Source organism: Anguilla anguilla, chromosome 2 (assembly GCF_013347855.1).
Source record: "Anguilla anguilla isolate fAngAng1 chromosome 2, fAngAng1.pri, whole genome shotgun sequence".
Taxonomy (NCBI): domain Eukaryota; kingdom Metazoa; phylum Chordata; class Actinopteri; order Anguilliformes; family Anguillidae; genus Anguilla; species Anguilla anguilla.
This window is the reverse complement of record NC_049202.1, coordinates 18,809,166-18,881,254: the sequence shown is the minus strand read 5'-3', so window position 1 is coordinate 18,881,254 and position 72,089 is coordinate 18,809,166. Positions and strand designations below refer to the sequence as shown.

At 44.3% G+C, this 72,089-nt stretch overlaps 2 protein-coding genes and 2 long non-coding RNA genes across 5 annotated transcripts in view; 2 read left to right on the top strand and 2 right to left on the bottom strand.

Annotated features, from left to right (window-relative positions):
- Window positions 1-2,436: 2,436 nt before the first annotated feature.
- sncgb (synuclein, gamma b (breast cancer-specific protein 1)) lies at window positions 2,437-15,882 on the top strand. Of its 2 annotated transcripts, XM_035398384.1 has the most exons (6): window positions 2,437-2,882; window positions 8,550-8,591; window positions 9,074-9,201; window positions 9,937-9,954; window positions 12,891-12,941; window positions 13,270-15,882. In XM_035398384.1, exons 1-6 carry the CDS (start codon window positions 2,762-2,764, stop codon window positions 13,276-13,278), a joined length of 369 nt encoding a protein of 122 aa, XP_035254275.1. In that variant the 5' UTR covers window positions 2,437-2,761; the 3' UTR covers window positions 13,279-15,882. The 2 variants fall into 2 exon arrangements, with proteins under 2 accessions (XP_035254275.1, XP_035254284.1); XM_035398393.1 differs by lacking the exon at window positions 9,937-9,954 and having other exon boundaries at window positions 2,443-2,882.
- Window positions 15,883-26,405: 10,523 nt separating this feature from the next.
- Window positions 26,406-33,112, top strand: LOC118220971. Its single transcript, XR_004764038.1, has 2 exons — window positions 26,406-26,577; window positions 32,818-33,112. It is a non-coding gene; the product is annotated as an uncharacterized LOC118220971 (long non-coding RNA).
- On the bottom strand, window positions 32,561-58,893 carry LOC118220970 (glutamate dehydrogenase, mitochondrial). Its single transcript, XM_035405483.1, has 13 exons — window positions 58,494-58,893; window positions 52,329-52,409; window positions 51,731-51,786; window positions 50,064-50,127; window positions 49,001-49,095; window positions 43,362-43,541; window positions 40,903-41,040; window positions 40,203-40,340; window positions 39,131-39,211; window positions 37,620-37,743; window positions 36,835-36,926; window positions 34,642-34,704; window positions 32,561-33,791 (listed from the first exon to the last, which is right to left on the bottom strand). The coding sequence occupies exons 1-13, from the start codon at window positions 58,891-58,893 to the stop codon at window positions 33,672-33,674; spliced, it is 1,632 nt and encodes a 543-aa protein (XP_035261374.1). The 3' UTR covers window positions 32,561-33,671.
- A 9,549-nt stretch (window positions 58,894-68,442) lies between these two features.
- Window positions 68,443-72,089, bottom strand: part of LOC118221241 — a 4,080-nt gene continuing 433 nt past the window's right edge. The window contains exon 2 of the long non-coding RNA XR_004764073.1: window positions 68,443-68,994. This is a non-coding gene — a long non-coding RNA (uncharacterized LOC118221241). The remainder of the gene's footprint in view (window positions 68,995-72,089) is intronic.

Sequence of the window (72,089 nt, the reverse complement as noted above, 5' to 3'; positions counted from 1 at the left end):
GAAATATATAGATGCATAACACATTTTTGATTCTGTATGTACACAGACCACAATCTGAGCATACTGTAAGGGCATCTACAAATATTTACTTTGCAGTATATTACAAAATAAAATTAGTAAATGACTATATACAAATCAAATCTTTATAATTAGGATTTAGTGCATAAATTTTCATTATTGATGAAAATAATCTATTATATGCATCATCACATATACCAAGCATCACAATTGTATTTATAGAATTTGATAAACACATAATTCGTTTGTCACATCAAGCCAATAATGCAAACAAAATATTGTTTGCACTGGTTTTCAGTTTTGCATGTGAAGTCTTGGAGACTCCTCATTGGTTAATATTTAGTTCATCCAGATTGATCTTTTTTTTTTTTTTCCTTTTAATCCAGATTTTTATTTGCCTCCTAATCCGGGATGCCCAGTTGTATTTCTGGGCCAGCCTCCTTGCTGCAACCTCCTGTGTCAATCGAGGAGAGGGGAGACAAACGTGCTGCCTGCTGCTGGTCTCCCCCCTCTGCAGTCAACCTCCTGAGCGTTAATCGCATCGAAGGAATACACCTTAAACACAGTGAGTACAGGTGGACTGCAGGTGCTTGATTTACCAAAGGCAACCCACGGTCAGGTTGAGACATGCACGCGCTCGCCAGCGCCTTCCTGCGTGATGCTGTGGACATCCGTGTGGTGCTCCTGGTCACATTCAGCACTGGCACGGTCAGAAATGCATATTTTTAAAACACAGCTGGGATTGGTTAATATTTTATCACTGTAGTCACATCAAGGAAATGATGATCCTGAGGGGAACCGTTGCAATCATCTGAGGCTATCACTTTATGGAACGACACAGCTCAGTCCATCTGCTGTGGCCGCATTCATTAATTCAAAGTGTATTTATTTACGTTAGTCAGAATAGATACTGGTGTATTTATTTTCCCGTTTTGACTGTGTTCTATCTAGCAGGACTGTCTAGAAGGAAAAAAGTGACCACCAAATCCATTTCTAATAAAAAATATACACATATAAAATATAATAATATTTTCATGATTACAAGACTTTCCTGGTTGAAGTGAAATAAATAAACTTGACTAAATTACGTTAAAAATACATCTAATTGTGTCAATGTTATTGCAATATTAAAAGCATGCTAATTCATATTATGGACAATAATGCATAATGTATCTAAAAATCTTGTTCCTAAAATCACTTTATGACTCCCTTTAGGATCCTAAACTGTTTATGTCTCCATATTTTGTTGTACAGCTATGAGGATATTAAGCAGATTATTGTGTAATTCTTTGCAGAGTCCTGTTCTTTTTCAGTTCAGCCTCCATTTAAAATGAATTATTGAAACTCAACAGATGGTACACTTTTACTGGAAAGCAGTGGCTGATGGGAGAGAAATACTCTGCCCCAGAGTGCATCTGGGAAAGAATAACATACCGTGATCCTGACTGCCACTAAATGCAAATAAATGTGTCTATTGATTCTACTTTATTGCACTAAACAAGGTGTTTGCTCACAATCCAACAAGCAGCCATTTTTTTTCTGATGCCATCTTCCCTCGGAGTTCAGGGTGTTAAAAATTAATTCACATCCGGAGAGGTGATAATCCGGGGATCAAATTCAGCTCCTGTGTGTGTGTGTGTGCATGTGTGTGCCTGTGTATGTATGTATGTGTGTGTGTGTGTGTGCGTGCCTGCGTGTGTGTGTGTGTGTACGTGCCTGCGTGTGTATGTGTGTGTGCGTGCCTGCGTGTGTGTATGTATGTGTGTGTACGTGCCTGCGTGTGTGTGTGCGTGCCTGCCTGTGTGTGTATGTGTGTGTACGTGCCTGCGTGTGTGTGTGTGTGTGCGCGTGTGTGTGTGCCTGTGTATGTGTGCATGCATTTCATGTGTGCATGCATGTGTGTCAGTGTTTTTGCATGAATTCATGCATCCTATTCCTGTGTTTGCATCATTACATACGCATATGATTCTTCTGAAATACAGATGTACATAATTTTGTGCAAGTGTGTGTGTGTGTGCGCGCGCACGCACGCATGCCTATGTGTGCTTCCAGGCTATTGTATGTGTACTGTATGCATGCTTGCTTTAGAGTGTTGTCTATTTGTGCTTGGAGGAAAACGCACATTACGTAAGGGCTGATACAATGGGAGACACAATGAGAAAACATTACATCTACAGTAAAGGAGGGTTACGGCATCGGAGTACAGACACAGCTCTGTTCCGTCCTCTCCTACGGAGCGAATGAGAAGCGGGCCAGCCGAATCCCGCATATTAAACATGCAGCCAGTCGGTCTGACGTCGCAGTGTGGATGTGCGTGTGTCTGCCGTGTGCGTGAGCCAGAACAGGGGTGGGGGGGGGGAATGATGGAGTGTGGGAGGAGGAGGGGAGAGGGAGAGGGGGGGCGGTCCGACTTAAATACGCTGCAGCATCCACCAGGTTCCGTCTTTCTGAGTCCCGCGCTCGCACCCACCTGCTCATCTCTCCCTCTCTCGCTCCGTCTCTCTCTCTCTCTCTCTCACTCTCTCACTCTCTCTCTCCCTTTCGCGCACTATCTCGCTCGGCCCGACCAGAACCGACGGAGCACAGACCGTTCAAGCGTCCTCTCGGAGAAAAGCGGCACACGCACGCACACACACACGCACACACACGCACGCAGAGCGAACACGCAGAGCGAACGCACACGCAGAAACGCTTCCAGCGCCAGCCGATCGCCCAGGGGAAGAGCCGGTAGCCGCAGCCCAGGATGGATGTACTTATGAAAGGCTTTTCCATGGCCAAGGAGGGGGTGGTAGCCGCCGCAGAGAAGACCAAAGCCGGGGTGGAGGAGGCTGCAGCCAAAACCAAGGAAGGGGTCATGTATGTAGGTAGGTACCAGTGAGCGGGGAAAGGGGGGGGGGGGAGGGGGGGAGGGGGGAGTGGGGGGGGGGGGCTGAGCACGCAGAGAAAAACTTGCTTGAGGAAAAAGATAGAAGTGCACCAAAGAGCACAGCAGTGATGGGAGAGATTATCATCCTGCTGAGAGGATCTGGCCTGTGCTCCTCCGGGACCTTGAATAGGACAGCACTGGGGTAACAGGAGTAGTGCTTGTATTTTTTTTTTTTTAAGGGGGCGAGGGGGGGGGGGGGGGGTGGCTGTTTGTTAGGAGCAATGACAAGCCCGAGGACTGCAGGACTGCAGCAGAGGGAAGGAGCAGGGGTGTGGTGTCTCAGAAAGACAGAGTGGGACAGAGGGACAGAGTGGGGGTGGGGGGGGGGGGGTGAAGGAAAGAGGGAGAGAGAGTGAGAGCGAAAGAGAGTGAGAGTGTGTATATGTGAGAGAGAAAGAGAGAAAGAGTGTGTGAGAGAAAGGGGGGGAGAGAGAGATAGAGAGAGAAAGAGCTCAGAAGTTGGAGTGTATGAGAGCCCAGAAGGCTTCGTTTGCTCGTGACGATGCTGACGGTGACGACAGCAACGACCTTGAGATCGTGACGGCACGGGCTGCATCAACTGCAGGCTCTGCAGGGGAGAAAACAGTGCGGACGGCGTGCACAGCCTGTCCTCGGCTGCTTTGAATACCGCCGTGACCCTGGGTGCTCTATGGCAAACATCAAAACCTGTTTTCCGCAGAAAGAAATAACCTGATTCCTGATCCAGGTAGGGCTTGGAGGATATATCCTGCCTGTTTAAACACTGCAAACGGTCAGGTGTGTGGTGATGCTGTTTGGTCTGTGAGGGCACAACAAAATGGGGCATAAAACACTGCAGAGAGAGAGAGAGAGAGAGAGAGAGAGAGAGAGAGAGAGAGATCCCGAATACAGCACAGTGACTCTCCCTGGGATTCTGAAGTGATCAGTCAAAAGATTAGACAAAGATTGGATGGAGAAACTAAACGAACTAATTTCTCAATTTAAACGATGTGTTCAGCCCACTGTACGGCCGGGCAGCTGGCCACCGCATTGTCCCCTGAAGCAGAGCCCCTGTCGCAGTAGGGTGCACTCGCCCGTGACCACCGTGTCCGTATCTGACGCAGCCTCCCCCTGACGGCGCCGCCGTGTCGCCGGACAGCCATTAGGGGGAGCCGGAGAGACGCACTGCGTTATGTCACGGCGCCTTCACAACACTGCCCCGTGGCTGCGTCCGCACAGGAGAGCACACGCCGTCTCCAGCAAGCAAACAGCGCGAGGGAGAGAGAGAGAGAACATACGAGCGAGGGGGAAGAGAGGGAGAGAGAGAGAGAGAGAGAGAGAGAGAGGCAAGGGGAGGAGGAGGGGGCCGCTCACAGATTCGTCTAAGTGCGTTCTTCGATGATTAACTCCGGTGCCATTAATTTGGGAGTTATTGCCTGGCCCGTGCGGTCGATAGACCCAATCAACCGCCCCATCCATTTTGTTTGCTGCAGCGAGCGGCCGAGAATGCAGACATCAGCACCGCGGCGGGCTTCAAGCTCCTCCCCCCCCTCCACCTCCACCCCCCACGCTACCCTGTGTCACACCATCCAACGGACATGCTTGCTACCTTACTCTCTGCAGCTAGGGCTTCACAGAGGGTACAGGGGGATGCCACATCAGAGAGGGTGCTGGGAATGTTGGAGACGACGCGAGTCGTCGGGGTTGCTGTGGTTGTCGGGGTTTGGGGGCAGCATTGGGGACGTAGTGAAGGGCAGGGGGTCCTGAAGGTGATGGGGGTGGCGACAGTACGATTTTGGGGTACTAAGTTGTCAGGAAACGGTTTTGGTATCCAGTCCCTGCAGAATTCTGCAGTGAGATGGTTCACATTTCCCCCAGGGTGCACCTCTTCTCCCTCAAGGTCAGCTACCCCTTGGAGGACGCCATTTTGCGGGGCCTGCAGGTTACTAATACGGAGGGGACATTTTGTAGGTCGTTTGGGGAGGGGGATCAGCGTTCCTGCATCCCGGGGTTCTGACCCTGTCGGTCGCCATTAGAAGGCCACCCTAGAGAGGAAGTCCTGCCCAGCATTGAGAGAGACAGATGAAATGTAAAAATAGAGGTGGGGTTTGGGGATAAGGGCAATTGTAATTTCCCTTTATTAATCCATTTTTTCTTAATGCATCTTCATTTCAGCGGTTAAATGAATTCACGCAACCTTTAGAGGGCCCTAGTCGAATGAAATGAGTCGTTTGGAGGAATTGGCCAAACAGGGGATCAGGATGTCAGCAGGACTTGGGCGGGACTTATAATAATGACCGTACCTCTCCTTCTGGATGCAGTACGTTTCATTTCCCTTCAGCATCACCCTCTCCTCAGGTGGGGAAATATGGCACCTGAAAGCTCCCTGGATGTCCCGGCGTCTGTCCCGTTTGCGGGCCCCTCGATTTAGGGTCCGCATCAGGAGAAGTGGGGGACGTGGAGAGGGGGCTCCGGTCTGCATAGGGCAGGGGGCAGAAAAGAGCGATTAAGTGAGAGAGTTCTGCGCTGCCTAGTTATTTTGGCAAGATGAATTCCAGCCAGACACTGATTGCACTTTTTTTCACCTTTTCTGTTTTGCTTAACCATTTTTTTAAACTAGTCTTCATGATAGGTAAACAAATTAACAGGAGAAATATAGACAGAAGATTAAGTTAGAGCACTGTACTGAAATAGGAAAAACAGCAGCTGAAATATGAAGGAAAATCGAGAGATGTAGACAGGAGATTGGGATGCTGTGCTCGGTGAGAAGGGGGGGGGGGGGGAGGTTGTTTATTTTGGGCCGAGGCTGTGGAATAATCCCGAAGTGTCGGTGCGGCAGCTGTTCCTGCGCTCCTCTGTCACGTGAGGAGGGGGGTGGGCGGGGGGAGGAGCAGGGGGAGGAGCTGGGGGGGGGGGAGGGAGGGGGGGGCAGCACGCAGACGAGCGTGCGGGCGGGGCGCTGGGCCAGCTGCTCTGCTCGCGGGCGGTCTGGCAGTCACGCGGCCGAGGGCAGGTGGGGGAGGGGGGGAGGGCGCGCTGCGGAGCTTCGGGGGCGGGGGGTGGGGTGGGGGGGGGGGGCTGATGCGCTTTGGCTTAGGGTGTGTGTGGGGGGGGGTGGGGGGTGGGGGGACCGTGTGCTGCGGGATTATGGGCTGAGAGCTGCCAGGGCTACCCTGAGAGAGTGAGTGCATCAGTGTTCACTCACTGGGGTTGGTGTGCAGGTAAAGATCACATATTCACACGCACATACACACATGCACATGCACATGCACAAATGTACGCTCTCACACACATCATTGGTTCTGGGGGATGGCTATATCTCCGTGCACTTTGGTTCCACTCCCACACGCACACACACATGTACACACACACAGACTTGCACACACAAACAGACAAATGATTTTTTTAAAGCGTGACTGTGATAGAATCCCATTCTGCCTGCCTGAACAGGATTTGCCATCAGCAACATCCTCCCTCTGGGCAGCACCTCTGACTCTCTATATCTTTCTGTCTTTCTCTCTCTCTCTCTCTCTCTCTCTCTCCTCTGCTGGTTGCATAAGTACCATTTACTCATGTAGAAAAAATCTCAATAATACAAAATGTGAACTATACAGAGAGACAGAGAGGTACAGCAGTGACTCTCACATGATTCTCAGATAAGCAGTCAATGTATCTTTGAAGAAGGCAACAGACCAGCTCCTCAAAATAACCTTCCAGGAATTACCGTCTGTCTGAGGAGTAGTGTGTCTGTCTCAGTTCTGCTTCCGTCTGGAGTGGAGTGCAGAAGGACAGACAGACAGGTTGACAGACCCTCTCCGGCTGTGTTCTGAGCCTCTGTGAGTGATTATGATGAGAGGCCAACTTTCACTTTAAGATCAGAGAGAGGTCAGGCTTGCTCTTGAGAAATGACACGGATAAATAATTGATTTTTTTTTTCTATCGCTGGTAAACGGAGGCTCCGAAACATGTCACGTGTTGCTTTGCCATTCTTATGTCTGGCTACTCCAATTAAATGCACAATTGGTTAAATGCCGCCCGTATATTTAGACGGGCTCCGCAGAGCACCTTTTCACCGGTGGCTAAAATGGCGGTCGCCGCGCATCGACGAGCAGCACGGTGAACCGGAGAGAGCGGCTGCGACGCTGCGAGGGAACAAAGCCGTGATTCGTGGCTTCGATTGTTTGTGTAACTGTGAGGTTTGTGTGGCTCTGTGTGTTTGTGTAACTGTGAGGTTTGTGTGGCTCTGTGTGTTTGTGTAACTGTGAGGGTTGTGTGGCTCTGTGTGTTTGTGTAACTGTGAGGTTTGTGTGGCTCTGTGTGTTTGTGTAACTGTGAGGGTTGTGTGGCTTTACGTGTTTGTGTAACTATGAGGTCTGTGTGGCTCTGTGTGTTTGTGTAACTGTGAGGTTTGTGTGGCTGTGCGTGTTTGTGTAACTGCGCGGTTTATGTGGCTGTGCGTGTTTGTGTAACTGCGCGGTTTGTGTGGCTTTGCGTGTTTGTGTAACACTGACGTTTGTGTGGCTTTGCGTGTTTGTGTGGCTGTAAGGTTTGTGTGGTTTTGCGTGTTTGCGTAACTATGAGGTTCGTGCAGCTTTAAGTGTTTGTGTAACTATGAGGTTTGCGTGGCTTTGCGTGTTTGTGTAACTGCAAGGTTTGTGCGGTTTCGCATGTTTGTGTAAGTATGAGGTTTGTGTGGCTGTGCGTGTTTGTGTAACTGTGAGGTTTGTGTGGCTCTGCGTGTTTGAGTCACCCCAGGGTTCGTGCCGCTTTGCGTGTTAAGTGTCATCACACGAAGACACTGAAGAGTCCCTCTTGTTTGAACGGCACAATGACATGGACACAGCGTGCGCTCGGAGCGTCTGATGGAAGCCGGGCTTTCACAGTCGCGATTAGCTCACCGCTCCGAGCACAACGGTCTTTGGACGGGTGGGTTTGAGCCGTTTTGAGCTGGGGCGGGAGGACGGCGCGGGACGCGGGAGAAACGTTCACAGCCGCCTCTCTCTGCAGCTGGACAGCGACCTTCAAGAACAATGGCACTTTCTGGAGAAGGAGCCGTTGACCCTTGACCTTTTCCTTGAAGGGTTCTTTGTGAGGAGGAGGAGTGCAGCAGCTCCTTGCTTGAGGACAGAAAGATTACGTCTACTTCAGTCACCCTGAGACATTCATGCCGGCAGTCAGACCACTGGTAGTGATCAACACTGGCCAAGCCTTGAATCACCCTGTGGTTTGCATGCACACACACTTGGCTGACACACACTTATACGCTGTCCTTCTTCACCCAATGGGTGCATGCACACACACACACACACACACACACACACACACACACACACTCGCAAACATAAAATGAAAAAAACTGGTGCTCCATTTTACTGCATTGCTATGCGATTGCACATTGAGCTCAGGTTTGCCATCTCAGACCTGGCCAGAGACTTCAGAAAAAAAGAGGTTAATATCATCCAGCTTGAAGGGTTGTTCTCGGCACCATTTCGCAAGGCTTTCAAAACAGGATGACATCACCCAGCGTCTGAACGTCACTGGCGAGAGGACATGGCTAGTTTTAAAAACAGTGTCTGGTCTCTGAGACAATGGAGTCAAAACATCGCTGCTGAGGGTTTATGGGCTCTTTCCTCTTCTCTTTCTGCAGGCTCAAAGACAAAGGAAGGCATGGTGTCGGGTGTAAATACAGGTAGGCTGTATGCCTGCATCAGCACTATACACTGATGATATACTGCATTAAACCAAATAGTTTTTTAGCTAATGAGAGCATAATCCGCACTCATAAGAATCTACATAAACAGAATAGCCATTCCTTGGCTTCTCAGTCCTCTTCATGTGGAAGGACCTTTAGGTTCTGTTTCATGGATGGTAAAAATTGCCAGTCTTTCTCAAACAATAAAGGACAAAAAGAAAACTTCTTAAAAAATGCACTTCAACCTCATGTGATATTTGTCATTTGTGTTTGTGATGAAATTTCCCCATTTGAAATTTCCAGAATTGAAATGCAGGAAACTGATAACTGTGTGTAACTGAACATAGGGGAGAACAGAGGGGCTCAAGTTAGCCAAGCTAAACAAACCTGCACCAGAGTAGATGAAAACATAAAGCAGGAAAAAAGTTACTGTATGTGGCAAATGGCAAATTAACCAATGAGTGCTCTTCTTAATGCAGTGGCCAATAGGACCACCGAGCAGGCCAACATAGTGGGGGAAACGGCGGTCACCAGCGCCAACGATCTGTCCCAGAAAACCGTGGAGGGGGTGGAGAACGTGGCGGCGTCGACCGGCCTGGTTAACCCGGTAAGTTGATGTCGCGGTCTTCTTTCCTGCGGGTGGGGGGAATTAGGCATTACTGGAACTACCGCATCTGATATCTTCTTTAATTTCCTGGGATGCGTGTGCCACAGAGGTCCCCGACCCTGGTCTGGGAGAGCAGCAGGGTGTGCCCATTTTTGTCATTACATTAAAGCTAGGTTGGTTGCTGTGGTGAGCTAGCCGTGTAACTAACTGCTTTAATTTATTCATTAAGCGTTGATAAACATAAGGACTTTTAAGCATTAACATAATATCTCATTTCAACTTTAGGGGTGACAATAAACAGGAATTTTCTTGTAGGATTTCTGGGGTTGAGGGGGGGGGGGGGTGGTCTGTAACATTACCAATCAATACAAGATGATAATATTGGAGTGGGGGGCATTTGATATTCTCCCACAGTTAGGGGGGGGGGGTGCACCCCCCTGAGATCTAGGTCTATGGATTAGCAACAGAAACCAGCAGACCCTTCAGCTCTCTGGAACCAGGGTTGGGGAGCATTGGTGTTGAGAAATGGTCGATTTTCCTCTTGCCTCGTGTGAAACGTGTCATTTATTTTAACGAGCCTGTTCTTACAGAGGGCTGGGGACAGAACAGGTGCGCTTGTGCACACAAGCTTTCAGTGAGCTCTCGGCCGAGTAAGACTTTAGAGCCGTTCCTGTTGTTAACCTGTACTGTTCTGTCTTTCCATTTGGACAACATTCTCATTGTGGATGGGGACAGGAGGAAGCCGCATACGAGGTGCCTTTTATTGGGGGGGGGTTGGAAATATGGAGGGAGGGGGGTATTGGGGGTTGGGGGGGGGGGGGGGTGTGAATGCACAGCATGGAGTATGCAGCCATTTAGAGCTCTCCACTAAGCTGCCTGATGTCTCCTTTTCCTCAAGGGTGGGGTGCCTGTCTGAGGGAGGGGTGGAGGGAGGGGGGTGGGCAGGGAAGAGAAGAGGTGGGGCCAGGGGCGGGACTAATTGGTTTGGCTCTGCTGTGCTGGACAGTAATAATACATTTCCAAAATTAGAATCAACTAATTTCCTTAATTAATGCAATGCTGCTCTTTGGGGACCTGCTACATCAGTCTGACTGAATTCATTGGGCTGGACCAGGGTCCTCTGTAATTTGCACATTAAAATCTGGCTCTTAGGTGATTTAGTATTTCGGAGTATATCAGGACTAAATTCAAATCAAGATTCAACTGAGCAAAATTTATGATTAATCTCAAATTACTTAAACAATGATGAGACCATGGCCCCCAAAGAACAAAAGTTGAATGTTAATCCCTTACTAAATACCCTGATTAAAACTCACTCAGCCTTAAAATGATTGGCTCTGTGAAGCAAAAAGAACTTCATTTTAGAGCTGTTCAGAGAAAGTCCACCTCTCCACAAGGTGGCGTCAGTGTTTGCTTTTTTCATCCTCACTGCAAAACTAACCTGCTGCTGTGCTGCCTGAGAGAGATGTTGTTTGGGTTAAATAAATGCATTAATGAAAGTAGAAGCACACTTGTTTGCTGCAACATCTTAGGCCACGCGATGCACCTTATCTAAAAAAGGTGACTGTGCTGGTGGCCTGCATTCTAAGATTTATGTGACAAACAAGCTTCCTTGTTTAGATTTTCAGTCTATATTTTCATCTAGTCTTTTGTTACTGCACCTTTTTGGCCATTGTCGGATAAGGTCATTGTATTGGGTTTCCGGCTTCAGAGGCACTGATGAGTCAGACCCATAATGCAGCTGTAGTCACAGCAGAATTTATTTTTATTTCTTATTTTTGCTGATATCTGCTCTTGGAAGGGCAGTGGAAGGTTGCATAGGGGGAAGGTCAGTGCTCTTTTGGGCCTTGGTAAAAGTGAGACTGACGTGAGGGTCGCAGCTGGTCGGCTGGCAGCTCGAGCTGGGGCATGCTGGGAAACGGAGGCTTCTTTAAGAAGTGGAGGATGCAGTCCCTCAAACATAACCTCACGCCTCTCTGCCTGTCTCTGTCCTCTGTGTGTGTGTGTGTGTGTGTGTGTGTGTGTGTGTGTGTGTGTGTGTGTGTCTGTGTGTGTGTTTGTGTGTGTTATTGTTTGTTCATGTGTGTGCATCTGTGTGTGTACGTGTGTTTGATTGTGTCTCCTCCTCGCTCTGGCTTCTTTTTTTACCTCTTCATTTAACCATGAAAAACATCTGCCCATAATTATGTCCCCGGTCTCCTTTACAGATCTCACAGATCTGGTCTTCACCCCCCTCCCCCCCCCCCACCCCAGTCTCTCTCTCTCTTTTCCGCAGCATCCCTCCCTCCCTCCCTCCCTCCCTCCCTGCTTCCCCGTCTCTCAGTCTCTCTTTGCCGCAGTGAGCTTGCTCTCCCCGAGCTGCCTTGTGCTGTAAACTGTCGATCGGGGGGTGGGGGGGTGTGACAGACACACAGAAACAGAGCGTAGGGCGGGCAGGAGAATCAAGGTTTGCTGGAGGTGTTTGGTGGGGTCCTGGGGGTGCTGGGGCACACAGACGGCAGTGTGCATGAATGCATTAACCTGCTTCTACAGTGACTCAGCATGATTCTGAAGCAACTGCATTGCAGTCCAGCGGATTCTCCCTCTAAAGCAGGAGAAATAACTCTTTCCTCGCCTCCAGGCTCTGTCACTAACACCCTGATGGCTTATGCACAGTATGTTATGTCCGTAGCTCCCTTCTTTCTCTCTTTCTTTCTTTTTATCTTTCTCTCTCTCTCTCTCTCTCGCTCTCTCTCTCTTTCTTTCTTTCTTTTGTCACGGCCTGATTCCATTAGGATGTATTCAGCATGTACATTCCTGTTTGTATATTCATTTTTAACTTTAAAATGAAGAGGTGAGTATAGTTACTGCTGCTGAATTCTTTGGATTGATGCGCCACTGTTTTAAACCCGAAGTAACAGCTGAAATAAGGGCTCGGTTTATTTCCGTTAAGAATGTTTGCGCATTCACGCGATGATCTTTCATAAAGACTGTCCTCAACCAAACGCCTCGATGCAGCAATCGGTTCATGCACCGAGCTGGATCATCTCATTTTAAAAAAAATATATATACAATCATACTGCTTCTTTTAACACCACGAGGGACAATAGTCCAGATTCAATCGACATTTTGTCCTATGATTTACAAATAAATTCAAGCCTTACTTTTATCAGCTATGCAGTTAGATTTTTTTTTCTCTTCTATTTATGGTGTTTGCTCACAGAACCCACAAGGCATAATGAAAATCTCACGGACAAAATGAAACCTGCATTTAACTGAGAGTCGATGTAAATGGGATATGTTCATTGAATCCGAGTGAATGAGTCGGCCCAGAGATGACCCATCGGTGCTGCTTTGGCTTTTGGTTGCTCCTGCGAACGAATCCCATTTGAATCCCTCGAATCGCTGAATATTTGAACACCGCCCGCCTGGCCTGGCTGTGTCCAGCGGTGAGTGTGTGACAGCGGGTTCATCGGTGGATTCAGAGTCATATCCAGTCCAGGGCACTCCAGGGTGCGCTCATGAGCGCTCGGCCCGGCTGGATCTGCCTGCAGCGCAGGGGCCAGCAGGACGCGCGTTTGAGGCCAAGGCGCTAGATTTGGGCTGCTAGCCTCACCCTGCGCTGCTGGGAGGCTGTGTCCTCTGGTCCCGCAGGGAGGGAGGGGTGTGATATTTGGCTAAGGCAGCCCCCCCACTGTCTGTGTCCATAGGGTGACTACTCTCACGGTGGAGCCATGGACCAAGGTGGGGATGGAGGCGAGGTGAGTGGGGCAGGGGGGGGCACGCACGGTAGTGAAGGGATATATAGGAATACACACACACACACACACACACACACACACACACGCACACATATATACACACACATGCGTTCACAAATTTATTTTCTTGCCATTAGAGAACAATGGGGATAATTTTTGTTTCTGTGGAAATTATTATTTTATATACAACACACTGCATTTTTCGACTGATGAACAGTTTCTAAGTTTTTACGATATGATAATATTGCTGTAGCTTGATTAACTCATATCTATCTATCTATCTATCTATCTATGTATCTATCTATCTCTATCTCTCTTTCTCTCATAGGGGTATTAGTCCTGCGTCCAGGGATCAATTGCATTGACCCCCACGTCCCCCGCCCTTCGCCAGCAGGAGTCCCCTCCCACCTTGCCTCACCCCTCCAAGACAACAGATGTTACTAATATTTTTTTGTGATATTATGGAAAAGATCCCAGTCCCCACATATTCCTGCTCAGCGTCATGTAGCTTTCCCACCCACGTCTTCTGATATTGATGTCTCAACGCCTCATTTACTGCACACACCAATGTCAACATCACACTTACCCCCTCACGTGCACGCACACACACGTACATGCCTAAATACACGCACACTCACACAAATACACACACACACACACAGACACACGCAGACGCACATGTGCACACACGGACATGCACACGTGCACACATGCTCAAACACACACATCCAGACACACACACACACACACACACACAAACAAACAAACACATACACAAACACACACAATTCTGTACAGTACATGGACACACACACCCATACAAACTTTCCCCTTGGCAGGGAATAACTCCACTTGTTTTGAGACAGCTGGGAAATAAAGAGAATAGTGACAATGGTACTGTATAGGAGTCACTGAGCAGTGAGTTGAGTCAGGCGAAAAGCAGGGGCTTCCGTATTTAGTGATAAGAAGGCTGATGTACATTCATGACAACTAATATTTGACTTATCCAGTAATAATAGTTGTAATTACTGTGTATTCGTTTGCATAACTGTACTGATTGAGAGCTCCTTAACTGATGTCTGCACCCTCAATGCCCAAAATACCATCCCCCAGCAATCCAACCGTCACCCCTCTCACACCTCCCACATGACCCCCAAATTAAACCCCGTTCAGGGGCCGAGGAGCAAGGAGGTCAGTCGAGTAGATAACCTGTGTGCATCTCAGTTTTGCTCCTCGTAGCGGATGAGAGGGTAACTCTTGTCAGAGGCAGGTATTTTACCCCACCAATGCTGTTACCCTGTTACTCATAAGAGGAATACTCAGAAGAAATTACGTGTTCTGCGTAGCAGGGTTGTGCCTGTCCATCTGACGGAGAATGAGAGAGGAAGGAAAGGACTGACATTGACATGGGTCCATTACAACCAATAGCGTCTTTAGAAACAAAATTTAAAAAACAGCATTGCTCCAATAACCATTCGGGATCCATGAAGTAACTGAGCAGAAGGGTCTATGATGAGGTGGTGATGTAAGCTGCCAAGGGGGTATGCTGGGATGGCTGTATGTTTGACCCTACAGAAGAAAGACCTTTTCCATCCCAATGTCTAACTGCCATCTCAGCCACCTCCCCACCCTCCCGTCCTCCCTGTGACCCCCGTGACCCCTGTCACTCAACACTGTGTTCCGCCCCTCACCCAGTCTTGTGTTTGCTTTAGGTGACTAGAACAGGTCTTTTTGAACATTGCAGAGTTGTTTTGTTGAAACCATTGGAAACTAAAGACTGCATGTTGCCTTACAGTGTCAGCGCTCACATAACACGTACAAACACACGCTCACACGCTCACATGAACACAAACACTCCTTCATTTACACGTGTGCTGTCGCCTGAGCCTGGGTCATGGCTGAATATCAGCTTATCTATCCTGGGCATAAATGAAGCATCCTCCTAAAGAAAATACATCGGGGAAAAAAAACAGCAATAATGATATTGTTTATGCCTCACTTCCCATCAGGATTACAGTACGAAGCTGTAAAGTTCTTAGTCTTGTAATTGCCAAAGGTGTGTTTATAGATAATTTGGGATTTGTACTGCCCCCATATGGTCTAACGGTAGTTACAGAAATTGCAGTTATAGGACAAGCTTTAATTACACATATGCCTTGTTATTTTTGTATCAGCAGGTTCCAGCAGGGCAGGATTAGGCAGGTACTCTGGGGGTCTCTTAAGCAAGGAGGTGAAAATTAAGATGTAGACAAGGGCCTGTGTCTCACCTTTGGTAAATCTGTAAAACCGAGTTGGGGAACACTCAGATCAGCATCTTTCTTTTGGACCTCCCCTTTTAAGTTAATCCTTGACCCAGTCATTTCAGTTCCAGCAGCAAACCTGCAGGAAACAACCCCTTTTCTCTGCACCAACTTACAAATTATGGTGCCTCCAAATATTTCCATCACCAATTATCATACCCAATATATCTCTTTGCGTGTCTGTTTTCTCAGTGTCCTGCATAAATGGTGAGGGACAGAAGCATTTTGTTTTGAACAAGCTCCATTCCCTCCCAGGGATCTTCTAAAACATTGTCGCATCCTTTGGATACTTGCCCATGGTTCACCTTTGCCTATTGTTTTGTCAGTGTGAATAAGGCAGTTATCCTAAGCATTCTGTACAAGTGTGGCTAAACTATGAGCAGTAGCCAACTAGCCAATGTTTAATGTCGAATGTAGCAAGACATGCTGATTTACCTAGCCATGCATCTGCAGAATCAAGCATAGGCGCAGCACACACACACACATACACACACACACACACACACAAACACGTGCAAATACGTACACACACACATTCACTCATTCACAGATGTGCACCATGTTTGAGTTGGCATCAAAGCAGACAAGCTGATTTTATAAACTGTAAAAGTGAAATAAAGGCAGTTTTGGTGAAATCCAGACCACGTGTCGGGTTTATTTCTTCCTTTGTCCGCATTTCTGCACAGTAAGCCAGGGAACACGCTTATCTTTGAGTTATAGCAGTTGTGTGCTTGCCCAAACTGAACAGAAGCTATATAGGTTTTTCACTCATAAAGCAGAGCACTGGGCTTGGGTTTTCACTCCTTGTAGAAAAATAGATGGCTGGACGTAGTTGCATTAATGGGCCAGCAGGGAGACTCTTCCCTAGACATTGATAGACATTGCATTTTCCATCCAATGCAGTGCAATAAGAAAAGTACTTAAGGCATGAGGCTGCTCCAGACACCTTTCCCCCTTGTTGTGATAGCCTAGCTTGAGCAATAACGTAATTGTTGAGGAACTAAATCAGATCTTTTTTTGTCGATGCTTGGAGTATGTGCTCTTCAATAAAATAATTACTTAAATTTGCTTCTGTTGTTCATTTTAATGAAACGATGCATACATTTTTCAGCATATACTCACATTAAACCTATGGCCAAACTTTAGCGGAGTGGCCTTTTATAGTCTTGCTGCTCAGTATTGTATACAGTAATCCTTCTTTACGAGGCAGCTGTGTAACAATTTTTGTGCATGAATTTCACTTCCTGTCTAATCTGACTTAGATTAAGTTCAGGTTGTTCTCATATAACCTTGAGTTCTGGGTTGCTGATACAACAGTTGGCGCTGCACTGGCGAGCACAGTGAACATTATGTATTCCACTTCAAAACAGGCAACGACACTCAAAGCAGGCAAGAGGCAAAACCTTTACAAAAAAATGTGCACCGCGATCTACCTCTCTTTTTCATGTGTCTGATTTGCCTTTGGGACAGGGAGAAACAGGGTCTACTGTCTGCCTGTTTTTATAATTTTATTTTACATGCTCAGCAATATAAAGTTAGGCCAAATGCATTCAAAATCCATCCAACATATCAACTCACATATGAAAACAAGTTTACAGATAAAACTAGAACGAAACTAAATGTATTTGTATTGTTATTAATGGGTGCAGTGCACATACCCATTATATGCATTGTTTTTTTTTTTAATAGCTATTTGCGTTGCTATGTTACTGTACATTTCCACCTGTCATTAAACACATCTCTAACAATAGAGAGATACATATTTAGACCAAAGGCCACTCCTCCCCAAAAAAGCCCCTCCCTGGAGTATCGGCATTCCCAGAATGTTACAGATCCTGTACAAACCCTGTCCAACCCAGGCCATAAAATTTCTGTTCCAGGAATGAGTCTTCCTCTAATTTTTAACATTACATTACATTACAGGCATTTAGCAGACACTCTTATCTAGAGCGACTCAGAAAACTTTTGACATTGCATCCATTTATACAGCTAGATATATACTGAAGCAATGAGGGTTAAGTACCTTGCTCAAGGGTACAACAGCAGTGTCTTACCTGGAAATCCAACCTGTGACCTTTAGGTTACCAGGCCTGCTCCTTACTGTAACAATATTTTTATTTCATTTTGTGTGTATTATTTATGTGGGAGGAAAAATATCTGCTAAACTCACAAGAGAGAACAAAGAGTCTGTATGTCACCAGAAACTTTTGCAAGCGCGTAAAATATCGTTCATCACGCACAAAACTGGGCCAATAAAAAAGAAGATACTGAAGGAATCAGTGCCTTTTGCGTGAAATACCCATAGTCTGCTATACCAGAAATCACCACATTTCGGTAATGAGCAGGGGTGTCGTAGTGGGGGGGAAAGTGGGGCTTAGTACCCAGGGCCCGAATGGGGGGAGGGCCCTTGAAAAGCCTGGAATGATGCGTGAGAGACATGGACCAAGAGAGGAAGGGGGCCCACGGAGACTGCTTATGCATAGGGCCCAGAATTTTGTGCTACACCCCTGGTAATGAGTAATGACCCAAAGCATCACAAGCTTTGGAATTTTGTCAAACGGGGATATTAAGGCCTACATCAGTCTGTTTATTATGCAGTGACACCTGTGCATTGAAGTCTTTATTCCAGGCTTAATTTTCACCAAGTTTCTGCTTCTGATGAGAATATTGGAAATAAGCAGATTCACATCCATTATGAGTTCAACTCAGTTTTGGATGTACAATAGGGCTAACACATGAACTTTGAACTATGGTAACAATGCAGTGTGATGCATGGCATTACAACACACAAAACGCAATGCAGCGCACGCAGCACACAATCAGAGTGGATTTACTCGTTTGGAAGGGCGGTTTTTTTTTCTTCGAATTTACGACCCTGCCCAAGCCTCCGGTCCTGGAATACTGGCGAATGTGCCAACAATTGTGATCCCGCACACAGCGAAGGGAAGAACAGCCCATACCGATGGCAGGCGAGTCAGGGAAACGAATAAAAACACCAACCGAAACAAAACCTGACAGGCAACACGGATGAACACCGATAAAGGTATTTCTCTGTGACATACCCAGGGACACATCATCAGAGTATGATATGGGCACTTTTATTGGTAGACATTAAACAGTACATATGTTCACATACAGTGCTGTTCATAAGTATTTTGGGCCGTGATACAATTTTTCTGTTTTGACTCTGTATTCCTGTACATTTATACATCCAGTACAGCAAATATAAGGTCAGTTCTAATTTAAGGGTATTTACTGCCATATTGGGTGATCCATATAAGAATAACGCCCTTTTTTATATGTGGCCGCCCCATTTTAGGTGACCAAAAGTAATTGGACAGTTGGCTGCTCAGCTATTTCTTGGCCAACTGCGTGATCTGTGTGTGGTCAAAATCAGCTGTTTGATACAACATCGTTAAGAAGCAAGAACGCACTGGTGAGCTCAGCAATAGCAAACAATCAGACGGACCACGGAAGACCACTGTGTTGGATGACCGAAAAATTCTTTCAATTTTGACAAAAAAGAAACAAGTTTTGAACTGTCTAATAAATCAAAAACACTATCCAAGATGTAAACATAGATGTGTTAAAGACGACCTTAAAGAGAAGACTACGCCAGCATGACCTCTGGTAAGACGCCAACCACTGGTAAGCCTTATGAACGGAACAGCCAGAGTAGAACCTGAGTCCTGGAACAAAGTCTTATGGGCAGCTGAGATGAGTTAACCTGTACAAAGTGATGGAAAGAGGAAAGTGTGGAGAAAGAAAGGAACTGAAAAAGAAAGCACATCCCCCATCTGCGAAACATGGTGGAGGTAGTATTATGGCTTGGGCATGTATGGCTGCTATGAGAACTGGCTTACCTCTCTTTATGGATGATGAGGTTGCTAATGGCAGCAGGATGCATTCTGTGTAGATAGTGTAAATAAGTGCAAATAAACATTTCATCTGCTCAGGTCCAACCAAATGCCTCAAAACTCATTGGTCGACACCACTTTGCAGCAGGACAATGAGCCCAAACACACCGCTAAAGCAAACAAGGAGTTTTTCAGGGCCAAAAAGTGAAATGCTCTTGACTGACTAAGTCAATTGGCCATCCTGAATCCAATTGAACATGCGTACAAATAGGAACTGAAGATGGCTGAGTACAGGCCTGGCAAAGCATCATCATGGAACATACTCAACATCTGATAATATCTATGGGTCCCAGACTTCAGGCAGCCATTTCTGCAATTAAGTACCAAATATAATGACTTTATTTCAGATTATATTAATTTGTTGCATCACTTTTGGTTCCTCAAAATGGGGGTGTATTTCCTACATGGATCACCCAATATGGATATAAATGCCCTCACATTAACTACACTAGGCTACATCCCATTAAACTCGACTCATTGGCTTACATAAGCAAAGTGACAAGCTTAAAACTGATGGATAAGTCTGATAGACATGATTTTAAGGTTTCTCCAAATTTCTTCAAACAAAATTATGGATTCATAGATTCTAGATCTAGAGCATTGTTTGTATCTGGAAAATACATAAGTAAAAAAAGTAAACACAAAAATGACTGACATCAATGAAATCCAGCTACCCGACAACCAGTTTACGAAGGGGTTTGATTCTTGGTGCATGGGTTTGATTCCTGGTGTGTGTGTGTGTGTGTGAGAGAGAGAGAGAGAGAGAGAGAGAGAGAGAGAGAGAGAGAGAGAGAGAGAAAGAGAGAGAGAGAGAGTACATGTCATGTTCACTGTACAAGTGTGTGAATGTCTGTGTGCTTGGTGTGGACAATGGTTTGATGTGGCTCCTGGCACCAATGCTGTGGGGAATAATCTATGTGGGGACAGAGCAGTACACAGGTCCCTACTGACATGAGAAGCAGCTGTGCTCCTCTGAGAGAGTGTGCAGAGAATGGAGCAGAACAACAGAGGGTGGAAAACAGTCAAAGAAGATAACACAGTATTATATATAGATATAGATATAGATATAGATGTAGATGTAGATGTAGATGTAGATGTAGATGTAGATGTAGATGTAGATGTAGATGTAGATGTAGATATAGATATAGATATAAATGTAGATGTAGATATAGATATAGGTATAGATGTTGATATAGATATAGATATTTTGCTGAGGGCAGTGGAGTCTGTGTGAGGGCAGTAAAGAGGATGTAGAAGGAGGGTAGACAATAGCAGAGTGTGATGCAGGGTGGTTTAATTTGGGTGAGGGGAAGAGTAAAGGGTAGTAGAAGGTACAGAAGGTAAAAAAAAAAAAAACGTTCATGTACATATGTGCTTGTAGCACATGCGCTACAATGCTAGCAAGGAATATAGGAATTGAAGGTGATAATGCCTTATATGGGCTGTCATGGACATTGTTATTAAAGGTGAACAGGGCCTCCAAATAGATGGCAGTCTTTGTTCAGTCTATGTTTTTCAGACAAGGTCTTCACTGTGCCTGATTTGGCTAGAGTAAATGAAATCCTAACCCCATATCAACTCCCAGCCTGCTGTAAAATCCAGTCTACCTTTTTTGGCTCTTCTGTGGATTATGGTCTCGTTGTGCCCACATTTTGTTTTCGTACTAAACCATTCACCCTTTCTGCTGTGGAAGAATATAGGCTGGTCTGTCAAATGTTGTATTGATTTTTGCCATGATCTCCAGTATTTCATGAGTCACGCGTAACACCTATCAGTCTGTCAGACTGATTGATTAACTAGTTTATTGTTAGACGTAGACATAGACAGACAGACAGACAGACAGAGCAGGCAGACTACAGACAGACACAAACACACACACAGACACACACATCCAAGCACACGTCAGAACATTCAATGCGCTCACACACACACCAAACAGCAGACTGAAGCCTGGACACTGTAAATGTAGCACACGCCAGACAAACAGAAATATTCAGAAGTATTTTAACTATGATGCAGAAAAAGAAAAAATATGAATCTTTCTTTCGTCCTATTGGTTATACCTGCCCCAACACATCAGTTAGTTGCAAAAATTGTGTCATGTGCGTTTGTCACTGTGTCAAGCTGGGTAGGTGGGTTGTGTGATGACAGAAAAAAAATTGCATGACATGAGAGTCTTGTCAGATTTTTTGGCATGAATTTCACCTCCCGTCTAATCTGACTTAGAATAATTTCAAGTTGTTCTCATATAACCTGTAGTTCCGGGTTGATGATAGAACAGTTGGTACTGCACCTGCGAGCACAGTGAGTATGTTTTCCACTTCAAAACAGGCAACGACATTCAAGCGGGCAAGAGGCAAGGCATTTTTCAAAAAATCTGCACCATGATCTACCTCTGTTTGTCTGATTTGCCTTTGGGACAGGGAGAAACAGGGACTCTAGTCTGCCTATGTTTATTGTTTTATTTTACATGCTCAGCAATATCAAATTAGGCCAAATGCTTTCAAAATCCATCCAACATATCAACTCACATATGAAAGCGAGTTGATATGTTGATAAAACTAGAAAAAAAATTGCATGACATGACAGTCTTGTCAAATTTTTTTATTTTTTGTTCCCTGTTCCTGGTTAGCTACACTATAGTCTGTTATTGCATTTGCACATCATGAAACAGTCGTGTTTATGAATGGGCCACTGTCTCCTGATGAACAACTATTAATGCATTAGAAAGACTCCCACTTTTGGAATCTGTTGCCTTTCATTTAGGGGCGTTGACTTGATTTTTAAATTAAAATTCAAAACAAGTCCAAACAGTATTGAAACTTTGAAGAAGAGGACCCGCCCTCACCTCTGTGTGTGTTTGTGCCTGTGAGTAAATTCTTTTGTTATGCGTGTGCATGTGTCGGTGTATGCCCGCGTGCATAATTGTGCATCTGTTCTGGCATTCATGCGATTGTGTTTGTCTCCATACGTAATTCTCTTTGTATGCTTCTGTGTATCACACCCTACTTACGCAGCCAGACCCACAGAGGTATGGGCTGAACCAAGAAGAGGGGGGGGTGGGGGGGGGGGGGGCGGAGGGTGTGTGAGGAGGCCACAAACTCATATAAGTCTCTCAGCCTGCCACACACCTTCACACACTGAACCTTATCAAAGGAGACGTACACAGGCAAAGAGCACCACAGCAGAGCACCACAGCAGACATGGACCTCATTGGAAATCTCACCGGCAGCAAGGGCAAGGGCAGTGGCAACAACATGGTCGATAAAGTGATCGACACTGCAGGTGAGTTGTTAATTGACTACAAACGGTAGGGAGGTACAGGGGACTTGAGTTAAATTTTTCACATTTAAATTGTTCATTTTTTGTTCAGCAAACATCCACAATCCTCAGAGTAGTGATCTCAGTTAAGTTGGAAAATGAATGTGTATGTCCATTTTACTGTTGTAGATACTGTATGTGAACCATTTTCCTTTTAGTTTATCATATTTTGTCTAATGTTATTTATTCCCCCAAATATATATGGATAGACTAGTAAGGTGCTTAAAAGTTCCAAAACAAGCATAATGGGGATTTAATCATACCACACCACTACACAGACAGAACAGCCTTCCATTCAAGACCATGGTTACCAAGCAAGGAATGAAGTCACTGTGAACTGAGAAATTAATGAATGGGGCTGAACCCAATTTTTCCATGTCATATTTTTTGAATATTTTGGCTACAACTATAAGCTTAAAAGGAAAAATTAAAAACATCAGTGTCCTTATTAAAGTTTCTTGATAATACTAGAAAGGCTGCAATTCCTGAAGGAATTGTGCAGGCTTGCTTACCGATGAGTATGAGCAATATGTTTTGTGGACTCTAGAGGGCGCCTAAATTAACCATCTACAATGCTTACCTATGGGGGAAAATTGCTCACAAAAAGTTGAATATTTCAAAAAGTTTTGAATATTTCAAAAATCTGAATACAAGCAACAATGTCTGGAACTAGCCTGTCATTTTGGTGTAAAACGTTTGAATGTGGTGCAAAAACTGTAGGACTAGTTAGAGCTAGAACAACTGGGCGGAAAGTGCAGATAATTTAAAAAAGATATATGAAAGATAGCAAGAGTGGGCCTGCTGAAGCAAGCCCACTCATTAAATTGCACTGGCAGGAAGAAACAGCAGGTAAAGTGGATGTAGCCTGCTATGTTTGTCCTTGTGGTGGGAAGAGTTAACGTTTCCCTTATAGCTTGTCTGCCCTGTTTACCTGGAACTCCACAGCAGTGACATTGATTGACAGATTGAATTGAGAAGTCGCATCAGGTCAATTTTAATTGTTTCTATGAATTTTAAATGAACAATCAGCCACTGCCTTCACTATGTCTGGATTTTCTGGTTTTGCTGGGGTTTTTTTTATTATTAACTTACAACATGGAGATATATGATCGTATTAATGAAATACCACATTAAAGTAGCATTGCAGTGTTGAGAGTCCCTGACTATGGGTTGACAGTGATTTCTTCACCTAAACCCTGAAGAAAAGTTGAAAATTGCCCTTTTGTGGCAAGATATGTCTTGGAGCAACAGAGTCTATCCTCACTTCATACATCTCACAAGTGTAACCAATCAAATGTTATAACTTATTTTATTGATGTATATCAACTCTTTGGCTTTTGGCATTATTTCTTTCATGCCAATACAGCTCTTTGAATTGAATTGAATCTGCACCAGCAGTAAACCCTAACAATGGAAAATGTGAACTTCTCTGTAAAATATGCCAGAAAATGTTGTTTCCCTGTATTATATGCACCTTCATACTACCACTAGATCCCTGCAATATATTTGAATATAGGCAATTAATCATGATAAAACAATATGTTATATTACGCACACTATATTGTGCATGCATACAATCCATTTTTTGCTCATGTTTCCCTACAGCTGTCAAAGCCAAAGAACAAATTGGATCTATGATGGGAGGAAAAAAGCAGGCAGGAGAGCCGGCAGCAAAAGGAGGTAATCTCAACCATTCCAATCAGCGTCTTTCTTTGTCCACTGGAAACCCCCATAGTTAAGACTAATTTCACAGTTAAGACTAATTACACACCAGCACCACAGTTCCCACACATCAGTTTTATGCATTTTAATTTACTGTTCATTTACTGCGACAATTTCATTGCTAATGAATGACAAATAGTTGCAAAACCAGCGCTGGAAAGCGTGCGTTCCTCTGACTGACCCGTGGTGCACCCTCAGGCATCGGTGACATGGTGAGCGGAGCGGTGGGGAACATCGCCGCCGACGCCGCCAAAGACTCCGTCATGGACGAAGTCACCAAATTTGGAGGGGATCTGTTCAAGTGACCACTCCCTCCCTCCCTCCCTCCCTGATAAAGACTCATGACAACATGTCCGGACCACCACCACCACCACCACGTCCCCTCACCCATGTTTGGAGTCTCAAGGAGCTGCATGCCAGGAATGAATGTTACGCAGTATGATCTGCAATGTGCATAATTAACATAAATTGAAAAATAAAACTCTTTTAATATTTATATATTTGTGAGGTGAGGTTTGTGCCAAATGTTGCTAACCTTATTGGACTAGAGCGAAGATGCATTTTCAACTAATTATTTCTCCAGTTTTTCCAAACTTTTAATTTTCACATGTGAATGGGATTAGATATTTTTTTATTCGGTCACAAAATCTCTTGGTACAAACATTTAAGTATTTTTCCATTTCAATAATGCAGCAAATTTGACCTCAAGCAAGCTGCATCGGCACCAATCATTCTTGTTTGAAAACGCTCAAAGCAGTTGGCAGATGAGTTAGGCCAGTGTTTCCCAACCGGTGTGCCGCACACTCTGTGTGCTGTCAGGCGAGGTCAGGTGTGCCGTGTGAAAATCCTTTAAAAAAATTTTAACGTTGAAATGAATTAAAAAAACTTAAATTAACAAATCCCATTCAAAAAAGCAAAAAAAAAAAAGTCATTAAAATGCATATTGCTTAATTAAAACCCCAAAAGAACATTGAGGCCTACTGTTGGCACGTCACATCTGACGCTGTAGGGTATTCATTTTTTATGCTTTTGAGAGTGGTGTGCCATGAGATTCTGTAAATTTGGAAAGTGTGCCGCGGAATGAAAAAGGTTGGGAAATGTTGAGTTAGGCAAGCCTCTTCTACAAATGTATCAGAAGTAAACCATAAAAGTGTTTACTATGTTTTATTTATTTCTAGGGAACTGAACTTCATAATTTCATGCACTGTAAAATATCATGCAAGCTTCCTCTGTCAGCCAGTCAGGTGTGAAATCAAACCCAGAATACTCGATCCTGGTTTGCTAATCACATATGTGTGCAGTAATGGCTCTGTAATGCAACTGTAATGGCTCCTGGCATCTAAGTGAGGACACCGTCCCAATGAGGACATTGCTATAGAGGATTCTGCAATAGAGGGGATTGTCTATTCATGTCAAGACTTTGGAAAAGACCAGACAGAGTCATACAGAATGTGCTGTGGTTATAGCTGGCATACAATCTGTACAATGACGAGGGGGGGATGCTGTTTGCAGAGGTATGTCCTAGTTAGAAAAAATCTCTATTGCTTATAGATCAGGGGTGCACAACTCCGGTCCCGGGGGGGTCCGGTGTGCATGCTGGTTTTTGTTCCAAACAATTACCTTAGTTTTTGTTTTTAGACAGCTCTGTAAAATAGGCTGGTTAACTCCTGGACTTGAGCATTACAGGCATTTAGCAGACGCTCTTATCCAGAGCGACTTACCCAACTTTTACATAGCATTTTACATACATTGTATCCATTTATACAGCTGGATATATACTGAAGCAATGCAGGTTAAGTACCTTGCTCAAGGGTACAACGGCAGTGTCCTTACCCGGGAATCGAACCCGCGACCATTCGGTTACAAGCCCAGTTCCTTACCCACTGTGCTACACTCCGTCTCCGAGCACAGTAAACTCTTTAGGATACGCTTGCAGTGTGCAGCTATAGCTGGTGCTTATGAAATTTTCAGATCAAGATATGATTGAGCTAATTGAATAATTAAGAAGAGAAGTTGGCCCAAAATCCTGAAACGGATCGACCCTTGTTGTGCACCCGTTGTAGATTAATGTGCAATGAGACCTACTGCGCAAAGAATCACACCGGACAGGGTTTTTGTTGTAGTTTTAATAGTCAACAAAAAAAGGCAATACAAATTTCCCCAAAGCAGCTTCCAAATCAAGGCTCACATGGCCAAAAAAAAAAGATCTACAACTCTTGTTCCCAAATGCATCTCAGCTCAATAAACCGTTTCCACAAACCCCCAGATGAAATTTAGCAAACAAAAAAGGCTTTGCTATCCATATCTGCCAATAAGGCCTGATGCCATAACCATTTAGCCCTCACTGGAAAACTTATGAAGGTGTGGAGCCAATAGGTGATGTGTGCGTCAAGGGTAAATAAAAATGTTTTCCAAGTGGTTTTGAAGCTATTTACTAAAATAAGTGAAAATATTTCTGATAAAAACAGAATTCCCCGCCTCTATGACTAAGGCATCTTCAGTAGTGTCCTTCAGGATTCATGGCTTTGCCCACAGGGTGACAAAATGCGCTGTAAATGGAGAATGCTGTGGCCGTGGTTCAGCCACGATATTGGAGTCTGCTTGTCAGGACCCATATCTTTAAAATCTCTTTTGGTTGTCTAGATTTTTGCCTGCTTGATGTAAAAAAAAACGTTAAAAAAAAAGATGAGGAAAAACGAAAACGGTAATAACAACCATAGAACAGCTAGGGCGGCGACGTACAGATGCTGTAACTAGCGCGCGGTACGGCTGGCTCGAGCCGCTCGGATGGGGGGGGGGCTAAATGGTGGCAAAGCCGTGCGGACAGCGGGCGCGGTCGCGGTGCGTTACAGTCCGACGGTGGTCGGGCGTCGGGAGGAGGCGGCACAGGAGCAGCTGGGAATCACAGTGAGGCCGCGCTGTCGCTGCTAGGCCGCTACAAGGGAGGCTACAGCCCTGCAGCGTGTCAGCCCCCCGGGGGCGGGCCTACAGAAAGAGGGCGGGGCATCGCTCACTGGAACACATGGGGCGGGGGGGGGTGGGTACGGCGGGTGGGCTACTCTTTATGGCGAGGAACAGACAGCACGAGGTTTCATATGTAAACGCTTGATATGTCACGAAGGCTGGATTGAGCCGCTGGGAACTTGGACGGAGGGAAGGCGGATTTTATTTTGGGTGGGGTGGGGGGGTTGGGTGGGGGAAGGTGGCGGTCGTAGGGGGGGGGCAGCTCGTTTATGTGAAGGTCAGGCCAGCCTCGTTGTACACCTTGAAGACCTTCTCGATGGCGTTGACGTAGGCTGCCATCCTCAGGTCCAGACCCAGGTGGGTTGTGTGATAACAGAAAAAAAATTGCATGACATGAGAGTCTTGTCAGATTTTTTGTCATGAATTTCACCTCCCGTCTAATCTGACTTAGATTAATTTCAAGTTGTTCTCATATAACCTGGAGTTCCGGGTTGATGATAGAACAGTTGGTACTGCACCGGCGAGCACAGTGAATATGTGTTCCACTTCAAAACAGGCAACGACATTCAAGCGGGCAAGAGGCAAGGCATTTTTCAAAAGATTTGCACCGTGATCTACCTCTGTTTGTCTGATTTGCCTTTGGGACAGGGAGAAACAGGGACTCTAGTCTGCCTATGTTTATTGTTTTATTTTACATGCTCAGCAATATCAAATTAGGCCAAATGCTTTCAAAATCCATCCAACATATCAACTCACATATGAAAGCGAGGTGATATGTTGATAAAACTAGAAAAAAAATTGCACGACATGACAGTCTTGTCAAATTTTTTTATTTTTTGTTCCCTGTTCCTGGTTAGCTACACTATAGTCTGTTATTGCATTTGCACATGATGAAACAGTCGTGTTTATGAATGGGCCACTGTCTCCTGATGAACAACTATTAATGCATTAGAAAGACTCCCACTTATGGAATCTGTTGTCTTTCATTGAGGGGCGTTTTTAAATTAAAATTCAAAACAAGTCCAAACAGTATTGAAACTTTGAAGAAGAGGACCCGCCCTCACCTCTGTGTGTGTTTGTGCCGGTGAGTAAATTCTTTTGTTATGGGGGTGCATGTGTCGGTGTATGCCCGCGTGCATAATTGTGCATCTGTTCTGGCATTCGTGCGATTGTGTTTGTCTTCATACGTAATTCTCTTTGTATGCTTCTGTGTATCACACCCTACTTACGCAGCCTGACCCACAGAGGTATGGGCTGAACCAAGAAGAGGGGTGGGGTGGGGGGGGGGGGGTGTGAGGAGGCCACAAACTCCTATAAGACTCTCAGCTTGCCACACACCTTCACACACTGAACCTTATCACAGGAGACATACACAGGCAAAGAGCACCACAGCAGAGCACCACAGCAGACATGGACTTCATTGGAAATCTCAAGGGCAGTGGCGGCAAGGGCAGTGGCAACATGGTCGATAAAGTGATCGACACTGCAGGTGAGTTGTTAATTGACTGCAAACGGTAGGGAGGTACAGGGGACAAATTATGAATTTTGCTTGACTTGAACTTAATTTTTCACATTTAAATTGTTCATTTTTTGTTCAGCAAACATCCACAATCCTCAGAGTAGTGATCTCAGTTCAGTTGGAAAATGGATGTGTATGTCCATTTTACTGTTGTAGATACTGTATGTGAACCATTTTCCTTTTAGTTTTGTCTTATCATATTTTGTCTAATGTTATTTATTCCCCCAAATATATATGGATAGACTAGTAAGGTGCTTAAAATTTCTAAAACAAGCATAATGGGGATTTAATCATACCACACCACTACACAGACAGAACAGCCTTCCATTCAAGACCATGGTTACCAAGCAAGGAATGAAGTCACTGTGAACTGAGAAATGGATGAATGGGGCTGAACCCAATTTTTCCATGTCATATTTTTTGAATATTTTGGCTACAACTATAAGCTTAAAAGGAAAAATTAAAAACATCAGTGTCCTTATTAAAGTTTCTTGATAATACTAGAAAGGTTACAATTCCTGAAGGAATTGTGTAGGCTTGCTTACCGATGGGTATGAGCAATATGTTTTGTGGACTCTAGAGGACGCCTAAATTAACCATCTACAATGCTTACCTATGGGGGAAAATTGCTCACAAAAAGTTGAATATTTCAAAAAGTTTTGAATATTTCAAAAATCTGAATACAAGCAACAATGTCTGGAACTAGCCGGTCATTTTGGTGTAAAACGTTTGAATGTGGTGCAAAAACTGTAGGACTAGTTAGAGCTAGAACAATTGAGCGGAAAGTGCAGATAATTTAAAAAAGATATATGAAAGATAGCAAGAGTGGGCCTGCCGAAGCAAGCCCACTCATTAAATTGCACTGGCAGGAAGAAACAGCAGGTAAAGTGGATGTAGCCTGCTCTGTTTGTCCTTGTGGTGGGAAGAGTTAACGTTTCCCTTATAGCTTGTCTGCCCTGTTTACCTGGAACTCCACAGCAGTGGCATTGATTGACAGATTGAATTGAGAAGTCGCATCAGGTCAATTTTAATTGTTTCTATGAATTTTGAATGAACAATCAGCCACTGCCTTCACTATGTCTGGATTTTCGGGTTTTGCTGGGGTTTTTTTTATTATTAACTTACAACATGGAGATATATGATCGTATTAATGAAATACCACATTAAAGTAGCATTGCAGTGTTGAGAGTCCCTGACTATGGGTTGACAGTGATTTCTTCACCTAAACCCTGAAGAAAAGTTGAAAATTGCCCTTTTGTGGCAAGATATGTCTTGGAGCAACAGAGTCTATCCTCACTTCATACATCTCACAAGTGTAACCAATCAAATGTTATAACTTATTTTATTGATGTATATCAACTCTTTGGCTTTTGGCATTATTTCTTTCATGCCAATACAGCTCTTTGAATTGAATTGAATCTGCACCAGCAGTAAACCCTAACAATGGAAAATGTGAACTTCTCTGTAAAATATGCCAGAAAATGTTGTTTCCCTGTATTATATGCACCTTCGTACTACCACTAGATCCCTGCAATATATTTGAATATAGGCAATTAATCATGATAAAACAATATGTTATATTACGCACACTATATTGTGCATGCATACAATCCATTTTTTGCTCATGTTTCCCTACAGCTGTCAAAGCCAAAGAACAAATTGGATCTATGATGGGAGGAAAAAAGCAGGCAGGAGAGCCGGCAGCAAAAGGAGGTAATCTCAACCATTCCAATCAGCGTCTTTCTTTGTCCACTAGAAACCCCCATAGTTAAGACTAATTGCACAGTTAAGACTAATTACACACCAGCACCACAGTTCCCACACATCAGTTTTATGCATTTTAATTTACTGTTCATTTACTGCGACAATTTCATTGCTAATGAATGACAAATAGTTGCAAAACCAGCGCTGGAAAGCGTGCGTTCCTCTGACTGACCCGTGGTGCACCCTCAGGCATCGGTGACATGGTGAGCGGAGCGGTGGGAAACATCGCCGCCGACGCTGCCAAAGACTCCGTCATGGACGAAGTCACCAAATTTGGAGGGGATCTGTTCAAGTGACCGCTCCCTCCCTCCCTCCCTCCCTGATAAAGACTCATGACAACATGCCCGGACCACCACCACCACCACCACGTCCCCTTACCCATGTTTGGAGTCTCAAGGAGCTGCATGCCAGGAATGAATGTTACGCAGTATGATCTGCAATGTGCATAATTAACATAAATTGAAAAATAAAAATCTTTTAATATTATATATTTGTGAGGTGAGGTTTGTGCCAAATGTTGCTAACCTTATTGGACTTAAGCGAAGATGCATTTTCAACTAATTATTTCTCCAATTTTTCCAAACTTTGAACTTTTAATTTTCACATGTGAATGGGATTAGATTTTTTTTACTCTATCACAAAATCTCTTGGTACAAACATTTAAGTATTTTTCCATTTCAATAATGTGGCAAATTTGACCTCAAGCAAGCTGCATCGGCACCAATCATTTTTGTTTGAAAACGCTCAAAGCAGTTGGCAGATGAGTTAGGCCAGCGTTTCCCAACCGGTGTGCCGCACACTCTGTGTGCCGTCAGGTGAGGTCAGGTGTGCCGTGTGAAAATCCTTTTAAAAAATTGTAACGTTGAAATGAATTAAAAAAACTTAAATGAACAAATCCCATTCAAAAAAGCAAAAAAAAAAAAAAAAGTCATTAAAATGCATATTGCTTAATTAAAACCCCAAAAGAACATTGAGGCCTACTGTTGGCACGTCACATCTGACGCTGTAGGGTATTCATTTTTTATGCTTTTGAGAGTGGTGTGCCATGAGATTCTGTAAATTTGGAAAGTGTGCCGCGGAAAGAAAAAGGTTGGGAAATGTTGAGTTAGGCAAGCCTCTTCTACAATTGTATCAGAAGTAAACCATAAAAGTGTTTACTATGTTTTATTTATTTCTAGGGAACTGAACTTCATAATTTCATGCACTTTAAAATATCATGCAAGCTTCCTCTGTCAGCCAGTCAGGTGTGAAATCAAACCCAGAATACTCGATCCTGGTTTACGAATCACATATGTGTGCAGCAATGGCTCTGTAATGCAACTGTAATGGGTCCTGGCATCTAAGAGAGGAGACAGTCCCAATGAGGACATTGCTATAGAGGATTCTGCAACAGAGGGGATTGTCTATTCATGTCAAGACTTTGGAAAAGACCAGACAGAGCCAGACAGAATGTGCTGTGGTTATAGCTGGCATACGATCTGTGCAATGACGAGGGGGGGATGCTGTTTGCAGAGGTATGTCCTAGTTAGAAAAAATCTCTATTGCTTATAGATCAGGGGTGCACAACTCCGGTCCTGGGGGGGCCGGTGTGCACGCTGGTTTTTGTTCCAACCAATTACCTTAGTTTTTGTTTTTTGACAGCTCTGTAAACTAGGCTGGTTAACTCCTGGACTTGAGCATTACAGGCATTTAGCAGACGCTCTTATCCAGAGCGACTTACCCAACTTTTACATAGCATTTTACATACATTGTATCCATTTATACAGCTGGATATATACTGAAGCAGTGCAGGTTAAGTACCTTGCTCAAGGGTACAACGGCAGTGTCCTTACCCGGGAATCGAACCCGCGACCTTTCGGTTACAAGCCCAGTTCCTTACCCACTGTGCTACACTCCGTCTCCGAGCGCAGTAAACTCTTTAGGATACGCTTGAGGCGTGCAGCTATAGCTGGTGCTTATGAAATTTTCAGATCAAGATATGATTGCGCTAATTGAATAATTAAGAAGAGAAGTTGGCACAAAATCCTGAAACGGATCGACCCTTGTTTTGCACCCGTTGTAGATTAATGCGCAACGAGACCTACTGCGCAAAGAATCACACCGGACAGGGTTTTTGTTGTAGTTTTAATAGTCAACAAAAAAAGGCAATACAAATTTCCCCAAAGCAGCTTCCAAATCAAGGCTCACATGGCCAAAAAAAAAGAAGATCTACAACTCTTGTTCCCAAATGCATCTCAGCTCAATAAACCGTTTCCACAAACCCCCAGATGAAATTTAGCAACCAAAAAAGGCTTTGCTATCCATATCTGCCAATAAGGCCTGATGCCATAACCATTTAGCCCTCACTGGAAAACTTATGGAGCCAATAGGTGATGTGTGCGTCAAGGGTAAATAAAAATGTTTTCCAAGTGGTTTTGAAGCTATTTACTAAAATAAGTGAAAATATTTCTGATAAAAACAGAATTCCCCGCCTCTATGACTAAGGCATCTTCAGTAGTGTCCTTCCGGATTCATGGCTTTGCCCACAGGGTGACAAAATGCGCTGTAAATGGAGAATGCTGCGGCCGCGGTTCAGCCACGATATTGGAGTCTGTTTGTCAGGACCCATATCTTTAAAATCTCTTTTGGTTGTCTAGATTTTTGCCTGCTTGATGTAAAAAAAAAAACGTAAAAAAAAAAAAAAAGATGAGGAAAAACGAAAACGGTAATAACAACCATAGAACAGCAAGGGCGACGACGTACAGATGCTGTAACTAGCGCGCGGTACAGCTGGCTCGAGCCGCTCGGTTCGGGGGGGGGGGCTAAATGGTGGCAAAGCCGTGCGGACAGCGGGCGCGGTCGCGGTGCGTTACAGTCCGACGGTGGTCGGGCGTCGGGAGGAGGCGGCGCAGGAGCAGCTGGGAATCACAGTGAGGCCGCGCTGTCGCTGCTAGGCCGCTACAAGGGAGGCTACAGCCCTGCAGCGTGTCAGCCCCCGGGGGCGGGCCTACAGAAAGAGGGCGGGGCATCGCTCACTGGAACACAAGTGGGGGGAGGGTGGGCACGGTGGGTCGGCTACTCTTTATGGCGAGGTACAGACAGCACGAGGTTTCAAATGTAAACGCTTGATATGTCACGAAGGCTGGATTGAGCCGCTGGGAACTTGGACGGAGGGAAGGCGGATTTTATTTTGGGTGGGGTGGGGGGGTTGGGGAAGGTGGCGGTCGTAGGGGGGGCAGCTCGTTTATGTGAAGGTCAGGCCAGCCTCGTTGTACACCTTGAAGACCTTCTCGATGGCGTTGACGTAGGCTGCCGTCCTCAGGTCCAGACCCAGGTTGTACTTCTGAGCTGTGCGCATGATTTGCTACAAAAAACAGAAGTAAAAGAAAATGAGGTAACAGTAAAAACGGGCATTTACGTGTGATAATTCTGGCCCAAAATGGCCGTTCGGCACGGCCCAGGTGGGGGCTGTATTTATTTAGTTATGGTTAAAGTCAAACCCCTCCACCCACCTAACTGTAAAATTCTGAACATCCATGAAAGGCATGATTCCAATTCAACTCATCTTTACTAGTATATACTTTCAAGTTGGAATGTGGCCACTTCATTTCTTTTGACACGCTTATCATGTAAACGCCAAGATAAATAATAAAAAAATATCAATAAGATGAATAATGAAAAATATCGATAGGATGAACGATAAAAAATATCAGTAAGGTCAATTATGAAAAACAGAAGTGAGTCGCAAATGTCAGGCTGCCCCGCTACAGGATCTGAGTACATTAGGCATGCGTAGAGAGACCCACTCGAGCCAGAGGCAAGGGGTCATCACCAAAGGACAGTTCCTTTGGTGATGACCCCTTGAAATGCAGAGGTCGCCGATATAAAGCGGGCTACGTCCTCAACTTGCTGCTCGGCACGGTATATGAATATTCCTAACACACGTCACGATTTTGAAGTGGTTTACACAACTAAGGGCATGCAACAATGTGTGCAACATGTATTCCATCCTTCTTCATGACTGTCAAAATGATTGTCGAAATGCCACTCTCAAAAACTGAACCACCTGATCAAGTACCTTTTGTAGCATTATAAATTCAGAGTTTTTGTTACTGATCTTTTTTCGAGGAGCACAGGAACACTGAGCAAGGCAGACTTAAGGAGATGGATTTCTTTCGTTTTAGGGATGTTCAAGTTTGGCCCCTCACACTCACCCTGGCAGATCTCTCCATGGTGTAGGCAAGACCAGAGTGCACAATATCCTTCTCTGAGGCTCCCTAGGAGAGAGGAGGAGGAGGGAAAGCGAGAGGAAGGAGAGAGAGAGAGAGTTTACCATCTGTGGTGGTCACCGTTGACGTGTAAACATTATCTGTGGGGAGTCATGCCCTCATAAATGCACCTCATCTCCCAACCAGAAGCCATAACTGCACACCAGAGTGAAAACTAATCACACATTTACACTTATACTTGGGAATTGAAGACCAAATTATCATTTTTTTTTAATTATCATATGAAAACACCAGCAATGGATCAGTGTCATCAGTTCCCAATAGACTCAATTGGGGCTAAATAAGGCTAAACTGGGGCACACGGCAGGCTAAATTAGGCCTGGACAAAGGTCACGTTTGGGCTATATGAGGGTTAGCGCTGCATCCAAATCGCTTTGCAGCACAAGTAAAGAACTGCATATTAACATCAGCATTACCGGTGTCTGTCCACACAAAGCTCTTGCCCATTCTGATCGGTAATAAACACTGAAGGTAAAGGCAATGGAGTCTGCACCCCTCATTAGAGAATGTATTTATACACTGCAGGGTTCAGAACCAATTGCTTTAGCTTCACTGGTATTGGATGTGCATGCATAGGCATTTTTAAAAGACGCCATATTTAAGGGCACGTTCTTTTCTGCATTGGAAGCAGGCAAATAACTACGAAAGCCATGAAAGATGTCAATCAATATGCGTTAGAAAGGGTAAATGAGGTAAACTGACAGATGACAGATTTAGGACAATTGAAGGAACAAAAAAAAACCTGCTTGACAACTTTAAAAGAAATAACATCATGCACAAACCTGACCCTCAAAATCAAATTAGAAAAAATCAGCCTGTGGTGACAAAGACATTTAATTTGTGTGAGCCTTGCTGAAGCTGGGAACCAGCAGCACTAAAAGCAAATTCACCAAAGGTTTCACTCAGGTCTGTGATTGTAACTACATGACTAAAGGCTGCTGGGCATCATACTTTGACGCAGCGCGATTGGACAAAAATTCATAGTCGACTTCGTTATTTTGGTGTTGACAGGTGTCGGTAAACATGGAGGGGGACAGAGGAAAAACCATCAGAAGAAAGTAATAAGAAAGAGAAATAAAGTGTCATGTGTACGATGCAGGGGCAGATGATTTTGATAAAGTCAAAGAACCGGTTGGTCGACGTCCTAAAACAGCCTAGTCATCATCCAGCATTTCGCTTCTTAACTCGAACGTATTCGCTGAAGCGCGAACGGCAAATGACGCCTTCGTTTTTGTCACGTGACAAAACAACAGCAACAGCGTTACGAGACGAAGAACGAATTAGGCTCAACAGGTGGGGCAGCATACCTTTACCGCCATAACACTTTCACCCAAACAAGAACAGAAACAGGTTTTGTAAAACATGCTCAGCCTGAGGCTAGCCAATTACTGGTAGGGAGCAGCACAGTTGCATTCTACTGCGTCTAGTCATGTCCTTATGCTTAAAGAAGAGGACGCGTCTGTCCCACAGCACAGCACCGACAGTTCTAAACGAGGCAGAACAACTTCAGACTATTTCAGAAGATTGAGGGGGTCATTCAAGCACGTATGAATGAAAGACGAAACTACTTACATACCCACACACATGCACACGCACACGCACACACACACTTGTACACGCACACGCACACGCAGACACACAGGCACACCCGCACACAGACACGCCCACAGACAGGCATGCTCACAGACAGGCACGCCCGCACACAGACACGCGAGCACACTGACACGCCCGCACACAGGCACACCCACACACACACACGCACACACACACACACACACACACACACAGACACGCACGCACACACACACACACACACGCACACACACACATAATTCCCTATCCATCTGCAGTAACAGAGAGGTGACGGAGGTGACGGAGGCGGGGAGGCTGGAGGGGATGCAGTGGTAAGCTGAGGAGGTGACGGAGGCGGGGAGGCTGAAGGGGATGCAGCGGTAAGCTGAGGAGGTGACGGAGGCGGGGAGGCTGACGGGGATGCAGCGGTAAGCAGAGGAGGTCCCGGAGGCGGGGAGGCTGACGGGGATGCAGCGGTAAGTTGAGGAGGTGACGGAGGCGGGGAGGCTGACGGGGATGCAGCGGTAAGCTGGGGAGGTCACTCACGGCTACTCTGGCCTGGAAGTCGGCGGTGGGGACGACCGGAATGGGTCCGCCCTGCTTCCCAAACTTCCTCTCCAGACTCTCCTGTACGGACACTGGCAGGCGGAAGAGTGAAACGTCATTTTATGCAGCATTCTCCCCCCCGTTACAAAGAACGCAGATTTCTGTCAGTTAATTACCAATATTAAATGGCAAAAAATTGCATACAAACATTTATACAGTACAAGACACTGTGCATTCTGTGATGTCATTTCCTTAATCAATGGAGTGTCCGTGCGTATGTGGTAGTTTCTGCTTTGCATATACAGTACTTGGGAGTTCCTCATGTGTCTGTTCACTGCTACACAGATTCATGGTTTTGTAGCAGACGTGCATTTTAGCTGATAACATGCACACTGGGTAACAGCACTTCTGCAGTTACGTCACACATTCCTCAGAATTGGAAGAAATAAAAACTTTTAAATAACATTTTAAACATTTTAACATATAGTCAAATAGAGGAAAGGGCTCAGAGTCACATCTTGCCCAAAATAAAGGTGAGGCATTTACAGTTAATTTGGGGAAAAAAGCTTCATTGAGGCATAAGGAAGACAGTTGTGCCTGTGAATCCCAAACAGTGTATGAGACGTTTAGATAAGGTATAGAGCTACCTCTAGTGGCAGGCTGCTGTAACTGCAAGGCATTGGTGACTGAGGTAGGGAGAGAACTACTGTACTGTGAACAGTGACCATCTGGGCTGGAGGGAGGGTTAGATAGATGGTGGGTGGTGGGGAGGGAACCATACTTACTCAGCAGGTGGTAGTTGGAATCCCTCTCGTACTTGAAGGTCAGGCGGCCGTAGCTGACGTGGTTCAGGTTCTTCAGCCACTCGAAGTAGGACACGGTCACGCCGCCAGCGTTCAGGTACATGTCCTATCAGGCGAAAAAAGGCTCAGCGTTCAATTACGTGGTCAGTGAAACTGGACCAAATGTTTAACCCTCTAAACCATGCTGAATGATTGCGCACGTGGTAATGTAACACTTGTATAGTGTGACTACACATTCTCCGCCATTATTGCTTACACTAATTTTCTGCCTTTCCTATGGTAAATGAGCTTTATTAAAATCTGAATATCCCCAAACTACTAAACATTATGTTATTAAGAGTGTTGAACAATTGTTTTTATAAACAGTTAATTCAGCCAATCCTATAACACCGTAAGATGCCCTGACCTATTTCAGACAGCAGTGAATGTGAAGGAGGAGAATGACTACTCAACCACGCAATCACGACGCGATTCTCGGATTAGTATCGGATTGCCTGCCAATTAAGTGAAAAATTATCATTAAAAACACATTTTTCTGTGTCGTTCCGTCCCACCAATATCTATGCCTCAGAACCCAGCATAAAACAAGAGAGAAACCATTTGAAAAATACTGATTTTGAAAGAGTGAGCGAGCGCAGCTGTGCTTGCAGTGAGTCATTGTTTACGCGCGATCTCATACGCTGCGTGGGAGGACGCGAAGAGCGGAACGAAAACAAAGGCTTCGGTCATCGAGCGCTCAATCCAGGCGGCCGGAGGACGTCTGCAGTGTACAGAACAGAAGCGCTCGTCCGCAGTTATCGTCTTGGTGACGGGGGGGTGGAGGGCGAAGGCCTCGCCAGCTCAACAGGGCCCCCCGCCAGTTTCCGTGAACCCCCCCCGGAGAGCGAGCCTGTGAGTGGCTGATGCTGTTCAGTGCCGGCAGAGCACGGCGAGGTGTTTTCAGACCATCGGCTAGGCCCTCGCTTTGGCCCTCAAGGCCCGGGAGCCCACGGTGGGTCTCATGAGATTGGCTGTCACTAGAAGGCCACCCTAGAAAGGACGGGCACAGGAATCCTATTGGCCATAATGCTCCCTTGAGTGGTAGGATTGACACATCGCATGTTGTCAACAGGGCGGGACTTCAGTCCTTCCTAGGGTGGCCATCCAGTGACAACCGACGCAACTGGGAAGCGTTCCGGAAGCTACTGCCAGATCGCCTCCTCTGGGTAACTTTTATTTCTAGGTTCCCCAGGCTACCGCCCATAAACCTTGACCTAAAATGGCACAGGCTATCCCCCTACAGGACTGCGAGTCCTTTGGGCCGTAAACGTGACACTGGCACGAAAGCAAGCGAGTCAGATCAGTGTGTGGGCAACCGCATAGCGGTGACTCGAGAAGCGCGACTGGAGATTACACGCTGGGGAGGGAAGGGAGGGCCTTTGGTACCTTTTCTGAATTGACCGACACACAGGGCACACTTTAAAATTTTGTTCTTCGGTGTCGTTGGGCCTTACCGGGATAACCATGATGTTCCTCTCCAGGAAGATCTTGTCAGCATCTGGCGTGGTGGGTCCGTTGGCGCCTTCAGCGATAATCTGCGAATGACACACGGTAAAGGGAGGGCGCGTTTACATTCAACATAGCTGGCGTCACAGGCTTCCTTTCAGTGAGCCGGCAGATATGCAGAAATGCGCCTGGAGCTCACCACGGATCCAAGGTGTGTCATTACATAGAACGCACAGGAACCCGTTTAGACTGTGCATTTAGCCTGGTGTACGATCAAATAAAATAAATGTGACATGGTTGGTTTCGGTCACATTCCACAGAATAATTACTTTTACGAGTACGTAGGCGTGTAGTATGTAGGCCGACATGAAACTGGATGACACAGGAGCTGTATCCCAGTGAGCACAAGCCTGAATCTAAATGTAATCTTCTACGTCTAGAGGGGTAGAAATCTAGGACGATAGATGTTCTAACAAACAAACTAGGTTTGCTCAGGGTAGCTGCAATATAGCTCAGGTTTTTCCTGGATATAGCCTGACTATGTCCTAAACAGTTAGAAAACTCACATTTCAACCAAATCTACCGGGAATCTAGCTAAATTGAGCTAACCTAATCGTTTATTTTGAAACATCTCTCAATCTAGATCTCCACCATTCTAGACATCTAGATTCAGTCTAGATTCAGGCTTGTGCCCACTGAAATGGTTCAAGCCTCTTAGCAATGTCCTCAATCAAATGTAAAGAATTCAGCACTATGTAGTTATGTGGTAAAAAGTAACAACAGGATCATTAACGTATCCATTGCAAATTTCATGAAGGTGGGTGTATGTAACCTAAGAAGAACAGAACTGCAGTTAAATAAGTGGCAATCCACCTACTCAACAGACATTCAGCTCTTTGTACTTCCACCTGTCATTGTCATTGTTGAACCTAGAAGCGTTCCGATTTGCTGACTTGAGATGAATATTCCTAGTTGGGGAGGAGCCGGGACGCAGTCAGAGGGAACACCCACAGGAATGCAGACAGGGAAAGAAACGCTGAGCTAAACTGGTTTGACTGGTGAGCGTGGGGCACCGCTCACCTTGGCCTTGATGTTGTGCGCGTTCTTCCTGGTCAGCTGCTTCTCGCTGGCCGCCGGGATCAGGATGTTGCACTCAGCCTCCAGGATGTTGCCCTCGTACGGCGCGGCGTTGGGGAAGCCCACGATCGTGCCGTGTTGCTGCAGGGTTAAAACGTGTATATGTTTATAAACATGCGTAACTCAATTTAAAAAGCATTTAACTTCCATCAGTGGAGTCACCGGCCAGTAAACAGGTGGCATTGTTTCCTTATGCCTAAAGGCAGCACTGTCCAAGCAAAACCCCTTTTAAGGTTTATAGATTTTTAGGCTCATCACTGACTCGCAAGCTGACGTCAAATGATTTATTTAACATATCAGTTTATTTGACAGGAGCAATGCACATCAACAAAAGTTATGCATCTGTGGCAGAATTAGCCAGGGAGGCTAATTTTTCATCTGTAGTCCCAGAGCTGTGGGGGGGGGGGGGGAACCGGAGCACCCAGAGGAAACCCACACGAACACGGGGAGAACATGGGACTCGAGCCCAAATGGGACTTGAACCCAGAACCTCCTTCTCACAAGACAACGGTGCTAAACAACAGTCTGGCCGACCCACCCAGAATTACATGAAGCTGGGCCTGATCCAGGAAGGGGAACAGATAGCGTGAGCGCGAAAGAGAACAAAAGGAGGAACAGAGAAATAAGAAGCACGGGCTCTCACCAGTTTGTAGTCCTCCAGCTCTTTGGGGTCGATGCCGTTGGGGTTCCAGATGTTTCCGTCCACCTCCCCGATGCCCACGCACTTGGCGCCGTAGCGGTGCAGGTAACGCATGGAGTGCAGGCCCACATTACCGAAACCCTGCAGCGGGACGACAGCAGGGCAACAGTTCAGGACAATCACGGGACCTCTCTGCAGGGTCTCAATGCATTCCGGCTGGGAATTGAACATGCAACGTACCGGCCGCAAGCCCCGCCCCCCCAGAACATAACTACACAAAGGTTTTCAGAGCCGTTGGATGATGGTTCAATTACCTATGAGTACTTTTTTTCTGTTTTACTCTTCCTGGTTTGAAAAAGCATTGCTGCTGATTGGGCAAGAGGCAGTTCAGTTCTGTTACATTTGTAGCAGTTATTTTTTTCTACCTTGTATATTTTCAGAAGCAGCTAAAAGTGCATGCAACAGAGAAAATATACAGAACTTGTGCCAAGTGTGCATGCCACATACAATTTCTGAACACAGCAAAGCAAAAAATAAGTAAGCAAGCAAGTAAATAAAAAAGGAAATACAATACATTACAATAAATGGCAGGACATTTCTTTTGGTTGCATACCATAGACCACAGAAAAAAAAATACTGCCACCTTGTGGGAAAACAGAGTAACTGTTCACCCATTCTTTGAAGCCATTCCTCCCTGTTCAACAGCTTTTCATTACATCTGAAAGCCTGGCGTCATCACACAGGAGACCTGCGACTGATTTCCCTCAGGACCTCTGCTGTTTCACTTCTGTAATTGCCTTCAGAAGACGTCATTCGTGCCCCAGTGAGGGTTCTGGCTTAAACTGGATCAAACCACTTTGAGGCGGTGTAAACAGGTAGCCATATATTCAGTTTGGCTCACTGTTATAAGACAAAAAAGAACCACCATCTCCTTTGCCATTTGGTCCAACTACAGCAAATCAGTGAATCTTCATCTAAGAAAATGACTATTTAGTAAAAAATTACAGAGACACCTGTTTTGAAGTATAAAATTCCCTACATCTGTTTTCTAATAAAAAGAAAAAAAAAAGAAAAAGAAAAACAGCCCTTCTGCAAAGGCCTCTGCAAGTGATTTCTGCCCTGAGATTAAAGACTCACACCAGGAGACACCATCGCGACCTCTGCCCAGAGATTAAAGCTTTACGTCAGAAAACGAAGGGCATCGTTTGCTGAGGCAGGGTCAAACAAACAGGACTCTAATCCCAGCAGTGACATCACTGGCACGCTTCACATGCGTGAGTCACGCAAATCTGCCACTGGGATGATCTGATGGAGTTCCAGCAAGGGCAACCCTGGCAGGGGATGTGGTCTGGAGCAGCTGGCGCCGCGCACCGTTATACGTAAAGGATGTGACGCCCGGTTGCCAGGCAACCGAGCAGGGTGAATCCCTCAGGCCTGTGACCGGAGGGGTTTCCAAACTCCCCCTCCCGATTAACACTGCCCGGGATGCCAGAGTTAAGCAGACACAAGAATGTTTCAGTCGCGGGACTTCTGTTGCCAGGACCAGTTACAGCATCAGTACAAAGGCCTGTCTATAGTAATAGAGTACAGCACAACTGAATAGATTAGAGAAGAACAGAATAGATTAGATTAGAGGAGAGCAGAACAGAACAGATTAGAGTAGAGAAGAACAGAATAGAAAAGAATAGAATAGAACAGAATACAGTGGCGTAGATTAGAACATTACAGCAAAATAGAATATAATAGAATACAGTAGAGTAGAATAGACAGTAGAGCAGAGGAGAGTACAACAGAAGAGTATTTTGTTTCTCTCTTCTCTATTCTACTCTAGAGTAGAGAAGAACAGAGCAGAGTAGAGTAGAATAGAGAAGAGTAAAACAGAATAGAGTAGAGTAGAATGTAATACAGTAGAGTAGAGAAACTATTTTTCCCAGGGGGAGCTTCGGTACAGCAGCACACTGACTGAGGGAGATTCTCACAGACAAAATATGTTGCCTTCACCCTCTGAGCTACTCATATTTGTTTGCTGCAAGCGTTTTATTCAGACTGCTCTGTAAAATTTTGTCACCTGCTGTCAATCTTATTAAATCAAGAAAATATTCTGTATTCACAAAAATAGGTGAAGGTTTGTACGCACGCACAAACGCACAATTACCACCAGGTACCCAAACGTGTCTTTCATTAAGATGGGGCTCAGACAGTTTTGTCTATTTTCTGTTTGATGTTCAAGCTTTAGGCAATCATGACCACTTAAAAGAATCCTTGAAGGAACCTTGAGGATTCTTTCCAAGCCATGACTAACACAGGGCTGAGAACCAACTGGGTTCAACCAAAACACGACAAAATTCCATATAAGGGCGCCTCTGGACCAGCTGCACTCACAGCCAATAAAGATAGCCCCTGTGGTGTCAGTGGCCTCCCTCTGCCTATTGTGATGTCACAGTGCCCGCTGCGTTCCATACCTGAATGACAAAAGTCTTGTCCGCGAAGCCGGGGGTGAGGCCCAGCTGGCTCATGTAAGACGCCTCGTTGATGAAGTTCTCGATGCCGTGGAAAACCCCGCGACCGGTGGCAGAGATCCTGCCGTGGATCCCTCCCTGGCTGATGGGCTTACCCGTCACACAGGCGTGGGCATTGATATCCTGTGAAGACAGACAAACATGCACACGGGGCAAAAAAAAAAACAGATTAGGTTACGAAACCTTCCAGGGGGCGGGTGGTAGTCCATAAATCCATTTCAAAAGATCATCAATGTAAAGGGTGAGTTTTCAAGTTCCTCTGTAACAGAGTCCGATGTCTTCACATGGGTGAGAAGTGAATGATTAAGACCAGAGAAGAGACACCATCGCACACCAAGTGAAACTAAATGAATTACGCATTTGCATGCACTGTACCACTCATTAACTGTACACTCCAACCTTGGAGACCTTTCGCAAACCACACGTGAAGATTCACGGCGGAGGGGACGGCGAAGCACGTGTGGAAAATCGAAGTCTCGCCAGGCGGAGGCGCTCCCTGTCTGGAGCCGCACGGCTACGGTGGGTTTTACGAGCGAATCGACCTTCGGCCGCTGCTACGAACATGTGCGCGTGGAGGGGTGGGCAGGGGTGCGAGTGAGGCGGGCAGACTTATTTTTGGGGTGAGGTGGAAGTGACGAAATGGTGTCGCGTGCAAGCTCGTGGCAGGTGTTCGCCAATGTGACCTTGCGTCACTGCGGCTCTATACGGAGCCAGAGAGATGGGGGGCTGAGAGAGGAAGAATGGAGGTACTCACTCGTGACTCACTGTAGCAGGAAGAGCCAAACTGGCAGGGTTAGGTAGTAGAAGTATGCGCGACTTATTTTCAAGCATCCATTCATTGGGACATAGGGTCAGACCGGCATAGGTCTGCTTGCTTTATCAGAGGAAAACCCACTTAGAATGTTCAGAGACAGAACTGGGAGAACAACCTTGTGCACTTAAACACCATAGAGGATAGTCACTTCAACGTCTTCATCCTGAGAGCTAGTCCTGACACACCTAATGCCCCACCAACCAGTTAAGCCAGTAACAGTCAGTTAAGCCAGTAACAGTCTTTCTGAAAGGGTGGAGATTTTTCATTGTCAACTCAAGCCTTGCCCACCATTTTAGCTTTCACTGACAACATTCATTGACAATTCATTTACTTTTTTATTTTATTCACACATTATTAGATTTTTCTTTTACTTTTGATTTGTATAGTTTTTTTTTGCTTTTATTGTTTTTATTGATTTTTCACCAAAGTAAAGCGCACTGCATTGCATTCAGTTGTACGAAATGAGCTATACAAAAAAAGTACTGATTGACAGATTGATCCCAGTTAATTCTGTACATGCTGAACTCAAATCAGCTCAGTTACACACTGCTGTCACAGCTGATCTGTCATAGAGTTACAGCAATGGATTTCATAAACGTATGTTGTTTACCCCCCTTCTCTGGCACAGGAAGAAAGTGTGGGAATTCAGGGAGGGGGATATGCCCATGGAGGGGGGGGTTGCAATTAAACGTGTCATTACCAGTGCGTTTTTCTTCCTTTTTTATATTAATCACTTTCAAAACTGACGCAATATCCCCACCAGTCACCACAGGAAGTGCAGGGAAAGCATAAAACCAATCATCACTAATGGGGGGAAAATCCTGTCACTTGACAGACCAAGGCTAATTTATCAGTTAGCGTTAGTAAATCTGCAGGACATCTTGTTCACCAGAAGAGGGCGCCGGGAAGCTCGATTAAACAGAACACAGGACTTGCTGCCATAGAAGGAAATGGCACTCATACCTATATTTAAAGAAAATAGGATATTCTGTTCCAACAGACCTTAGTCATCTTAAGCTTTCTGCCAGACATTTCCTAATTATATATGCATGCGCATTCACCGCACATTGTAGTCAGACAATTGCTTTCCGTTGGGTAACATATTCACCAGAGTTGCCGTTGCCATAGCAAAAAGACATAAATAAATAAAAACATTTCGGGCAGCATTATTTTGACTTCGCATATCAGAAAATCTTTTCAGCTTGGGAAATGTAACATCAGACATCTATGAGATCTTCAATAAATATCACTCCCTTTTTGTCAGCAAGTTTTCCCACAGACGCAGTGATTCTCACAAAGGCTTTTATGATGTGCATTTGCGCGGAACTTGATGCATCAGCGCCCAAAGGAACGCCCAGTGACCAAAGCAAGTTTCTGTTCTGTTAAGGAAGGCCACATTAATGTTTAAACATCCTAAAAGTGAACACAGGAAAAGTATCCTATTTGCTGCACGTTATCTGCAAGCCACAGGCCAATGAAATGAGGAAGCAAAGGTTCTTGTCTTACGTAATATGAAGGCAGATTAATCTAGTTCAGGAACTTTTTTCCCTAAACAACTGTGCACATATATTCTCAGCACTGAAGACTACAGGACATTTTCCTTTAAAGCCAGTAGAAGTAACCAAAACCAGATGTCTATTTGATCATTTGAAATGCAAGATTCAAAACATTTTCATGACAACAAACGTGGCAGTTTGTTAGCCAAATTCACCTCACCTAAAAGCCATGTTTGTAAGAGAGGACAGCCAGTGAAGCGTAGCGGAGCGCACGGCTACTAAAGAATAAATGCTCATTAGTGCACCCTCTCGCCCGTAAAATAAATCTTGTACTGAATATCAATAACCACCCCCCGCCCCCCTCCACCCCTCCCAATCTCCCCACCCTGCCGCAGACTATGGATACAATGCAGGGAACGATCAGTCCAGCGCAATCTTGAGTGGACTTCCTGTGCTGCCATGGCGACAACACTGGAAGGGGCAGCCAGGGGGCAGGGCAAAACGAAAAGCAATGAATTTCTGGTAATGAGCATTATTGGGGAGGGGAGGGGGGGGGCACCCTGCCAAATGCAGTTATTCCTTTAAAAACACCCTCTCACGAAAAGATAGAGCAAAAAAAAAAAGTGCCAGCTACACATATTAAACCATTAAAACGACAAGTAGCAGCAAAACGGGAAGGGAAACTGCATCCCTCATCATTCAGGCTCAGTCAGTGGTGACACTGTGAACATGAGCTTGAAACTCAGGTCTGGGGCACACTGGGATCTGTAAGACAGCTACACGGAGGGGGTGGGGGGTGGGGTGGTACATCTATCCCCAGTACAAAGGGCCAGAGAACAGGCAAGGGTCTTTTTAACTTCTGCCCTCAACAGCTCTGTTTACCCATAAACCCCTGCGGCCTCAGCTAGGAGAAGAACTTTGAACCAAGAAATGAATCTGAATAGTAGTAGTCATAGTTTGAATGTCAAACCATGAACAAACAAAAAAAAGGTTCTATTCATATAATAATGAAAAATAAACAGCATATTAAAATTCAATAGAGTACAGTAAATAATAGACCAGTCCAAATCTAAAGATGTAACAAAAATATTTAACAAAAAAAGTTAATGCCTAAGCCCATGTAAGCCCTGTAGTCACAAGCACAGCAGTTCAGCATACAGCATATCTGCCATGTTTTATATTCACATTCCAGTGCCATCACAAGTCGCCATAGCGATGGATTGCTTTCTAGCAGTTTCAAGCCCAATGCAATACTCCCAAAAGGCCAGCCCAGATCATTGAATGTGATGGGCCAAAACAACAAAACCTGGCAAATGTGATCTCACACATTCACAAGTATTAGTATTAGTATTATTATCATTATTATTTTTAAAGGAGAGAAATTAAATACGGCAAACCAGCACTTGGCGCTGTGCCTGCGTGTACCCCAAAACACAAATATGACGCCCGGAAATTCTTCATGTTCAACAGAAAAGAACACAAAACAAGTGAACATACACTGCAAACATATTTACATAAAATACTATGGCCTATATATAGATGAACAAAAAAAAAACTGGTCTTGCCATGGGTCAGTTCCAAAGACGATCAGGAAAGCAGTAAGCAAAAAATAACAAGAATACTGAGCTAAAATGGCAGCAGGATATGACTAAGCCTTTTTTCCATAAAAAAACTCCATAGTAAGATTTTTTGCATATTTTTCCATGTGACTTCACCACAGAGGGGCCGCTCATTTTGAGCAGAGGGATTAGACGAGCCTTCCTCTTCTTTCCACAGTAGTTTGCGTGAAAAAGCACAACTCAACTTTCCACTTAACTGTCACAACTAAGAATATAAGTGTGTATGTAAAACTTGTAGACACATGAACGTATTTAATACCAGAAAGTGAAACTGCTTTTCCATGCTACAAGTACATCATTGTGTCAAATGTTACTTAAACAGTAGGAAATGACTGCTAGGTATTCATAAGATTCAGTCATCAGGGTTACTTACAGTGTGAGCAATAGTACAGGCATACCATATCAGTCAGGGGTACACTAAAACATGACAGTGGCATAGGTAGCTTCTTACAGGCAAGTGACCCGTTTGACAAGAAAACGTGAGCCATCAGTATTTGCATACGCATGAAAAATACATAATTAAAAACGCATGCACTTGAAACACTGCCCATTCTGCAGTAGTCATAGCTTTTATTTGTTATGGAGACTTGTTATGGAAGTCCACATTGCTAAAACATGCTCATTAGTTAGTTGGTCCATTAACTTGGTTAACTACTAAAACTTCTGAACATAAATTTGGCCAATTAACTGAATTTTAAATAATATGCGGCAGCGGAAGTATGATCCATCTTAATGTAGCCTAATTAACGGTTAGCTTTGATGCCTTCGATGAAACATCCTAAAAATAACCTTGCATAATGTTGCAACAGAATTTGAATTCCTTATTTAAACCAGACAACTGGTGCACATAGTTTCAGAACATGAATGAAAAAAGGTCCACATAGACAGTTATCCAAGTTAGCTAGCAGTCTGTTAGGGCAGTGTCACCCATCGTAGGGCATGCAGATCATTTTTTGCGCTTATTTTTAATGTGATTAGCATAGCTCTGGAGCCGCTATATAAAAGCTAGCTCTACATTACTGTGCATTTAACTTGTTCTTCTCCTAATTTCTCATAAAGCCTAGATGGGACAAGTTTTTACCTCTGGAAGATACATTTTGTAAAAGCTTTCAATTCAGTAAGTAATGAGCACTTAGCTTCAAAACATTTCTGTACTGAGCATTCGTAAAGGGTGCACTTGTTTTTTTTGTTTGTTTTGGTTTGGTTTGGTTTTTTTCCTTATATTTTTTATATTAGTAATTCTCATTTTTGTTTTCTGGAAATAAAAAAAAATAAAAAACATGTTCAAATCACATATTCCTAGAACTAGCACTGTGGGCAATGGCATTAGCATAGCTTAGAGTTATTACAGTCATTTACACAGTGGCCGATAGTTTTGGTGTTCCCATGAGTGTTTATGGGTACTTACACTGTGGGAAATATTGTTGGCGTAGCCATGAGTGTTTATGGGTACTTATGCTGTGGGCAATAGTGTTGGGGTTGCCATGAGTGTTTATGGGTACTTACGCTGTGGGCAATAGTGTTGGGGTTGCCATGAGTGTTTATGGGTACTTACGCTGTGGGCAATAGTGTTGGGGTTGCCATGAGTGTTTATGGGTACTTATGCTGTGGGCAATAGTGTTGGGCTTGCCATGAGTGTTTATGGGTACTTACGCTGTGGGCAATAGTGTTGGCGTAGGTGTCGGCGATCCAGGACATCTCTCTCTCCCCTGTACTCATATCAGGGGCAGGGACATCGATGCCAGGTCCTGAGAGCGTGGGAAGGGGGGGCGGATTAGTTTTGTTCCAGTCCAGTGCACAGTCACGCCATTTATGAAACTGCCTGTGCAACCGTACACCACAAGCAGATGCCCTCACAAACCACTAGCACACTGCCCTCCTCTTCCTCCATCCCCCATCCCTGCCTGCTCCACCCTCAACCCATGCCAGGCCTGCTGTCTGAAGTAAACATCACGGCATCTGAGCAAACAGCCGTGTGTGCGTGACCGCTGCCTGCCTTGTACTGTGTTTACGTTTCAAAAACAGCATCCCTGGAGGAGCTGGGCCAGAGGGCGGTGAGAAAGGGGGAGGGAGGAGGAAGGGGGTTATTTTGTGACTCTCTCGGAGGACGGAACGCCTACCTGCGTGCAGAGTGTTAGGGTGGTGGGGGTGGAGCTGTCTCTGTATTTATAGCTATGAGCAACGGGACAGTCCCAACATTCCAGCCCGTGATCTTTCTCTCCCTCAGAGCTCGACTGGGGACTACAGTAAAGAAATGTCACGTGACAGGAGGGGACCTGCTTCCTGAATACAGGGCGGCCTCACTCACTTCTACACACAGGCTATGAGAATGCGTGTGTGTGTGTGTGCGTGTGCGTGTGCGTGTGCGTGTTGAAAACACCAGGGGAAAGGGATTTGAGGGGCCTGTCACTAAATTCATGGGGCAGTACAGTAAGCCCTTCCAGTGGTTGCAGCTGACCTAGGTTACAAACTTGGCTACTCAAATGCTCATTGTGTTTTAGTGGTAAAGCACCCAAATCATTTTGGTTTCAGTGGCCTCTCAGCCTTACTCACATGAATGCTATGTTATGCAAGGAAAGATGGCAATTAGAAGTTGTTGGAAAAAATGTGTTCGCAAATTTTCAATGACCTTTGACCTCTTACCTAACGCAACCAGCCATCTTAAGTTTGCATAAACGTTACATTAGTAACAGCGTCAGCAGAAGCAAAAACTCACCAATGAAGCCCTTCTTCGCCAGCTCGATGGTGAACCTTCTAGTAATCTTCTCCAGCTCATTGTCCTGTGCGGTAGAGCAAGACATGGAACATTATGTTACTGTGCTCACAGGCTTGAATACACACTTGGACACACACTGGCCATTACCTAGAACACTGACGTTGTCATGGGGTGTAGAATTATGGAAGGCAGAGTGGTGCATGGATTTATTCATAAATAAATACAGAAATACATTTTTTTCCCTAATAACTGTAGCTTTTCTCCTAAAACTGAAGGTTAGAGCATTCCAGCTCTGGACATGCTCACACGCAGCGAACTGGAAAAGAACTGACTCAGCCAATAGCCTCCCATCCTCCTGCCAGCTGAAAGCTCAGAAACGCTCCTCTCGAGGGCAGCAGTCTGCAGCGAGCACGCAGCGACGTCAGGGACAGGAAGTGGCGAGCCCGAGAGGTAATTACCCACCTCCGGTGCGTGGCGGGCGAACGGCACATTTTAGCTTTCGAAATGTCGAGTTCGAGAACTTCCGTTGGGTTAGGGTCTCTTCACACACCAACGCTCTGCTATTGTTATCCCTCGTAAATACCTAAGACCGCCATTTTCTCAGAGCCCGAGAACGTCTAGAGGGTGAAGTAAACGTTGTGCTCTCTCCTGCCAGCTATTTTCAGTCAAGGTCTGTGACACACGAAGCAACGCACTGTCTTTTAGCCGTTCGCCCCTTTGGCCTTGGTTATTAACACAACGCCTGAGTTGAGCTAGCCCGGGGCAGACTGAATATGCCACCAGAAAGAAAAAAAAGGAGAGAAAGGGGAAAAGATGGGAGGATGGAACAAAGAAACAGGCAGAAAAGAAAAGAAGGACCTCTTCTTTTCGGGGCTAACTGTAGCCTGCATGTCTGTTCCATTAGCGGGATAAGGGATCATGCATGGATTACAGAGCCAAGGGGGAGGGAAGATCTCGCATCGTTTAATCACACTTAATCTATCATACAAAAAACAACAACAAGCGAATATCTTAGTCTAGCATAGTGTGTAAGCTTGGGGTGGTGGAGGCAAAGTCATTTCAATATTCATCCAATTCACTCGAGAAAATTAATTTGATTCACTTCTGGGGTTCCCTTTCACAGTCAGCGCTCATGGAACTGACAGCAACCGCCTCCGGACGCGAGCCATTTTCCCTCGGTGCGCTGCGCAGCGGAACAGCCAAAGCTATTTTAAAAGCAGGGAAATATGGGAAGCATTAGGCAGCGGGCAGCAGCAGAAGCCATCCTCCGGCAGGGAGAGAATGCGGCCGCTTCGCTCTGAACTGCAGGGATGGGGGCGGGAGGCTACACGGCAGCAGCGCAGTGGGCGGGGCTACTGTGCGCTCACTACACTTCATCAAGCCAATCGACGGATAGGAATTTGCTCACATCGGATTGGTCCACATCAGTGAAATGGCTGACACGAACCCTATATGGCCCCAGGCCCCCATACATATGAAAAATAATAAAATAAGCAATGGGCATGACTAGGCGCAGGTGTTTAGCCAAGCGCTTGTGAGCCAGTGCAGTAATGTGTACAGGATCGATCAGAGGTACAGGAGGACAGGAAGTCCGCGTCTGGCTCTGATACGGGGATGCCCTGATATGAGGGCTCTGTGTTCATCAGAGCTCACAACGAGCTACTTACAGAGTAGTTCCTGGGGTTGATTTTCACTCCGGCCTTGGCTCCACCGAACGGCACGTCTGGAAAACAAACGGACCCGACATGAGGGTGTTCAGAAGCACAGCCAATGCGGCGTCACTGGGGCAATGGCTCAACACACCTCACTGACATTCACAGAGTAATGGTGTTCCCAACACAATGCAAACTCAAACCTCTCTGACTGGTGCAAAGTAAATAATGGTCATGGCATATCAGGACAACAATAATAATAACAACACAGGTAAAACAAATACGTGAAAAAGGCAATCCAAAGTAAGAAATGGCAAGGAGTGGTTTATGAAAACTAAAATGGCTGCTTTTTTAACTTTAACCTGCTTGGGAGCATGAAGAACACAAGTTCACAAGTTGCATCAAATAATTATCCACACAAAAAAATCATAGCAACAAAAAAATAATAAAAAAATTGACCACAATGTCAAAGCTGGCTTCCAGAAGAAATGTCCAAGTTTTCATTTTTAAATTGGAGTTAAAAGAACAAGTAAATAAAACTTCGGAAATTAAACACATTTTCTCTCGCTTAGCTGGTGGCTGTGCTAAACCTCAGAGCCATTGGACCACTTACCCACTACAGCGCACTTATAGGTCATCAGGGAGGCCAAGGCTTTCACCTCATCCACAGACACCTCTGTGCTGTACCGGATACCTGTGGAGGAGGAGAGAGAACAGGTCAATGAGACTCTGGAGCATGAGGCAAAAACGCTACACTGCCACCAGTGAACTCCCACCGCGAAACCTCAACTCAACGCTACGCAAGCCTGCAGGCTCTTGGGTAGCATATGCAGCTGAAGCGCGTTCCCTCGCTGCTGCATGGCATTCCGCGGGTCACAAATCGGATCCTGACAGCTGCGGCCAGAAGACCGACGAGGCAGCGCGTAACTAGTCGTGGAGGTCTCGAAGAGCACCTGGGATCTGCCTGTGCCATGGCACGGCCCAGATTAGAAAACTGCACTCGCCCTTCCTTCCTGAACTAACAGCGATGCGATTGGCCAACAATCACAACTGATTGTTCAAAACTGTGGGATAAGCGAAAAACATCATTGCCAGTTGACAAGTGATTTAAGTCAAGCTAATGTGGAGTTCTGCCAAACTACGCAAATCCCCCTCATGCCAAGATCAGCTTCTTTAATGGCTAAATGGAAGGCAGAACATAATTCAGCCTTTTTTCTGTACATGTTTACGACAACCACTTAGACCCATTCATTTGGTATTTGCTGTATTTAAAATATTTGTCAAGCTGACTAATATATACAGTACTGTACATTATATAATTCCAGTACCATAATGTAGGATTGATAGTGGTTTTTTGATGAGCTTTGATGTTGTAGTATGAACCGAAACTGGATTAATCTGCAATGCTAGCTCATGCATATTTATGAACTTAACAAAATCATGTCCAAAATCATGTTGAAGCTACCTTTATACATGTCTAGAATTATGTTAAAGCTAGCTTTATGTATCTCCAGAATCATAATAAAGCTAGCTTTACGCATGCTGAGAACCATGTTAATGCTAGTTTTACGCATGGCCAGAAGCATGTTAATACTAGCTTTACACATGTCTAAAACCACGTTAAAGCTAACTTGGCGCACGGCTGGAATCATGTTAAAGCTAGCTTTACGTATGTCCAGAAGCTTACTTCAGATATGTCAGGAATCATACACTTTCCCTCTGACTGCTGATGGACTGTTGTGTGCAGTTTTGTCTCGGTCCAAGCACCAGGCCCTTTAACTCGTATCTGTTTACACTGCCAGATCTAAATCCAGCCCAGAAAGCATGCGCCCCTCCACAACAAGCTCTGGAACTTCCAGAGGGACATCCTTATTTTGGGGAGGGGAGTGCAGACGTGCCCTGTGGCATGTACACGTCTAACCACACTGGGTAAGAGATGGGAACGAAGACTATTTGGAGAGCGGACCTGCCAAGAGTCCTCAGGTGACAGGACAAAGCGAGAATATTCCAAATGACGCGGTACACGATCACACTGGCGTCAAACCACATCTAAACCGATGTCAGACCACCATACTGGTCATTTCAGCCATCCTTCTACAGGGTGAGAGAAAAGGATAACCGCCAATGCCGCGAATCTGCGAGCGGATCGATGGTCTAATGGCTCGTCGCGAATCGCAAGGCAGAGGAGCGTGTCCCATTTGTGGACAGGAGAGGGCGAGTAAAAAAAAAGAAGAGGGGAGGAGGACAACATGAAAACGATTTTACTCGTTTTCTTTTGGTGGAGAGACACGGGGTGCACAACAGAGCATGATGTTACAGCAGGAGCACTGCTTCGGTCCACCGATGGGATCACCGGGTTCCCCAACGATCCTGGCCAATCACAGAGGGGCCTCCAGAGACCGAGCGAACGGACTTCATGCTCTGGACACCCCGCCCCCCTCCCCACTCCGCATGGTCACGTGCGCTGGCCTCTGCGTTACAAATCGTGCCTGCAGCAGCAGCAGCAGCAGCAGGCCGAGATCAGTTTCAATCAAGTCCCCCCACACAGAAGCAGTGACCTCTTAATCCCCACGAGGACCGCAGTTATTAATAAAAGCCCCAGCAGCGGCGGCATCGCAGCCGGGAAACGGCGTCTTAAGAACCGCATCCTCCCTCTGCGCACCTCTCTCTGCAGCCTCCAGGAGGAGGAAGAGTGGGGAGGAAGAGGGGAGAGGAACAGCGAGACAGAAGCTCTGGCTTTAAAATCCTTTATGAATGCATTTTTTAAATAGAACTGTTTTCATTGAAATAGCTACTAGTACGCTATCAGCACAGAGTATGCCGTGTGAGATTTAGGTAAGAACTGCTTTATATCTCCAGAATGGAGGATTTTTCCATTTCTATCAATTTATTGCACAAATGTAATAAATGCAATCAGAGTGCTAATGACATCAGACAGCTGGAGGGCACACTGGTGTGTACACCAGCAGGTCAGCTAGACATAATCCCCAAATTAACCTAATCAGATACCCACCGCACTCTGCATCAACAAAGATGAAATGTGGTAATCCAGTTACAGAGACGCAGAGTAAAAGCCAGGGTGCATTTATGTAATTACACTGCGTCTTTGCCATCACCATCACTGTCATTCCCCTAATGGAAGTTACATAGAGTGAAACGGTGACTCACACATTTAAAACACAGCTACATAGAGGGTTTCCATTTTTTTTATAATCGCCCAATGGCACCGCTGCCTCTTGAGGAGTCACAGCCCCCACCCCCCACAGCGGTGCTTAAACCCTAGCCCCCTGGATCACGGCACCTTGCCCCACTGGTCAGACAGCTGGACAGGTCACAACGGCACTGGTGTGTCACACAAGTCCCAAATTCACTGACAGTCAGGGTCACCTTGTGGAAAAGCAGGTCTAGATTTGTACATACACACACAAAGTTTGCTTGCCTGCCACAAGTCACAGAGCTAGCTAGCTAACTAATATTCTTTGTTTCTAAACTTGCTAAATTAATAAATGTTTAGTTCATGGACAAATGTTTACAGGGTTGTTCAAATGCAATGTGGTTACTAACAAAGAAACCATGAGAGACCTAAGATACTCTAGCACCAGGGAGGGCAATTTTGGTCCTGGGGGGCTGAAGTGTGTGTAGGTTTTTATTTCCACCAATTACCCTGACTAAATGAGTTAATTGGCTACACAAAAAGTGGTAATACCACTCCACCTCCTTCCAGTCCTATTTATCCCGTGGCTGAAAGGTTTCCCGGGGAGAGAGAGTTTCGGTCAACAGGGTGCTTCCTGTCTCACTGCACAACAACTGATGCCCCTCTCACTGAACTGCACCTGTGTGCGATCTACCTGCACCAGGCGTGGGGTCCTCCAGGACCACAGCTTCTGCAGCTTAACCAGGTGATTTTAGATGCCGTCACCTAATTTAGCTCAATTCAAATGACGTGCTAGTCCTGGTCCTGGTCCTGACAACTGGATGAACGGATGGGCTAACGGACGCGACTGAGCATTCCGAATCGGAAAAAGGGGGGCAGGAAAAATTTTATGTAATGCAGTATGATGTACATAATACAGACTTCTTTACCATCGCTGCATAAACATACCCATATGACAGCAGGCAGACTGCACAGCTCCCCGTCACAACAATGAACTCTGGGAAGGTTCTTTTGTCCCTGCGGGAACTGGATTTGCCAGGTTCCAACCGACCCACCTTCCAGCAAATCCCGCTGGGCATGGCATACCAGTCAGCAATTCAAAGACGCCCTTTTACCATAGCCTAGATTCATGACATACTACAACAACATTAAAGATATATTAGAAGAAAAACAGTGCAGCAAACAGTAAGCAGGGGAAACAACAAAACCGGTTAATCGTATTCACCTGCTGCTGGTGCAGCTCGCTGATGTATTAAAATTTATCTTAGTTGTGACCAGCATAGCTGTGCATATTATGCTCTGGACTCTAAATTGAAAGAACCACCAATATCAGCATATTACATGGGGGCAAATGCAGTCCACACAATGGGAGAGCTACATTATGGTTCTGGCTACTGAAGTGAACTGGAGACAAATTCCAGGATCATTCCCCTGGCCTCTGCATTGCAGTTAAGCTGAACACGTCCAACAGGGGGCGCTGTGAAGAGCTCACAGACAGAAAGGGAACTGGCAGAGGTTAGAGGCATAGGAAGGAATTTTAACGTTGCCCTCTGTGATAATGAAGAGAAAGCAGATTCCCAGGTGTCCATCGTCCACCTTTTTCCAAAATGGCTTCCCATACGTGCCCCTCGCTCAGCGGCAGGGATCATTGGCGGCACTACAGAAGAGCGACGCTCGCTATTCAGGAGCAGCTCACGCAAAGCTGTCTGTGGGAGGAGGAGTGCGGCAATTACTCGACAAGCTCCAAAGTTCAGTCTGGGCTTCTGGGTACGACTGACAAACAGGAACAGAAGCGTCTGGGACTGCCCTCCCACTGGCAGTATCACCATTACAGCCGACCCTGGCTGTGCTACAACCCCACCCTCCCACCCCTCAAAACCCCCCCTCCCTCCTCTCAGTTACCCAGCATACAGTGCTCCATCCCCCCACCCTGTGTGCCCACTGCCTCCAAGGCCTATTTTTCACTCAGAACTGGTTTTCTCCAGCCCAAGTCTACAGACACTAGGACTTACAGAACACTTCTTAGGTATGCACACATGCTTCACATTTTGTCCCTGTATTGCAAACACAAGGACGTATGTTAAATACATTACCAGGAGGGTGTAAGGTAGCCATCGCAAGATGCATGCTCTGTAAATAATGTACTCAGGGGTACAAACGGCACTGTCAGACCGCAACAAAGCACTACTGTTTGTTCCCCTCACATTTCAACAGTGCCCATTAGCCTCTACCTTTTGAGAGCATTTCAAGCTGTGCTGCCAAGAGAGAAAAACAACCCACATAATGAGGACAGCTCCAACAACAGGCCAAATTTATTTTATCTTCTGGAACAATAACAGCCTTCAAACCAATTATGCACCCTGCATTCACAGATTAGCCTGCGAACCAAAAATAAAAAGCAGGTTTTTGGCATCAGCTGTACCCGAGAAGAGTGTGTGTCATAATCCGAGATGCGTGAAGCAGGAGGTTAACAGGGCAGAAAACTATTCGGAACTGCGCAGGCAATGTTGCATTTTCCTGGAAACACCACCTGGTCCGTACATATTTGAGCCCCTTTTTCCAGCACGCTGGAGCGTGATGGGCTACCACATTAACATCTGCACGATTGAGTCAGCATGGTCAAGCTGTGTTTGAACGCCACAGGCCTGAAACTGGAATGAGATCCCGGCCAGCCCCGAACAAATTTTGCACAGGATGATCCCGGGCCGGTTCCGTCATAGCTCCCTTACCCCTGTAGGCTACCGCAACTACCAACACCGAGCAATGTTACCAAGGAATCGAATATCGCTAGATTCGCTGATTGCAGTACATACTGTACAATCACGCATTCTGATCCCAGATCTGCCTGGAATGGGGTGTGCCATGGCAAGAAAATGTATCATACTTCTCCTGAAAAAATGTAAACAGCAAAAAACCTATATGCTAAATCTATAACCATTCAAAATGGAACTAAAAATCGGACATCCGAGTCTCAACAAACGAGCCACAAGTGTTGCTCTGACGGCGAGAAACATTAGGCTACTGCGTTTGTCATGTTGTAGCACACCTGCCATTGAGAAGTTTAGCAGAAAAGTTAAGAGCATCAAACTTGCCAAAAATTGATACAATTTAAAAAGGACTGTTATGATCGTGTTTAGATTACAGTAGTATTTTTACGTTAACCACATACATGCAAGATTTGTCTAAACTGCTTAACTGGATGGCTTGCAAAATATAAGCTACCAAAAGGTGTTTATTAACGGCAGAATTCCCCTACTTGCGACAAGAGAATTCTTTGATTTTTGCTGCTGTAGTTATAAAGGTTAGCGATGGCTGTGCGGGAAAAGGTCAACCTATTACTTCATATTCTTTGAAATTATTTAAGATTCATATTCTTAAAAAAAAAAAAAAGTAATTTTTATCAAAACAATGGGGGGAATGCGACAAAAACCGATTGCTGAAATCCATTACGTTCTTTATGTTACAGTGGGAGGCTGTTAAAATCACAGGAGTCCTATCGACAGGCTGCAGATTAAGGAGACCCTCGGGGTCCAAGTGAAAGACCCCAGTCCCCAGTTAAATGTAGGCTGTCAACCACTGCACCGCCCGTCGCTTCACTCGCAGCGAATTGCTTGTTCAACTCACCTCCTTTGCAGGGCGTTCTGTGTTGACTGTGCTGGGCGCGGTAGCCCTCGACCACTTCCCATTCGCCGTTGTCTCGCTTGATAGGGAAAGATACGCTCAGAACATGGTTGCAAGGCTTGATAATCTTGAGAATTCCCCGGACCCGATGCCTCTTCTGTTCCGGCGATTCTCTGGTCTTGAGGTCTTCCACCAGTTTATTTTCTACTATGGCGGCACCTTTATCAAAGAAGCCCTCGACCATTTTGAAGAAGTTGGGGTCGTCTTCTTTTTCCCCTACGGCTTCGCTGTAGTGGCGAACCCGCATCAAGGACGCGGAAGCCGGTAAAACGGAGTCGACGCATCCCGAGGCCAGAGCGCTGCTAGCTCCACGAGTGAGCAGGTCCCCCAGATACCTGTACATTTTAATCTAGATGAGGTAACTAGCGTGCTATTTAAAACGGAAAGAAAAAAATAATGGAGATGACAGCAATGTGGGTCCAAGGGGGGAATGGAAGAAAAGAAAAATCGAACGAGACAGCACCTCCTCTTTGCGTCCCGTCTAGTGTCAAACTGACAGCGTTCATGCCGTCCCCTGCTTTAAAATGCAGCGTGATCTAGTGCAATGCTCTCGCAGCAAGCAGAGGGCAGGTCAAAGAAGACAAGCTCTCCCTGCTTTTTCATACAGAAAATGTAACCGGCTACAATGTAACATTAGACTAAAATAAACATAATTATTCAATATTCATTAAAACTCAAAAATGAACATTTTAAGGTAAAATAACCAAGAAATTTATATTTTGTTTCTTTCAATCCGTTCTCCAAAACAATACTGCGAAAATATCCTACGTAATTGTTCTGAAATGCCACACTTCAGGCGTGTTTGCGCTAAAATCCAGCTCCAAACATATTCTATTTATTGGTGTTTGCAATGATGATAATCTTACATAGCCCACAAACCTAGCTACCTACCCTGAAAAAATAGCTTTTATTAGCATTGAGATATATGATACTGAATAGTGTAACTTAGTATTTAGGGAAAAGACAGTTTCATGTATAAAATTTGATTGGTTTTGCACCGTCGATGCAATGTAATATCAGCGATGCAATGTAATATCAGCGTCGTGTCAATTAAACAATTCTGAGTCGAGATGCTTCCTCCATTTACAGGATACTCAGTCAAAGGAACACACGTTTTCTGCATACATTAGCCTACATTAAGCCAGATACTTTTACATGCAAGGTGAAAGACAGCCAGGACAGGAGAACATTTGTTTCCTAGCAAGACCTTAAATCACAAATGAAAACCAACAACAATAACAAAACCCTTAAACTTTCAGTTTTGAAAAATAAAAATCAGACAAAGGAAGAGGATTAAGAACTACATTTTAATCAATTCTTTGTCGCTATATGTAGTCTCTATGGTCGCTACTTAGTTTTATTGTTCAACAGTCCTTGTGCTCATGTGGTCATCTGACAGAAAACAAATGGAAACGTGAGACTAACTCTTAGATGAATATTAATGGTAATCATTACATTTACATTTAGGCATTTAGCTAACAGCTAACATGAGTCCATGCATACAGATTTAGGCAGCAAACAGTGCTAATTCTTTAGTAATCAGGGTCACAACTGTGTACTGGTATAGTCAATACCCAATCTTACAACGTAATGTTGAAAGCCATAGTGAAAGAGGGCAACTGAAAATATCATGTTATTAGGAAGCAAATGGATTAGGGCATATAGTTTTAGATTTAGTATTGGAATGGCTTGTAAACCCACAAAGTGCAAAATCCACGAAGAGTTCAGCAGTGAGCCAAGATGCCATTTACTGTAACTAGATGAATTTGCAATCTGTAGCATAAATTGGGCAGTGCTTCTGCTATCCTGAATGCTGTTGGGAGCCCATTCACCACTAGGGGGCCAGGATAGGAAGAGAGCAGGGCCATTTAGGGAGGGGACAGAACACATCAAGCTAGATTGTGCCACTACATCACTCACTATTTGTCACTGAGTGCTTTGTATGTGTTTCTTCGGATAGAGGCAGATAATGTAATTGTAATGTAATTGTGTTTGATACGGATTAGGTCATTACAATGAGAGCATAAGGAAGGAGGTAAATTGACACCACCTAGTTATATCCTTTCCTATAGCTCTGTTTGCACTTCCTCCTGTCAGTAGGCATGTAAATGGTATATGAAGGGTGTACCTTCAGTAGGAATCCTTATGAAATCTATTGGTTCTATTAGAAGCTGAGGAATCCTGGAGTGTAAAGAATGCATGATGTACAGTATATGTGTTGTTGCTGTTGTGTGTGTGTGTGTGTGTGTGTGTGTTGTGTATGTCTTTGCCTGGTTTTGTACAACCAAAGAATAAGCAAACAACTCACACTGAATTTACATATCTAGCTTCCCTTTAGAAATGCAGCTGCCTATTTCTAGAATTCTTTGAAAGCAATAATACACCTTTAATGACTGCTGAAGCCGCCTGTCATACAGCAACTCTGCTGTGGAAAACCTTTGGCTCACTGCAGCGGAAACACTGTGGGGCTGCTTTCACGACTGTCCAGGTACAGGTGGTGCTCGCGAAGGACATTAACCCTAGAAACAGATCGGACAGAATGAGCTGTGAAACAGCTGGATGTTCAGTGTGGATCATTTTGGGCTCGCTGTGTGGAACCTGGTGGAAGTGGAAATCTACCTTTTCAGACCTTGGATGTTGTTGCTTTCTCTCTTGGTGAAGGAAGAGCTGAGCTTATCACGCAGTAAATTCTCTTGAGTAAACCCTAACTTTCTCTCATAAAATAGCCATAAAAGTCAGTGGGTTTGCTGACACTGGCATGGGGCACCAGGCTTTTCCATTGCCCTGCTCTTATTGCAGTTTTCCATGTCATTAACTTTGGCCACTTATCTGTGTGTCTGCTGCAGTACAGAAAACGCTATCATAGAAAGGCACTTAATAATTAAAGGTCAAAATGAAATACAGAGCAGATCTTGTAGCTGTCTTGTAGCTTGCAGCTGCCCCCTCTCCTGCAAGTGCTGTGGTCTGCATATTAACACAAAAAAATCAATGATTTACTTTTATATATAATGAAAACAAAGAAAATGAAAATGTAAAAATCTTTATTCCACCATATACAAGTGAAGATCAAAATATAATCACAAGATCATCTGGCACTCCTGCAAGGAGAAACAAATCACAACAAAACGCAACACGACTGTGCAAGCACTAAAAATGAAAGCACTAAAAATGAAGGCCCCGCCTCCCCTCCCCTCCCCTCCGCTCCCCTCCCCTCCCCCAGCAACATGACACAGGGCCGCATCAGTCCCCCACAATAACAAAAACTTTGGTGAATCATGCGCAAGTGAAAAGTACGCAAATTCCACCCTGAGCCTTGCTGCCACCAGCCCCCTCAGAACATCACCTGCCTCCACAGAAAGAAAGAAAGAAAGAAAGAAAGAAAGAAAGAAATTTTGCTTTTTGGTTGCTCTCCATGTTGTTCTAGCGCATATAAAGCATGTGGCTCGTGGGCTGAACAGGAGACAGGATTCTACAGTGGACGCCATCAGATGCAGTTGGTTTCAATCATGGTGGATGTTTATTCATTTTATTACTTCACATGCGGCCCTCTGGTGGGTTTGTTTTTGTGTTTGTGGCATGAATGGGGTGGATACAATTTCAGGGCTAAGGGATGCAAAATAATTACAAGCAAAGAATTGCAAAAAATAAATGGCATTTACAACTTGGAAAACAGCTTTCTATACACCTTTGAATGCAACTTTGGATTTATGTACCATACCGATGGATATGAACACATACTGTATCATGGGAGGCATGCAAAGATTTTTTAAATTCATGCATTTTGTTTGTATAATCCATTTATGACCCATATCCACCTGGATATTCATTTTTTGGGGACATGAGTTTCTGGTTGTAATATCAGGAACCATATATTCTACTATGCATTCTACTATACATTCAATAAAAAATAAAATGAATAATATATTTGAAAATATTTTTACAGCAACATGTTTCTGTCATCCAAGATACTTAAATACTCAAATACTTACAACATATTTTTTGTGCTGTTCCTCAGGAGGATATACTGACGTGGAAAAATAAAAATGTAGTAAAATGCAATACTGAATATTTACAATACCAGGGAAATCTAATCACTGTTTGTAGGAAGTTTGTGCGTGCTAGTTTAAGGCCTGCACAGAAAAAGGTCAGTGTGCTATGATAAGACAAGCTGTGACCAGATCTGTCTGTTTCTTGAAAAAGGAATAACTTGACTCAAAAATGTAAACTGTTGGGGCTATTTCTGTCCCTTGATAAACGTTGTTATTTTTTCTACTTGTTACCACGGCCTTCTTCAGTGGTTATAATAGCAGGCCCTCCCGACCTTTATAACTGGTGTCTAAATCATGGGCCATATCAAAGCACTGAAAACTAGCATATTTGTTTGGTTAGATATGCCATCTGAATATGGCTTCTATACCTACTAATTAATTGGTCTGATTAATGAACTATGTGCTAATAACTACTTGTAGAAATATGGGTCATTAAATCTGATTGCATTAACATGGACATTTTTGTTCTAAGGAAAACGTGACCGTAAAAACGTTCAAAAGTTCTGTCTGCTTTGTAAACACATCTTTTCGCATGAGGGTACTGTGACTAGTTTACAGTATCACCTGCAAGCAAGACTTCCTTTCATAGCTACCGTTAGCTAGCAAATGACAATATTTCAATACAAGTGCAATACAAAGACAAGCACTTGCCAACTAATTTGCCAAACTGCAAGTTTGGATTGCATGAAATGGCCTATCAACTAACATGACTGAGGATTGGGGCTTAGAAGCAGTCCTACAGCTAGCATTGGAATATTTATATTAATATTTAATGTTCAATTAATAGTTTCCAGAGGAATTCAATTTATGGAAAAAACGAATAAACCTATTTGAAATCAACAATCACATGTATTATTATTATTATTATTATTGTTATTATTATTGCCGTTTCTCCAGTACAGCCAAAATCATGCATCATGCACACTGTTCAGTATGTCAGCAGTTTTAATCATCCTTGTAAAAAGTTACAGAAGTCTTACCTGTTAATTTGAGTTAGCACCAGTCAACCCTTTCACACACAATTTACTCCCTCTAACCACTGTCCCTCTTCCTCTCTCACACACACACACACACAGTATCAATTCTATTTGTTCATGGCATTCATTGCTCTGTTATCCACAAAGGCCCTTAATTGCTCATAGTTATACTTTTGTTCACTGGTTACTATTATTTAGAATCAATAATAAATCAGGTGGATGAAGGGTCCCTAGTGCCCTCTCAGATGACTGATGAAAGACAGAAGAGTAGGATGTTCATGACTGACATGACGGAAACTCTTCTTCCTGAGACTGAATAGAGTCCACTGAAGTTGGCAGACCATTCCCACTGCCTGTACTGGCTTGCCTGTCCAAAGCTCTGCAGCACCTGATACGTATCGCTGAACCCCAGTGACTTAGCAGCGGATGCACTTAGCCTCATGGTAAATGGTAAATTCAAAGTTAGGTCAACAAAAAGACAGGTGTGTGTGGTGACTGCTTTGTACTGTCCCATATCCATATGAAAAAAAATACCACTCTGTCCCTAAGTGGAGATACTGTCCTTTTCACCTATTTAAGATAGGAAGAGAATGTGTTTGCAACAGAAAGGGGAGGGGTTGCTCAAGAGTTTGGTCTACTGTCCCTGACATACAGTATAGTACCTGTGTGGGGGGCCAAGGGAGATGACAACTTTTCTTTTAAAGAGACCATTGGTTCACCTCTTCATACAATCCTTTCACAATCCTCTAAGCCTGACCAGTCAATGGTCGGACAATATCTGTATATGATAACGTATGTTTGGACTGCTGCTCTTTTACTGACGATGGGGGTTGGTGGAAAATGCGGACACGGATGACGACAGCGTAACTGTTTTTGTAAACCAGGGCAGCGGTGACGTCCGAGGAAGCTGTCGCGCTGGAGAGATGACGCATCCTGGGTCAACGTTGCCGCCTCAGATCCCTCTGCCAGGGGTGCTCTGTCACCCACTCCTTGGCTCCGCCCACTGCTTCCCTGTGTCGTTGCCATGGTTTCGTACACACAGTGCTATCCAGAATGGTAGCAGTCAGTTGTGGGCAGTTTTTGGAATATTGGTCAGAAACAGAACTGGTTTCCAGACTAGATTCCAAAATCCAAAGCCAGCATGAGCTCATTTGTTAGCCTGAGAGGCTAAAATCACAACTTCACATTGGCAAAATAAAAAATGACAACTTTCAAATAGTGTAAAAACTGGAAACTAAATTCTTACATTGTGCTCATCATGAAAGAGACAAAATATGATTATTTCTGCTCAGGGATAATCATTCTGTTTAAAATGAGAAAACCCACTTTTGCTAAGTTGACAAAAATGAAAACTACAGCAATGAGCAATGGGGTTGTTCTGTTTCACATCCTCTTCAGATATTATTTCAGCATGTGAATGAGCCCCACAGTCTGGTATTCAGTGAAAGTCAGTTCAGTTCATTTTGATTTGTATAACTTTCTACAGTCACTCTCACAAAGATGTTTTACCCCCCCCCCCCCCTTCCCCGGTGAATTGAGTGCCATAGTCTGCCTGCGGTCTGCCAGTACAAATGACTTCCAGTAAACCTGTCCCTCGCTCCAAAGATAACCCCAATCCAGCCTTCAGCCTAGCACTTATTGTTTCCCTAACATTAACACCAATTCTAACTGTAAACTTAATTGTTAGGCCTTGCAGTCCACTAAAATTGGATTTTTCTACAGCACTGTAGGAAAGTCTGTTTTTAAGCACCCCAAAGGGCTCTGCTTCACAAAGGTTTGGTTAGCTGTGAAAAAAAACACGCCGTGAACCATTTTCAACCTATGACCCCAAGTTCTGTCAGCAGAATGTGAAAATTTAAAAGAAAACGCTCAATTCAATGAAATTGAAATGTATTTCACTGAAAATAATTCACAATAGGCCTGGCTATATAAGACCTTATATCGCAATAATAAAAATAATAAAAAATTATTTTAATAATAAAAAATAATAATAATTTGGTCTAAAGTCAACAACTAAATCTTTAAAAAATGTTTTTAAACATAAATAAAAAGAATTTGTCCATTTAAAAAGAATTTGTATGTATGCCTTGTATGTGTATTATGTTCTGTCCATGGTAATTTTGGCACACCCCTTATCTGCTGGTTTAATAATAATCTGTTTGCTGTTTGCCAACTGTTGCAGAGCTTGGCGCTCTACTCTGCTGAGGTTGTGGACATTTACTGTAGGTATAAATCATAGGCCGTTGTTCAGCCGAGTGAGTTGATAAGGTGCTCCTAACCCCAATCCTAAAATTTTCAAAAATAAAATAAATGTATATTTAAAAATGAAAATTAATTAATTTATTAAAAAGTCCAAATAAAATTTTAATTTTAATTAAAAAATAAAATGTAAAAATGATAACCCTATCCCTATCCTTAATTTCTCCTGAACCCTAAAACTAAAACTAACCCTAACCCTACCCCTGGCCCAACCCAAACCTGAACCCAGAGGTGGACAATCCAGGTTCAGAAAGTAAAAGTTCATCCCAGGATTTTGCTCCAGTCACCTGGATTTGCTCATGAGCACCATTCTTCAGCCAGGAGGTAGAGCTAAATCATCTGGCTGAGTTCAGGGGTGGATGAAATACATGGCAGGACTTTTACTTTCTGAACCCTGGAATGTCCACCTCTGCCTGAACCCAACCGTAACCCTAATCTTTAAAAAATATTGCATTTTTACATGTAAAAAGCACAAATTTTTTTTGAAAGAATGTAATTATTTAAAAAACTAAAAATGATTATGAAATTAATAAAATTATTAAATATAATTAACCCCAATCTTAATTTCTCCTCAACCCCAGCACTTAACTAACCCTAAACCTAATTCTAACCCTAAACCTGTTGTTAGCCCAAGGAGTCCACTTAAAATATTTTAATCATGAAACTCCTCGTCAGATTTCTGTTACCATGCCCGAATATTTACCACTGATATCATATCAAATGTAATAAAACATAAGGTTAAATTTATTTATTTGACAGACGCTTTTAGGTAACAGACATTTCTGTCTCTCAGAAAGAGATCAGCAACTCATTTCTGAGATTAAACTTAAACCAAATGCTTTATTTTAAAATATTTATTTGGATACAATTTTGGATGTTTTTGAAGAATCCTTTTTGTATAAAGGAATAGCAAGAAGATGTGTTATCCCAGCATGCTAGCCAATAACACTACAATACGTTTTCAGGAATAAAGGCTATCTTCTCCCATATTTGCAGTTTGCAGGACACCACTGGTAAAAAAAATAGATAAACACCTGCTTAATTTCCTATGAAAACAAATCAGAGCATTTAATTTCCTGGCCTGTGTTATTTTTTGTGCAAGTTTTTCTGCATGGGTTGATAATTTATTTCTAGCTGGCTGTCAGGACCTTTAACCAGTCCCTTGTTTGTGTGGACAGTCACTATGAACCTTATCCACTGCACCTGAGTCCATGCGTTGCACCTATGTCATACCTGTTTTTTTATTTATTGCCCCTAACATTCAAGGGCACTACCCAGCATGCAACAGCCTTTAGAAAGGAAAGGTCACTGTCACTGATAGCACTCACATTCTGTGCACAGGAGTGAGGAAAGGGCAGTGTGAGAGAGAGTGAGAGAGAGAGAGAGAGAGAATGGAGGGAGGACAGAAGTAGAAATGGAGTTGAGGAGAGGAAAAAAGAAAAAGGCAGGGAGGAAAAAAGATTTTTTAAAATCTAATAACCCCTACTATTTTTATGTATAACATGTAGGTGGCAGTTTAAGCATATATGGCATAATATTCCTTTGTACCATAAGTGAATTTTTGTATTGTTGACAGTAGAGGGGGGGGGGCTTTTGGTGGGGACCTGGAGGCCTGGAATGACCTTCATGTCCTGAAATGAATCACCTCTGTTTTTTCCACGGTTCTGCTCCGCAAAACCTGCTGATTCTGAGTGAACGAGTAGCCTGGGCCCCTGTCCTCGGACTATGCTCAGGTGAGGAGATAAGATACGAGATCTGAGGTCTGCAGATTCTGGTACAAAAGATTTTACGCCGCTCTTATTGAGAAATCTCATAATTATTAAACCCAGAACTTCCCCTGTGCTGGAACCAGGGAGAGAACTGCAGGAAAAAAAGGAAAAAGGGGTTAATGAGGGAGATTACTGAAGCTCACGTCAAGTGAGCTCTGCTGACAGAACTTGGGGTCATAGGTTGAAAATGGTTCATGGTGTGCTTTTTCACTGCTAACCAAACCTTTGTGAAGCAGAGCCCTTTGGGGTGCTTAAAAACAGACTTTCCTACAGTGCTGTAAGCCCTCTATAATGTGGGTAAAATATGAGTGTACAGTAGTTTTTGACAATGACTTGAATTATCTTTGATAGCTCTTTTTCAGCCATCTTGTGCAAAGCCCTATCTTATCATTTATTTATTCACTAATGCTTCACCTTTATTACAGCAGTAATAAAGCCCTCAATAAGTAAAACCAGGGAATAGCTGCTACAGCCAAGAGAAATGGAGGCGTCTGCTACCTCTTTCATGAATACAGTGTTTAGATACAGCTCGGCACTCATTCATTCCTTATCATTATCATATCACGGAATCCTTTGATAACTTTCTTAATCCTCTGAAGGGGAGTGGTTGCTTTTTATTGCTAATATTTATTTAAAAAAATATTTCGTGTTTTAATTATGGTCTGAAGATAAGCTTTTAATGATTAGTGAGTTTAAGAAGTCAGTCAGCGTCAAGTTAGAGATCAGACGTGTGGACAGGGGAGGAATGTTTTAACTTCTTTTGTGGAGTCACAGTCCACATAGAGGACTGTATCTGTTCATTCATTGTCTCCGCACAGGGAAGAGGCAGGAGTAGTCATAAGGCCCAGTTTATTTCTATGCTTGCATTACTGCATACACTGCTGTTTACCCAGTTAACAGCAGGGTTTGGCCATAATCAGGCCACTTGTTCAAATCAATCAAATCAAATTTATTTATAAAGCACGTTTAAATACAACCCACATTGACCAAAGTGCTGTACAGGCAGGTAAAATCACAGAGTAAGAGCAAATCACAGAATAAAAACAGAAACACATTCCATGTCGATTGGGCCAGACCACCAACATGACAACACGTTGTACTGTGGAGATTGTCCTGCTAACAGGAAGGAAGCCTTTTTTTTAAAAAAGAGCTTTTTGTACAGAGGCTTTAAGTTGAAGGTTTCCAGTCCCTTGTCCGTTCATCAGGAGAAAGAGTCGTAAACGATAAGATTCCCTGTGTCTTCCAGCTCCAGCTCCGTGTTCTCTGCTGCAGTCTGCTATTTTTATGGCCCCACATTCAGGTCACTTGTTGATTTGGAAATTGCTGGCGCACACGTGAAGGCGTGCTCAGGTGTAGGGGAGGGGCGGATGTCAGATACTAGGGATTATACCTGTCAGGGAGAAGAAGGCATAGATCTTATGGGCAGCTCAGAGGGATGAGCTGTCAAATGTTGGGACGTGTAGAGGGGGAATACTGCACATATCTGCTATTACACAAATGGAAATACATATAACACAATATTAAATTTGGGCTCCCAAGCAACTCCTGCCATTAAAGGGCAATGGTGTGCCCACTTGCCTGGATATAATCTAGACACAGCAAAAATTGCGATTGGGAGGACCATGGGCAGATGCACAATTGGTCTTAGCATTGTCCAGAGATAGCATTTCAATATCATACTTGAACTTTGAGCTTGAACATTTGTATTAATACATCCACGTTCTGATATATTCATATAATTTAAATATATTAATATAGCAATTAATGCAGCAATGAATGTTTGGTTCCTCATTTCTCCTGCTATTCCAGGAACTCTTTAATATGCAAGGCCTTCCTTAGAAATTTGTCAATGAGTGGATGCCAATAAATTGATCATAACATACTCTCCATTGACTGGATTTGAGCCATGTGATCGGGTGGATACAGTAATTGTATTTAATTAAAATTAAAAAATGAGTAACATGTGAACCTTTTCACTTGAGAGTCTCAACAGTGCAGAAAGGACTGACTTGCACTTTGTGTGTGTGTGTATGTCTATGTGTTGTGTACATGTGTGCTTGTGTGTGAGCCTGTATGTGTATAAGGCTGTGTGTTTGTATGTGTGTGCCTGTGTGCTCTCTCTCTCTCTCTCTCTCTCTCTCTCTTGCTCACAGTCTGTTTTCTCTGACTGCTGCCGCATATCGTGATCAATCATGGTCATGTTTCAAAGGACCGGTGCTGCCCTGTCATTGGTTCACTGGCAGACAACACCCACTGCCAGGATGATGACGGGAGATGGGTGAGGGGTAAGGGGTAAGGCTTAAAAATTAAACTGCCTCTCTCTTCCTGGAAAGAAGACCCGTTAAATTCAAGGAATTTGGACACTGTGAATACTTGACAACTAGGACCAGGATTTCATAATGCTGACGTAAAAATGTGTGCTTTTTTCACTGCGTGTCCATAACTGAACTACAGTATGTTTTACACAGTCACAGACCTCTCGTGGGGGGAAACTAAATTTACCAGATAAAAACAACTCCCACTCATTTTTGTAAACAGATAAAGCGTATTAATACAACTACTAATAAAGACACAAATTGACGTAAATTTTTAAAGACAACTTTTTTTGCTTTTAATTGCTCATTTCAATGACACTGGCCATTGAAATATTTTACCAATGAGTGAGTAGGTGAGTGAGTGAGTGTGTGGATGTGTGTGTGAAATCTAGACTTGTTTTTCCTGTTTTTCCTCAAAGTAGCTCGAAATTCCAGAGAATCTGGGACTTGTGTAACACAGCAGTGCTGTTGTGATCTGACCAGCTTTCTGACTAGTGGGGGTGAGGGTGAGAGTGGGGGCGGGGGGGGGGGGGGGGGGGTGCTGGGATCCAGGGGGCTAGGGCCCAAGCACAGGTGCCGGGGGTGGGGGCTGTGATTCCTCAAGAGGCAGCGGTGCCATTGGATGGTATTAAAAAACAGAAACGTTCCTCTGAGGAAATGGGTGGTCTTGAAACTTGTTGAGCAACACTGACCTCTGCTGGTTCCTTTTCATTACTTCAAATAAGTATCTCCTTTTGGATTTTGTACTGTTGCCAAACAATGCAACCAGTGATGCAAAGAGGTGACTATATTCCATGATATCAGATATGAGATATCTTATATTATATAGATTATAGATTATAATTATAGATTATATTCCCAATGCAGACAAAAATGTTTCATTTCTTATTGTTTGTGTATTAATTTGATCCACACCTGAACCAGTGAACATTTTCAGAGTCTCCGCCCATTGTGGCAGACATGACAAGATCCGACCCTTGGCAGCCATAGCCACTGCAGCAAGAATTAGCTGACGAGCGATTTCTTGTGAATGCTAACCATCTCCCTGGGAATAAAAATACAAGACTATGTCACTGCTGCCCCTGCTGTTGGACAGAAGCATTGCATGTTGGAAGTTCAGGTTCAGGAACTAGAGTTTCACTTTCACTTTTTCCCCTGCCTAGACTGGCAGAACAAAAACATCAACTCAGTGTGATCTCATCTCTATCTGTAACCTTTTCTGCTTTCCCCTTAAAAAGCTTCTCTCCTTAAAAAAAAGTGAAACATTTTCCAGAGTTACATATAAAATAAATATTTAGAACACCTGAAATTCAATCACAAACACTACACGTGTATCTACACACCTAACCTAAAAAGGCAATACTTTATATATGGATACTAATTTTTACATTTGCAGTTATATATTTATATACTTATGGGAGGTACATCAACTTTGAAATTTGGCTTGAAATCCCCAGAATCTTGCCACTGTTGACAAGCCACAGTCTTAATTGCTCTCACTCGCAGCTGAACACATAGCTGCCTAATCCTCAGTGTAGCCATGGAAGCAAGCGATTAGAGAGAGCTTCACAGGGCAATGGCTTGGGGCTGAGCCTGTGTGTGAACTAGTGTGTGCTGTGCTCACACAGTGGCGTGCTGTGCTCAGCGGGTGTTGCAGCCTCTGACGTGCTTGTGTGTCACCGTAAAGCCACCGTGCTCTGGATGCTGCCGTTATTCTCAATATCTCATCCCCCCAGAAATACCGCAGACAGAGAGCAGAAGTCACACAGAGCACACAACCACACACACACACACACACATGCACGCACGCACACACGCGCACGCACGCGTGCACACACACACACCCATACAGTGAGATTACATTAATATAAACAAAGGGATCCACCCAAGGGGTCATAGCCTCTGAGCAGTGATTAAGTGTTACTGATTACTGATTACTGATTTTACCATTTCTGACGTGTGGTTTCTAGGAAGCGATAGTGTTTATATTATGATTCCCATAATCTGCCATGATATGTCTGCCTATAAATGAATGTTCAAGTAAATGATAACAAGATATAGATATGTACATTTATGAAATTCTGACTCACATGTGATAGAGCTGCATTTTTAGTTGACTCACTGGATACTTAATTGACTGTATCACTGTCTATGTATTCCTGATTTGTTT

Bases quoted from the DNA above. Each gene is read 5' to 3' on its own strand.
- sncgb (XM_035398384.1), top strand. From the start codon at position 2,762: ATGGATGTACTTATGAAAGGCTTTTCCATGGCCAAGGAGGGGGTGGTA. The intron at 2,883-8,549 runs GTAGGTACCAGT...CTCTTTCTGCAG, and splicing joins GGAAGGGGTCATGTATGTAG to GCTCAAAGACAAAGGAAGGC. The intron at 8,592-9,073 runs GTAGGCTGTATG...TTCTTAATGCAG, and splicing joins GGTGTCGGGTGTAAATACAG to TGGCCAATAGGACCACCGAG.
- LOC118220970 (XM_035405483.1), bottom strand. From the start codon at position 58,893: ATGTACAGGTATCTGGGGGACCTGCTCACTCGTGGAGCTAGCAGCGCT. The intron at 41,041-43,361 runs GTATGGAACGCA...GTCCCGCTGCAG, and splicing joins ACAAGACTTTTGTCATTCAG to GGTTTCGGTAATGTGGGCCT. The intron at 37,744-39,130 runs GTAAGGCCCAAC...TTCGCCTGATAG, and splicing joins GGAACATCATGGTTATCCCG to GACATGTACCTGAACGCTGG.